The sequence below is a fragment of the Channa argus genome, chromosome 2 (genome assembly GCF_033026475.1).
Source record: "Channa argus isolate prfri chromosome 2, Channa argus male v1.0, whole genome shotgun sequence".
In the NCBI taxonomy this organism is placed as follows: Eukaryota; Metazoa; Chordata; class Actinopteri; order Anabantiformes; family Channidae; genus Channa; species Channa argus.
In genome coordinates, this window is record NC_090198.1 from 16,117,367 (window position 1) to 16,178,314 (window position 60,948).

The 60,948-nt window shown below is 37.8% G+C and overlaps 1 protein-coding gene across 1 annotated transcript; it reads right to left on the bottom strand.

Annotated features, from left to right (window-relative positions):
* Positions 1-14,782: 14,782 nt before the first annotated feature.
* On the bottom strand, positions 14,783-58,612 carry uacab (uveal autoantigen with coiled-coil domains and ankyrin repeats b). The gene is made up of 19 exons (XM_067495859.1): positions 58,395-58,612; positions 35,114-35,244; positions 31,298-31,386; positions 30,472-30,536; positions 29,195-29,252; positions 28,591-28,661; positions 28,183-28,289; positions 27,590-27,771; positions 25,896-25,933; positions 25,510-25,566; positions 25,046-25,153; positions 24,524-24,556; positions 22,903-22,995; positions 22,601-22,631; positions 22,439-22,488; positions 19,324-22,041; positions 19,003-19,155; positions 18,479-18,544; positions 14,783-17,290 (listed from the first exon to the last, which is right to left on the bottom strand). The coding sequence occupies exons 1-19, from the start codon at positions 58,458-58,460 to the stop codon at positions 17,219-17,221; spliced, it is 4,188 nt and encodes a 1,395-aa protein (XP_067351960.1). The 5' UTR covers positions 58,461-58,612; the 3' UTR covers positions 14,783-17,218.
* Between the last annotated feature and the right edge of the window lie 2,336 nt (positions 58,613-60,948).

The window sequence follows — 60,948 nt, forward strand, 5'->3', positions numbered from 1 at the left end:
CTCCCTGTACTTAACAATACCCAGTGTTCATTTTAACACGTTTTATTGTAAGGAGATGTATGTGATGATAATATTGAGAATTTTTATATTTCTGGATATTGTGGGAATTTTAATATGATTGGTCATAAACCTTTTCAGGAAATACTGCTTCTTCATACCCCTACTTAAACTAATAATGTTTTTGTCAGGGGGCTTTAATCCCTTTGGATAATTTTCAGCAGAGGAAGCAACCATTTTGTCACCCTGCATGAAACACTGACACAAGCCAAACCCTATGCACTGTGTTTGTAGACGTGTTAACATGAAGAACAGTGGATGTAGCAGACCCTATCCTACTGTCCCAGTTATGCTGTTATAAGCCTCTGACCTTGGTTAAAAAAAAATAAAGTTGAATGGTGTTTCTCCTTAGTGGTTTCACTTTTACTTTTTCTAATAACTTCCACTTTAATAACAGTACCCCCCGCCCCCCCCCCTCCCCCCTTTCTGTGCGATTCATAAATAATGCCTCTTTCTGGAGGAATCATGAATCATGGAGGTCTGCCAATATGCAGCTGAAGAAAAATAACTTGCAAGTAATTTCCCCTTGGAGTTGGGGGATGTATTAAGCCAATCTGGCTGGGTTGGAGGTGAATGTTTGCTAGATTTTGAAAAGAGGGTAGAGGATGCAGGTGGTCGAAGTGCATGTGTGTATGTGTGTACAGGAGTGTTAATGTGACGACATATGTACAGCAACAATCACACTGATCCTGACAATAACTGATGTAGAGCTGTTTTTTTATCCAAAAAAGGGATTGAGTGTTGAGTGGCTGAGCTAAACTTTATACATTTACATTTTTCCCCATTTCCTATTTAAAATCTTGTGGTAAGCAGCAAAGAGTTCGTCAACATTTGGTGTGCCAATGTGTCAGTGGCCAATTACAAAGACCTGCTTCACTAAGCATGTGGTTTCCACTCACAAATCCATACACAGCCTGCAGCAACTTGCTTTTTTTGAATTCTGGCCCACAGTGACATTAACATTGTAACACTAACATCAAACTTCACAAAGTGTGAAAGGTTTGATTGTCCATTACCCTCTCCTGTTGCAGCGTTTCCATGCTTTGAAAGACAGCATTGACAAGCACAGAAGGAAATAATTTCAAGAGGGAGTGGTGTAATAGCACACTTTAGCAGACTTTAAAAAACATCTCAGTGAAAAGTAAATATAACAGAATACTTAATTCAGCCAACTCACATTGAAAAGAATAATATGTGAATGGTAAAAAAGTAGAGCTGAGTCCTGACCTTGTCACTCACTACAAGCAAACAACACACTCAAGCAAAGGAATCTCCTCCGTCCTGCACCAGGACTGTCACTTTTTCAAAAATCAAGTTCATTCAAACTAACTCCACAATCATTAAATTTAATATACTTGAGACTGTGACATAGTAATCTGTGACTGTCACACAGGCATGTGTTAGCTTCTCATCTTACAGTAATTAACCCACAATTTCATTTAAGTTCTGGAATGCAGGATGAATGTGATTATTACAAATCACTATGAACAAGAAATTTATCTTATACAGTACTGTAAAAAGCACTTCAGATGTTTATATTCTATATATTCTATTCTTATATTAAACAGTATTTTAGATGAAGTAACGTTTCTAATAAAGATTCGGAAAAAGCATTGAAAAATTTTAATATTACTACTACTACTACTAGTAATAATAATAATAGTAATTTCACATATTTGATGGTAAGTATAAGGTTCCCTTAAGACTTCCATTGCCTAGCGCATTTGAAGCAAAAGTCAGTGTCATTGTATCATTTTGGAGAGAGAAACAACATTTGTTTAAGTGACTCAGTCAGCACTTACCTGTGTTTGAATATGAGGACCACCTTCGTGGTGGTGAAGTTCACCTGTGCTCCCACTGCTAAACTCCACTGGTTCGTACGATTAACGTTCCATTTGTGTTCAGTTACCTGGCACCGAAACTGTGTTACACAGAAGAGACCAGCTGATGTCCACGTTAACTAGCATTAGCTAAGTTAGCATTCTCTGTATTCTCTGTCTCGTCTGTTTTCTGTTTTACTGTGGCATTCAATGCCAGACAATTTGCTCAATGACAAATTAGTTACCGTTTATAAAGAATTTTACAATAATAAAAATTTATTTAAGTAAAACATTGCTAATGTACTTGTTCTTGCTTGACACGACACTTCCTTATATGGTGTCCATCCGCCATGACAGCTAACACACAGGTGCACGCATCGATGGGCCTATATTCAATACTGGAATCATAAAACATAAGATAGTAGTCGAGTCATCATCTTGGTTTGCTCACTCTTTGAATACAATCTGTGATTTTAATAATGCAGCAACTGCCTGTATTTAGCCAGGTATCTAGCCTTATTCATAGCACGTAGACTAAATAAGGGGTGCACTGTTTGCACCACAACCAGACGCAGGATCAAGGTACAGAATAGAACAAATAAAGAAGAGAAAAGATGAAGGAATAGAAGAGGGGTGCAAGGGGGTTTATTAGACATAGATATGTCAAAGCTAACATTACACACAGAAATCAGAACTAAATGTTTTTATTTAGATTAGATTATTTAGATTAGATTATTTAGCACCTTAAATTATGTCATTAAGTGTAAAAAGTGCTATATAAAAATAGACTCGACTAATTACATAGTGGTTATAATATATATATATATATATATATGCTGGAATGCTCTTGTATGGGGGGCATGTCATATATATATATATATATATATATATATATATATATATATATATATATATATATATATATATATATATATATATATATATATATATATATATATATATATTATATTATATATATTTTTTTTAATCATATTGAGTTAAGAAACTGCTTTCATTTTTACCACTAACATAAATACCTGCTTTACACCTCATTCATGTCAGTATCATCCCTTAATATCCATCAAATATCTATAAACACAAACTTAAAATTATTAAGGGAGCTGATTTTTCCATAATTAGTTTATGTCTATGACTATTATTGATAGTTATTTTCTAAATCAGTGATACACATCCAAATTGTCAAACCCATAGGCTACTGTATACCTATGCTTTATTTTCATCTATAACTTACATCTAAAGGCTTTTTTTTTTCAAAAAAACAAATATACACCAGTTTTCTGCTCAATAAACACACAGCAAAAAAGGAGCTCCTTTGAAATACAGCTCAGTCACAATTGGTTATTTTCTGTATGAACATCTTGATGTTAACAAAGACATCAAACACTGAAGCATTTATTAGTATCCAGAGTTTTTCTGATAACAAACATTTTATAAATAATTGATTGCTTTTACCCAACTGCTGCCTTACCACTAACAAGAATGCAAATAAACTCAACTGGAGCCTTTGAAACACCACAAGAGAAAGAAAGTAAATTTGTTTGAGCAGAGAAAATTTTAAGTGTGTAATAATTTGACAATTTGAGGGAAAACCTGTGCATTATTAATGCATTTTAAATGCATGAAAGACTTTCCCATGACCATCACAGTTACTCTCCAAGAGAAGGATCATCTCACATAGTGTTTACTTCCATTGTGACTGACATAAGGATGCCTTATTATACAAGCTACTGTGCTGAGATCTTTTCACAACCATTAGAGCAGATGTTGCAGATATGCACACGTTTAACTATAGTGTATGCAGTCAAAAATGAACTGTAAGAGTTAACATCCAATAATGAAGAAAAAAATTTTAGAGAGTAAATTCATCAACAATTTATACATAATCTTACATCTGACCCTCAGTACCATTGTCATATTGTTTGTGTAAGTGAAAACTATGTGTTCAACTTTACATGACACTTTATTACTGCTGAATTACTTTTACTTTTATTTCTGGTACCTTAAATTGAAACCAACTACGAAAAATAACTTACTGTTATCTACTTAAAGGATAAGGCCAGTGATTTACTACATTTTTGTTACTCTCAACAAATCCCTTGAAAAATAAATTCATAGTAATGTCACTGTAACCAGAACCTAGTTTGGTTTGTCTCCTGCCATAGAGCTCCATGGTTGTTCAGTAGCTATTAAAATAACATCAGTGAGCTACAGTGACCACCATTATTTATTTGAATCTTTATTTGACTGTAATAAAATGACACTCATTCTCAGCCTTAGGAGTTTCTTTTTAAATACTCACAGTTTTCACGAGGAAGAAACATGTCACCCAGTGCACTAATGGGGCTAACTGATGTGTCCTTGCACCGTTTTTGCCACTTTGAGGCAGAGGAAAAAGCACCACTTACAAGATTGATCTATCAATTTTTATGTTGAAAGGGCAAACAAATTGTGACCTGATATGGAGCACAAATACAGAAATTTGAAGGTAATCATTCTGTCCACCTGATTACAAAGTCAGTCTTTTTGGGGGGCGGGGGGCACCGCCAATTCATGAGGGAAAACATAGAACCTTTTACCATAATTGTTGGTGCTGTACAATTATGTGTGGGGCCAGGGGGTGGTCAAAATCTGGTTAGCCATTCAGAGTGCCACCCACTGCCAGGGTGACAAGGCAGAAGGTACCTGCTGTAGAACTTTTAGCACAAGGAGAACTGACAAAAAAATCACTGGATCCGTCCCTGCATACAGTGGGTTTATTCAAGCTTTTTCACAGATGGGAACTGAAATCAATAAAACTGAACTGAAATGAGTAAAGGCCAGAAAACTGAAACAGTGAGGTGAAAGACACTAAGAAGTTCCAGAGTGCTGAGTGCTGGTTATAAGTCTCTGTGGTTTTGTGACTATGACCTGATTTACAGACAGCCACAGAAAAATGAAATGGTACTAATGTACAACAGAGGTAAAAACTGGATATTTAAAATACAGGGGAAAAAAGCATCAGTGGTCACAAGACCTGCAGTGCTTTTAAAGTAATTAGCAGCTTTCCAGATCTGCTCTGAAGACTTTAAACACAGAGGAACAACATCAACAGCTAAAAGCTAAAATACAAACGAGGGATTAAAGAGGCTGAATAACAATGGAGGTGAAAAACAGAGCTAATCTAATTAAGATCTCAATCACTCAATTAAACTTAAGCTGGAGAAACAAATGGCAAATAAATTCTTTCATCATAATAACCAGTTTAATTGTTCCAAGACGGAGCACTGACATCTGGCATGTCCCCTCCAGACTGTGTGTGTGTGTGTGTGTATGTGAAACATACACACACACACACACACACTGAGCAAGAGAGACTTTAGTACAACAACATGAAGGGATTGGGAGGGCGGGAGTTCAACGATGAGTGTGCTTTCACTGAGCCCTGACTGTGTTTATGAGCATGAAACTGCCTGAGTGCAGTGGAGCAGCAGCCTGGTTTATCCATCCTCACTTCACCCACACGGTCAGCGGAGAGCGGTTGAATTAATGGGATTGGGGGCCGTTTTTCTCATGAGAGCACGGTGTTCAGAGAGAGAATGAGGTCACTGGCTCTTTGAGAAAGAGGAGATGGTTAGGTCGGCACACAAACATGTGGCCTGATCGTCGATTGACAATCTGAGAGCATTTGTAAAGCACAGGAACAGTGGAGGTGGCCTGGGGTTCCTGTTGCCAACAGTAGAGACAGTCTCACAGGGAACATGCACTTCTCTCCCCGCAGACTCAGTTTCTCAGTACTCAGCTGCATCAAGTCTTGTTATGAGTCTGTCTAACCACTTCCTCATGCTGCTGGCATAGAGGTCAGAGTTCACTCTGCTTCTCTGACAACCAGAAAAGGCTGCAATAACAAGAGTGGTGGAAACAAGAACCATGTCTTCCATTTTCTCTGCTCAACTACTACCATTTTCCTACAACTTCCTACCCCTTTCTTTTCCATCCTGAGTCCAGAATTGTATTTCTTAGTCATTTTGTCTCTGAGCTGGCTTAGTTATTTAGAGCCTCCATGCATGTCAGTATCATCCTCAAACTCTGTTTGATCCTTGAGTGGACAAAGATAAAATACGCTGTTATATGGAATTTTGAAATTAGAAATGACCCAAACAGTGAATGCTGTTTTGAAACAGCATTCATGCAAGACACAGGATATGTTGAGCACTGAAGATGATGAAATTTGCAAAAAATGTAATAAATAAAAGGTTCAGGGAGTTCGGGTTGCAAGCAGTTTCCAGGTTTTTACCTAAAAACAATCTTTTCTGAGGCAGAGGGATGGTCAGTGAAGTCAACGCTCTTAGTTTAGTTGCTTTAAAACTGGATCTCACCCAGAACAAGTGTTCAACAGATGGGGATATGCTTCCCTCTGCCGGCTAAAATTAATGCTGCAGGTGTAACTCAACATCTACTAAAAATTGTACATACATTTTAAAGATGCTATATGTTTGTACCTGCATCTGCCCTTTTGCCTTGGGGATAAAATGTAAAAGTGAATATCCTTACACTGATGCTACAAGCACTAGCTAGAGGTGCTTGACATCAAGCTTTGACCCTGTATTATGCCTGTAAAAGATCTGTTAAATGGTTACAAAATGTTTTCACACCTTGTCAAAATGCAGTCATTTATTTTAAAACATTTCCATGTTTCACATTATCCATATCTTGTCTTAAACTAAAATACTTTTTAAAAAACTTTGCATCATAATTCAGCCACTTTAATATACTTCAGATACATTTCAAATAAATGAACATTTCTAACTTGTAAGTTTAGCACTCTACAAGGTCCTGTGATCCATAATTCATTTGTGCACTCGTTTTGAAGTAACAATAGTTGTTTAACTAGATATGTAAATGTGTTAAAATTGAGTTTGCAGATACGGCATTTTGCACAATGTAGGCTGTTTAACCTTTTCCTGAACTTGTGTTGGTTATAAGTTGAACTATACTCTCCCTCTTGATGCACATATTGAATGCATAAATGTACCACTCAAACAGGTCAAAGTCCACACACACAGCCAAACAGCCACAACTACATACTGTTACAATTCTTCCCACATGTGTCTGACAGCCAAGCTCCAAATACATACAACCACTGCAAATACGGTGGTTTTCAGGGCATTGGAGTTTATGTCCACATGGTTCACCAACATACTGTATCTTAAACAGTTTAAAGAAAGAGGAATATTGCTTTGCCCACCTCAACATTTACATTTTCTCACATCAAGCTGGTGTCTGAGATCGCTTCTGGTTTCTTGAGAACTGTCAATCACCATAGGTTTGCAAAAATCACAGTTTGCTGACTACAGATAAACTGTGATTAGAACTAAAGTGGTTTCAAGCCTAGATCCCTACTTAATCCACAAAGTGCCCAACTAGTAAATCCAAAACGGTTCACTTTAAGAAGCAGCTTCTTTTAATTTTCCTCACCCTGACTCAAATTAATTTCAAAATATATGTATATTTTTTTAGTCACTAATATACCACAGATTTACAGAAGGGGAATATTTGCTGGTGTCTTTAGGTTATTTATTTAATGAATCATATTAAAGCAAATTAGTCAGAAAGAAACAACAGGAACAACAAGAGGCAGATGCAGTATGGTGAAGAAAGGGTGCTGAGGCTGGAAGATGGAAGATGTTTTGTTGCTGAAGGGATTTGTGTTTAGATTTGATCTTCCAGCAAACAGCAGATCACAATCCCAGAGGGAGTATGTTGGTATTAATAGGTCTTAATGGTGTGTGTGATATACAGTAAAGTCAGCAAAGTGGTTCAGAGACCCAGTTTCAGGGACGCCCCAGTGAGTCAGCAGCAGAGTTGGAGGTGTATTTGAACATTTCTGGTGAGGGTGTCCATCGAATGGCTTTGACCTCACAGGTCGGCTTAAATATTTGTTGTGTGGATGACTTATAAATATTTCTCTTTGGTCTTGCCAAGGGAGAGCTCTCTCTGAAGTGAGACCATAAAAGTCAGGTCTGTGATGTGCATGCTAACACACACAGATCCACACAGCTCATCAGGATAACTTCACGTGAGATTACAAACTGGAATGCTGCAAACCTCCAATCATTGGCTGACCAGGCAGAGACTGCAGAAATTGAAATACTTCAACATTCTGCAGTAAAAATGGACACTTTGGACAATTTGAAGTCGCTTCACCTCATCCTTAATGAGGAGAGGGGGCAGCAATTAAACAGTATAAGGATACTGCACTGTCAGTGGGGGGGAGACATGATGGTGAAGTGACGAGGCATGTCTCTCTCTGCCTGAACATCAAAAGGTTAGAGTCAGTGATTAAAAGAAGATGCCATTAAAGTGTGGACATGCAACAACATCCAATTAAGAGTACCTTTGCAGATACTCGTTAAAGAAAAGTAGAAAACCTTTACCCACAGAGGTTTATAAGAGTCACATTTAAATGTCCTAGTCAGTGCTACAGAAGTGACATCTCAATGGTCTGGTCAAAGTTGACTGTGAAGAATAATTTAAATGTAATGACACTTGTGGTCAATTTAAAGTACTCAGCCTATTTACTAAAGTACTGGGACAAGTGAACATATTTCATTCTAAATTTTGCAGGAAAGCATTTGACAATTTTCAGCAAAATAAAAACTTTTGAGATAGGCTCATTCCTCTAACCAGTTAGAGAACTTCAGTTATTCCTGCTTGATTAGAAGGTTTGAGGGTATTCTTAGTCACTGGAATTAGACCAATATGAATGCATGGCTGGATCAAATTCATTCCAAGAGTTATGCTACCATGACACTTAACATGATAAAACACAATCAAAATAACTTTCTACACCACATCAAAACATCTCTTTGGCAACATTTACCCTGAGGAGATCCTGAATCTGAGCCATGCCAATTAAAGATTCCCAAATGTGGAGGAGATGAAATAATGAATACAGATGTCTCCATTTTACAGTCTGTTTACATCTTGTGACCTCCTGTCCAAAGTAAAAAGTTTCCTTGTACGTGTCTAATTAGCTGGAGTGACAATCCAGCTTTGTATAACCCGTTGAGCTCTTAACCGCCAGCTCCGTCCAATAAAGTTGACTGAGTTAATATGTACGACCCAACACAACAATAACTCAGCAGCTGAGACCACGTCTGGAACAGGAAAGACATTTGGAGTGTCTGATCTTTTGACCTCGCAGCTGAAATCTCAGATCTGTTGAGGAAATGAGTCCCTCAACCCACACTATCACATTACCCACAACAAAGAAAAAATAAAAGCTAATTCATGTTGGGCAAGAGGCAGCAAATTAGTCAGATGTCCTAAGTTAGTCTTAGTCTGTTCTGTACTAATAGGACATCAGTCAGTGGCTGTTCCTCAAACACTGGGTTTCTTTACTGTCTACTCCTTGTCAAAACACAAATGGTGTTTCTAATCATTCAGTGACACATGACTGTGTAATTTCCCATGAGCATCTGACAAAGCAAGCTATTTATAGTCACTGGATTTCCACAAGCAACAAAAAGCACTCTGTGTCTGTGTGAAGTATCAGTGAATTATCTCCTGAATCTAAATCTCCAGGTTGACTTTATGGAGCTTTATGGCGACTGTAAGCTCATGGTGTGGTTTCCTGGTTTGCACATTTATTGAAAGTAGTTTTCAGCTGTTGTTAGCAATAAAACTCATTTAACACTTGCACCTTAGCTCCAAATGATGGACAGACAGAGACTAGTGGGTGAACATAGGGCAGCAGCTAAAGAGCAAGGACAACACAGCTATACAACTTAAGGATAAATTACATACTCTACATTCAGCAGGTGGCCAGAAGCACAACTGTACAGTAAATGGATGAAAATGGTGCTCGGTCACAGATGCATTTTGTGAGAAAGCCACTGTTTGTTCACAAGTATCAGCTTTAAAAAGGGATATGCAATGCTGAGTTTGCAGCATGTCTCCTATGGCTCCAAGTCGCCAAAAATAATCTGTTACCGCTCTGTGTGATGTCACATCTAATTCATTACACCTACTGGGCTCTTCTGGCTAATATTAAAGAATAAGTTCAACCCTGTGGAAAATACAATGCAACATTATGACCACCCATGTAATTTAATGCAATCCAGTACAGCACAGTGGCTCTGCCATAAATTCTACTTTTACAGTGATTTTTGAAAACCCATGTGATTGACAGGCTTGAGCTAGAAGCAGATACATATTTTAATATAGGAAAGCCACAGGGAAGTTTAAAAGCATTAATTTACATTTACACTCTAAACTAAAGTCATAGAAAGAAAGTTGCAAATTGGTTGAGTTGCCCTTTAAAGTGATATATTGCACTGCTAGAGTTTCTTACAAATAGATTAGTGCTGCAGAAAGTAAACGTCTAATTATCCACAGCACTCAATTCTCTTTATCGTGAAACCACAGTAATATGTAACAGTTATGCTTTTTACGTGCAATAGGTCTTTACTGTAACACTGAGGCACCCTTCGTGCCAGTGGTCTGTTTTGGCTGAACTAGCTACCCAACCAGCTTGCCATCCCAAGATCCCACAACTAAAAATGGAGCGATTGCCAACATCAAATCAGCATCAGTCCTCCAGACTCACAGCTTTTCATCCTGTTCACATCATGGAATCAAATGCAGCCTTTTCCAACCGCACTAACAAGCTCAAGCTAACACCCTCAGGCATAACCCAATGTCTTTAAGATGATTGAAGCAGCCAACCAAAGGTGGCCTCAGCCGTGTTTCCAAGCACTGAGCAACCCCAAAAGCCTTATCCTATTAAACCACATACACCATCTCATGTGTTGCACCACAAGTAGACATGCAAAACTGGGGCGATTTTCCGTTTGAGAGCGAGAGATTATTGTAAAAGAAGTGGTGGGAAGGATGACAGTCAGAAGGGAGAGGGAGATGTGGCGGTTTGGACTTCCATCTGTTTCTCGCTAAGTCAATGAAGGGAGGAAGAAAAGCTGAGCAGATACACTAAGCATTAGTGGTTAACCGACTACTAATGAGGAAAAAAGAAAAACACTGAACTCAGATGAAACCGTTTAGCACAGAGCGGTGTACAATGTCCATACTGGGTTTCAGGGAAAGATGGCCAACACTCATGTAAACCTCATGTGTAATAACCAAAGGGATAAAAGGAAGTGAAGGTTGAGTCTGTTTCTAATCTGTGAATCTGTTTTAACCCATCCTCAGACTATAGGAATCTGATTTAACACATATATCCCATACATGTACTTCCACGTCTTTGATTATATGTACTGTGTGTCCGGGCACCCTGCTCTGCTGTAACCTTGGCATGTACAGCTTGATCCCTCTGCCAGGGTTTGAGGCTTGAGGGTTTTCATTCCTCTCATCGCTTCTCGTCTCTCCCCCTCCACCTTCCCCCTCAAAGCTCTGGAATAAATCCTGGGAAATGAGAGGGCCCCCTGCCCCCTCGCTGCTACTCATTTTCAGGTGTGGAAATCCCAGGTCAACCCAGGATCAGACAGTTGTGCTGCCAAAGTGTTGGAAAGAAGAATAATAAATGACAGCAGATAAAGAGAACAGGGGTGTGTGAGGTGAGGAGCAAGGGAAAGGTGAGAAGTGGAGAAAGAAAAAGAAACACGATAAAATAAAAGAAAGAGATTGAGAACAGGCAGACAGAGAAAATAACTGGTTTAGGGAATGTGAGCCATGCTGAAACCATTCAACTCAAATCAGCACCATGTGTCCTCCAGAGCCTTATTATCCCATAAATGAACTTTATTGAAGCAACAAAGTACTTTGGAGCTCTGCAAAAGCATTAAAGGGGCCTCGCCTGTCTCAGTCTGGAGCCAAGAGTAGTCCGGTTACCCAAGGGACTACTAAAAAAAAAAAAAGGGCCCCCTGGCCTTGTGTTCACTGCCCTCAGTGTAGCCTCACAAGGTGGCTGGCCGGCACTGCCTGAGTAATGGCCTATTAGTGACAGTGAAATAGTTAGCAATTACACCAGGGAGACAAACACAGAACAGACCCCTTGAATGACCTGCTCTGTGGAATTACCCAGGAAGGAAAGATGAGAGACATGAGGTAAAACAGCAGGAAGGAGGGGGTGGAGAGAAGCGTGGGGGGGGAGGAAAGATAATTAATATGCACATCTACATAAGTGGGCAAAGTGAGCAACTACCCCAGGGCACAAGATCTGCAGAGGTTCACCAGAAAATGTCCCATTCACGCCACGATAGGCCACTTCAGTTTATCAGCTGGTGAATGTCTGCGTTTGAAGAACGTATTTAACACTTTTATGCTCCTCTTATTCACCCACTTTCACACTGAACAAGGAAGTTTTGTAATAAAAAAAGCTGCAAGTTTAGAAGATTTTCACTTAATGTGACAAATTCTGAAGGATTTCTGTCGCCTTCAGATAAACCTTTTAAATATATTTTCGTACAGATGGAGTGTATGGATTTTGGCCCCCCGTCATTTACATGGGAAACATCTTTTGGGCAGATCTCTCCAAGTCCTGTGTTAACAGGAGCAATGATTACAGCAAGTCAAATCTGTTTCTGTGTTCATATGGGAACCCAACTGTTGTTTTCAGACAGATTTAAAAACCTTTTAAAAGAAACTGTTTTGACACACTGTTTACAGATTATTGCAAATATGACTGTACAGCATGTGAACAAGTTGTGTAAAGGCATTTAAGGCTCCAAGAAAGGAGTCAACTCTGTAGTCTCTCATGATTCTAGGCTCAATTTGCTGCTTTACTATAAAACACCTGAATTCGTGAGTAAACTTTCAGCAAACGAGTTGTATCATGGGTAATGTAGGCACCAGGTTTTGATAGGAAGAATGTCTGGAAGAAAAAAGTATGAGAACATTACGAGTTCATCACACTTTTAGATGTGCAATGCTAAACCAGGGTCGACAAACAGGTTAAACATTTTAGATTCATTTTCGAGAGGTGATGAAAGCGTAAGCAGCGGGATAAAAAGAAAGAAGGAAGAGGAAAAAGGAAGTTAGCGCTGTAAGACATGAGCAGAGGCCTCTAAGTTTCTGTGTGGCTAACAAAACATGGCAGCTCCTCTGGGGAACGAGTATCAGGAGGAGAGAGGAACAGCCGCAGAGGTACCAGAGATAACAAACATTCGTGACAGCTCACAGGACTGGAAGCAAAGAAGTGGGCATGTGTCAGATGTGTATATAACCACCCGCCTGCTTCCTCAGTCAGTTTACCACTCATGAGGACAGCCGGGCTTGATCCAACATAAATAACGTCTGATCCTTCTTGGGATGACGAATTTTATAAAGATGGGATTCTTTGCGGCCAGGAAAGGGGTTACAATGGTTAACCATGTGGCCACAAGTGGATGCATGGGACTGATTAGGCCCCTGGAAATGAGATTAAAGAGAGATCTAGCAACAGATTGAATTGTATTTGCCATAATTGCTGAGAACAGCTAATTCAGTTCTAGACCACAAAAAGGAGAATCATAAAACCAAGGAAGGAGGAGGAGTAGAGGGGAGGGAGGGCAGCCACTTCAAATCAACAGGACAGGAAGTCTGCTCGAAGCTTGTATTGTTTATCTTCATTTTATTGTTGCATTAGTAATAGTGATTATTTTCAAAAGCAAAGGCCAGTTGAACCATATTACTGTATACTTTGAAAATGGAAAATTCCCCCGTGCTCAGTGACTGTGCATGCCATAAATTTATCTGAAATGAGATAACTGAAATAGCCCTGACCTGTGCTCTCAGCATCCTTCTGTTTATTAAAAAAGAAATCTTGTGAAGAGAAAAAGAGCAACAGACAAGTCTATAGAGGCGCAGGTTCAAAGATATCAGTGGGCGCCGTTTGCCAAAGAGCTACTTGCTCTCATTCCTGGTTTGATTAGAGAGAAGCTCTCAGCAGGAGCTAAAGCTTCCATATACTGTCTGACTCAAAGCCCCTGGAAACTTGATATTTCTGTGTAACATTAACCATCTCAATTGAATAGGCCACCAGCAGCATTAAAGTTCAGGAAAAGATCATCTTCAGAATAATGATACAGTGCGTTTCGTCTTTGAACGTTCTCAGTAATCTAGGTTTGGTTGTCTAAAGGTTGAGTCATATAAACTGGATTTCTTTTTTGACTTTATTCTATTGGATTGATTCGATTCTTTAATTCAATTTGGTTATTGAAATTGGTACATAGAACTTGATGTCATCACCTTTTTTTTTTTAAACTACTGAACAGATACAGTAAGGGCTAAAATAACACAGAAATGTCATGCAAAAAGTGTTTCAAGTTTTTTTTCCCCAGGCCTTTAATTATTTGATCCTATGAAGCTCAATATTTAAGCTCATATCTCTTAGCTTGCTTTAGGATTTGGTCATAATTTAATCACTATTCTAATCGTATTAAATTAACCAAAAATTAACTGCACACATTTTTCCTCTCAGGACCACCATCTCCAATCAGTCTTCATACATGGTGCTGCAATAAGCTTACACCAAGCCTACTGTATGTGTTGACTGCTCAAGCCGAGCAGAAGGGGCCCATTCTACAAGCTTAAATATATATGTTGAGACATGAGGCCATGCAGCTGGCTGCCCATGTGCATTATCGTTTCCCCTGCAAGATGCTGTTCCTTTTATTTTATGTTCAAAGTACTTAAGTATGATTCTATGATGCGGGGGGGGCTATGACAATTAATTAATAATCAAGTGTTGGTCAACAGTTTGACCAGAAGGTCGGAAGACCACCAAAGCTATTAGACCAGAACGAGTCAAGTAAATACCGAGATATTTAACAGTATATGTGGAAACTCTTGACATGCTGGAAGCACAGGAATAATCCTTTTCAAACTAAATAATCTCACAGATTTGTAAATTGGATCAAGTGTCGCTAAGATATTCACTGTGGTGATGAGAAAATACAATAAACAAAGTCTTTCTATGTTAGGCACTTTTATTGATTTTATATGATTCACAAACACAAATATTGCTGAACAAAACAAAAAATTTAAACAGATTGGTATATTGTGTATGTATTTGATTTAACTGAATTAAATGTATATTCTATGTTAACAATAGAGGGAATAACTTTCAGAAATATAAAAAATATTTGTGTTAATCCCCAACATCAGGAATACAAACTTCTCTAAGTATGGTTTTCATCTGCTGGTGTAAACTGAATATTTGGCCAAAGTATAAAAACAGATTAAGGTTTACTTGCTGAATCATTAGGGAGGTTTGCTTACACGCATAAACAAAGAGTTCTGTTCTATTCTAACCAAATGACCAAATGACCTACTGTAAATGTTACCCTGAACATGTTTTGTGCCATTCTACTTCCAGCCCTGCTGAATATCAGAATTATCACACTGTAGTACAGTAATTAAAGTAGTACAAAGCTATGAAAATATCAGTGTAAAGGCACATGAGACTTGCTCAATAATACCAACATCACTACACTACATCATCAAGAATGACAAAGAGCTGCCCAGGAGTACACAACTAATGCTCTAGGAAAGCTGCAAAGTTCACAGTAGGTAAACTTTAAATAAAGTCAAGCTTTAACTGGGATAGTGCCTGTCTTTAAAATGGCTTGGCTTATATCTAGCAATGCAAAGCAACAGATATTAGTTAATGAAGTTCTGTCAATTAGGTGTTACATTTACATTTTGTGTTCTCTTACTGATCTGTAAGACTTACGTTTAATTTTCCTCATTTTGTGAAAAAGCATGCAGGTATTACAGCTTCCAAAAACATCACCTGCATACGCCTGGGCTGCTCTAATTAATACATTTTCTAATAACTTGGCCTGCCAAGTTTCACCACTAGAGGACACTCTAGCTTTCACAAACGGATGACGTGCCACTGCAAACTGAAGGACATAACAGATCACCACTTCACATCTTCATTACTAAACTCAGAGTCACCAACGTATGGATACATGTAACTAGACTGTAAAAGACTGAGAGCTCTTCAAAATCTACCACAAAATGTCTGCCATCCACCAAAGTGGAAAATAGTTTTAAATGTAGATAGACTCCAGGTCTTTGGTATTTAGATCATTCTAAAAAGACACAAGCTAGTTTGGACCGCCAGAAGATAAATTAAACTGTGATAATACATGTCTAACTTCTACAAAATCCTAAGTAGCTTAAGTGTTAAATTTGACACAAATGAGGTTGAAGGACAGATCAAGCCACTTCTCAACTGTGTTAACACGACACTCACAAGCCCCTGGGTACAGTACACTGAAGTTATCAGTTGCTGTCATCATTCCTCCATAACAGGATGTAAAGAGAATCCTTTTTAATGTTAATGCTATAGTTAACACACATTCTGATGTTAGCAAATGGTTAATTTCACAGTGTTTAAAAAGAGGAGATCTGGCTTCTGTGAAAAAGAACCAAGAAACCAACAGTAAGTTTAATGCGTTACTGGCATCCTCTACTTCTCACAGACACAGGGAAAAAAAAAAACCTGGCACTTTAAAACAGTGTTGTATGTCACACAAGAGCAAGTAACTATCAATTTTCTTTTCAAAAAAACATTTTAAGAATCTACATTAGGTTTTTAGCAGAGAAACTAAACTAATTTTAAATCAAGCAAATCAAATGAAAATACTTGTCTGTGTCTCTACATAAACAAAACTCTTCTGCTGCAGCTTAGAGAACACTGATTCATTCATCTTATTTTGTATTTCTCTGGTTACATAATTTAGTCAAAAGGTGAAGAACAGATTGTGAGGTATTGCTGCCTAATTGTAACTTTTTTAATGTACATATGAGCACCTGAGTATTTAATTAAGCTCAACTCGAAAAAAATGTTGACCCTATCCTTGACTGTGGGATGGGAATGTGAAAACTAGTCTCGGTGTTCATGTCCAGTTTGTCCATCTGAAAGACACCCCACATTTTAAATAAGTTTTAAATTACTAAATATTATGGGTTACATCCACAATAAGCAAAGATTTCCATGGTAAGTTCTGGATACTTTACCAGCAACTGAAAAACATCTCTGTATAAACCTTAGATAGATAATTAAGTAAAACTTAATCAATTGGTTTGTGCTACAAGTGTTAGCTTGAATTAACACAGCTGCATTGTATGAGAATTAAGTTTTCATTGGCTTTGTTTCTAATATGGTTGAAATAACACATTTGCACCTACATTAATACACTGAGTGCCACCATACATACTAGAAAATACATTTCAGAGGATCTTATTTTCTTCTTCTTCTTCTTTCTTTTGCTGAATGACAACCATGTAACCACCAGACTGAGCACCCACAGGGGCCACAGTAGGGACACTTAGTAGCAGGATGTGAAAATGTTGAATCTGAGGCAGCAGGTATCATCGTGTTTTGTCAAAGGATTCTAACACACAAACTCCTGTCTCATGCGAATGATCTGCAGTAAGGCAGCCTGGACATCCTCATCCATGTGACCCTGTTACAGAAACAATCACATAAACCATTTTTATACCACATTTATTATTGTACAGTAAGACCTGTTCAGTGTTACTCTGGAAGCATCGTTCTGTGCTTCAGGTCCTGACAGCTTCTGTGCACTTATACCTGAAAATTTACTGTATAACTAATCTGGGCTGAGCGCATATTTTGTAGAACCATTTGCGCCTTTTTGATGTTTCTTGTTTGATTCATTAAATATGTAGCCTGCTCCCACATGATTGCACACCATTACAGCTGCCATTCCATTTTCCCAATGCATCTGCAAAAGCCTGCTTCAAAGAATCAGCAGGCTTTTTATAACACACATCACCAGAGTGAAAATATGATTTATGACTTGATTATGTATGCTGCTTTGATCTTGATGTAATAAAAACAGGTATAATTTTATTCAACATATTTCCTGTTTTCTACATACAGCATGACCGGTTGGTTGAAATAGTCTTGACCATTACCTGTATAAATGTGCACTGCCAGTGTGCCATTCAACCTTTGAATTACCTGTTTCAGTCAACTACAGCCACACAACAGCTGTTGGAGGATCAACAAGAGTTTAAACAATCCATTTAATGCAAAATTTGGGTTTATACATTTTATTCTGTGCTATACTAAGAGAATTGTTTTATTTAGTATTTTTCGTATAATGTCCCTCAATTCAGTAGGTCAGCTGTGCATGAAAAGGTTAATCTAAGATCGGTCTCTGACTGACCAGCTTGCAGAAGCCTAAGCAAAGCAGTGGTGAACTTCCCAGGTAACCTGTGATGTGAAAGTGTACCTTGAGTCTTTGTGTACAAGCCGTGCATTGTCACAAACTTTATAAAAATGTATTTTTCACTCAAGCCAGTTTATGTGGTCCTCCCTTTTATGCAGTAAAGCATATTCTAATGAAATTATGCATCTCTTTTCCACTACACTATACACTAAAGTGCACTTTAATTAGTTAAGCTGACCTTTCATAAACTCTGCTGTCCAATTTATTACCTGAATCTGTGAATTCAACTTGCAATGTTCCTAACATTTTCACAAACAACAGTCTGAACTACAGAGCCCAAGCTTTTTGAGTTATGACTATACCATAAACTGCACAGATAGTTTGCAAATCTAAAAATCGAGGTAGGTAAAAATCACAAAACTATCATATTAATAGACATCAATCAGAGGGACTTACTTGAGCTGCACTAAGAAGATGAGTTCGATAAATAGAAACCACCTCTCTGTGTTGCCTCTCAGCATCCTTATTGAGCAGAAGAGAGTTAGAAAGACAGAAAAATGAGACAGTGGATATTAATTCAATGTATTATACAGCTGCCCAGCTTTGATAATACTGAGGTGGGAGAGTTACTGAATCCTGGTTTCCCATTACAACAACTCTTCCAGCTACACCTCAGTGTTAGAATGTAATTTTGAGGTAAATATTTAGTATCTGTTTTCAGCTACTGCAAATGATATGTTTACACAGCAAAGGAGGTATACACAGCACAATCACTAGAAGACTGTCATTAAATGTACATGTGTGTAAAATACTGCTGCTTCAACTTTGTCAAAAAAACATTATATTGATCCTTGAGTCACAACTATAACTTTTATTTGGCTCCTATAGATGTTTTCTGTCATTAACACAAAGACAGTCGCTGTACAATAAATATAAATACACACTTTTCTGTAATCATATGTTAATATATGTCCACTCACAGCCAGCTGTTGCTGTAGGTTCTTGATCTGGGCTTGGAGTGTGTCGATGTGCTGTGATTGTCTCTTATTTGGCGCATTGCTTGTGTATGCCAGCTGGGACAGACCATTCAGTGCCTGCTTCAATCGCTCCACATCTGTCAGCAACTCTGTGATCTGAGACACACATCCCCCCCAACACACACACATTAATGTTAAAATTTTTCATTACTTGATCAAACACTTTTTAGCAATTAATTTTTACAATAGCTACATTTGGCTGCTGTTGTAAAAACACACATCCTGTTTGCATCAAAAAAACTTAAGAAGTCAGATTTTTACTACCTTCTTGTCTTTGGCTTCAGTCTGCTGAGCTGATGTCTGAATCCGCCGCTGAAGATCACAGATGGTGCTGAGCGACTGATCATATCTCTCTTTCAGTTCGCTAATTTCTCTTTCAATGGCATGTCCCTTTTCTTGGACAGCTTCCATCTCTATCCTGGCCTTCCTCTCTCCCTCTCTTGCTCGTGCAGCCTCCTGATGAACCTCTTCACACTCTTCTGCTAATCTCAGCAGCTTGTTGTTCAGGTTGGCAGCTTCCTCCTCCAGCTGCTGCTTCTCCTTACTTAGCTGGTTCATGTGGTCTTCCTTGTAGCGGATTTCCTCCAGGGCCTGTGTGGCTTGAAGGAGTTCAGACTGCAGGGCAGATACATCTTCAGCCCTCTGAGCATTGTTCTCTTCCTCTTCACAAAGGGCCATTCGAAGCTGCGCAACTTCAGCCTCAAGGCGTTCCTTTGTCTGGATGTGCTCCTGGAGCAGGGAAGCATGATCCCCGCAGCGTTCCTGAAGCTCCTTCTGTAAGACAAAAGCCCTCTGGGTCTCTTCCTGCTGAGCCTCTTTCGCTTTCTTGCAATCAGCCTGGGCTTGCTGCATGGCATCATGAAGGGTTTTAAGCTCTGTGTCATACGTTGCTATCCGAGTCAGCTCTGATTTCAGACGCTCCTGGAGATTTTGGATCTGACTGTTGCAAAGAATGTTCTTGTCTTGAAGTTGAGCTTTTTCAAGTGTAACCTCCTTGTGCTGCTGCTCCAAGTCGACCAACTTCTGGTTCAGCTCCTCAAGTTCACCCTTGAACTCATTCTCCACTTCCCTGTGCTTTTCACTGGTAACCAGAGCGGTATCTAATCTTTGTTGAATGGATTCAAACTCAACTTTGAGTTTCTCTCTCTCCTGTTCAATGCTTTTTGTAGCAGACCTTTCACTCTTGTACTTTTCTTCTATTTCCAAGAGCCTGACTGTTAGCTCCTTCACCTGGGCGCTGTAAGAGTGTTCTTTCTCCTCAGCTGCTGTCAGTGGGATAAACTTAGACTGAATAGCCTCCTGTAGGGTATCAAGTTCTTTCCTCTGGGCCTCTAGTTCTTGAGTAAGCTTTGTGTTTTCCTCCTGAGCCAAATCACACATTGCTGACACCTTTTTTGCTCTATTCTCTGCTTCAAGCACAGCAGCATTCAATTCATCTGTCATAGCTTTGTGGTCTTTTATGCTCATATAGTCTGTTTTCACATCTAACAGAACTTTTTCCAACTCTTTTCTCAACTTATCATTGCCTTCTTTCACATTCTTCAATTCTTCCCCACTTTCTTTTTCCTTGGTCTCTAGTTTCAACATCTCAGCTTTAACACTCTCTAAGGTGGAACCTAACTCCATCTTCACTTGCTCGTGCCGCTTTCTGGGCACATACTCTCCATCCAAGGTCTGCTTCAGAACCTGGCTTTGCATAGTCAGCTGTACACACTCTTTATCTCTGTCCTCACATCTCTTCTCAAACACTTGAAGTTTCTTTATAAGCTCAGCATTCTGAGACCTGAGAACATCCATTTCACTTTTCTGTCTCTCACTGGCATTTTGGAGGCTGCAAATACTCTCCTGCAGTGTGGCCCTCTCAGTTTGGAGTTGCTGGACTTGTGCCTCTGCTTTTCCATAACGTTCACTGGCTTCCACTAGTTTGTCCTCCAACTCCTCTAAATCTGCCACCATGTTCTTCCGTACTTCCTCGTGGTTCTTTATGGGTATGAACTCAAGCTCAATCTTGTTTTTCAATCCATCCAGCTGCTCTCGTAGTACATCTCTTTCCTCCTCACTCTCTTCGACCTCCTGAATTAACACCTGGCTTTTGCTAGTGACGTCCATCAGTTTCCTTTTCAGGGAAGCAATTTGCTCTTCAAGGGAGATCTGAATCTTATGTTGCTCTTCAGCAGACATCACCCCTGGTCTTCCCTGAGATGATGGACTGTCCAGCTTTCGATGGAGCTCTGCCACCTCCTCTAGCACACGATCGTAGTCTTCCCTCAGCTCAGCGAGCTGACGTTCCTTCTCATCAACTGCATTAGTCAGCAGGTTTTTCATGTTGTCAAACTTCTCAGCTGGTACTCTGTTGCCATGCTTGGTCTGGATCTCTTTTAGCTGGGTTTCCATGTCTAAAAGAGCTTCTGCAAGTTCATTTCGCTCTGCAGTCAGAGCTGCCAGCTCTTGGTGCAACCTTTCTGTCTCAGATGCTAGCTGATTTTCACTAGATTTGTACTCTTCCAAGGCCTTCTCGCTCTGCTTGAGGCGGTTACGAACACGACCCACTTCTGCTGAAGCACCTTCATACTTCGTCTTGACATCATGAAGCTGAGCACGCAGTTCATCTGTCGCCTGGCCTCCTAAGTGTTCCTTAACAGCGACTACATGGGCTTGCAGCTGTTTGACTTTAGACTCGGAGTCCAGCATCCTCTTTTGGACATCCCTCAAAGCATCCTCAAGTTCTTGAACTTGCTGGTCAGCCTGTTTCTGGATGGTGTCTCTGCTGTGAACCAGTTCTTGGTACTCTCTATTTTTATGGTTTAGGGCAGACTGAAGTTGTGCTGCCTCCTCCTCCGCCACCTGTTGTTTTCGCTTGACCACCTCAAGTTCATGTCGGAGTGCATCCAATTCACCAGAGACATCCAAGCCCATAGTTGGCTGACTGGCCTTCTCTACTGGTCTGGACAGTGAGTTAGAGACAGCAGAATTCTGGAGCATCTGCAGATAAACAGAGAAACAATTATTAAAGTAAAACAGGTGAACTACTCCTGGGCCAAAAAAGCAGCCGGATACTTTGACTTTAAAACACAATGTCCTTAGCATTCTCCACAGCAAAGTCAGGAATAAAGTTGGCTCTCCAAAAAGAGTTTAAAAAGGTAGTCTCATAAACTCATTCTAATGATTGATCTACTTACAATCAATGATAATAATATTGAGTTATATTTTCTCTTCTGCTCTCTTTCAGCAGAGAAAGAAGACTGAATACTGTACTAACTCTTTAATATGTATGTCTTGCTGTCGGCATACTATTATTAACATAGATGGCTTACAAGCCAGCCAATTTATCTTAGACATCTGCAAGTCATATGAAATAATTCTACAGATAAAAACATACCTGATCAGAATCCAGGCTATAAGTTTGTTTGACCACCATGTTCTCTTTACCTGCGAGACACAAATGTACAAAACTAAAATCCAAAACGACTCACGCTCTTGCTGGTGAAGTTATTAGTTTCAAAATGTTTCAATAACAAATCATTAAAAGAAGGATACTAACCTTTGATAACAGACTGCCCTGAGTAGTCCCCCTGTACATATATACAGATGAAAATACTCATTACAAATGTTTAAACTGACACAAAATTCGTTTTAACTTTAGGACTGCATTGATTGCATTTATTATGAATTTTCCATAAATATATTATATTCCACTACTCCACCATTAACCACATACACTGAGCTTTAATTATTTTTGATATACCTTCATTTTGAAAGCAAGACAAATACACTTTATTGAACTGAATAGAAAGTATAGCATCAAAGTACTGTACAAATTAGTTATGTTTTAAAGTCACTGACCAAAGTACTCCGCAGCTGAACCTTGACTGTCTCCAGGCCTCGTGCACCTTCCTCTCGTTCTTTGGCATGGAGTAATGCCTTTAACTGCTCCATCTGACATAATAAAAAGAATAGTAAAAGAATGAGGGAATCAAGCAAGAGTAAACACTTTCAGATAAACGAATGAATGCAGGAAAATCTAAGTAACTTCCAAAAACAGCTTATATTATTTTTAACATTTAACTTATTTAAGTAATTTGAAAGTTTTAATTAAGTGATTGATACTTACAATTCAATAACATACTTGCAAGTGTATATCCTTTCACAACATATAGTATATGTAGTAAAATTCACCTGGATGTTTTGTTTAGAATTTTTAACTTCAACCCTTCCAGAGAAAATTTGACTCTCAAGCGAATGTGACACATTTATGTAATTTGACGTTAATTCATTAATTAATGTGTTACCGATAAATCAATGATTAAAATAAATTAATATACTACACAGATCAACTCCTTTATATTCTTGAAGGAACAGCATAAAAAGTCGATACACTAAGCACAAACCATTAAAAAAATAAATAAAAAATTTAAAAAATAACCAGCGCCTTCTAATTTTTGGTGTTATACAATGTGTTTGTGCCATTACTCCTGATGCTTCAAGCTTAAAAAATGCCCACAGTGAAAAAAAAAAAAAGCTTTTAAGGCAGCAGAAGAGAGGATGCATAGTGAGTTTTATTTGTCAAAAGAAAGACTAGGCAACTCCAATAAAGCCCATCTGCTCTGTAGGGCTGCACAGAAGAGCACCAGTGCCAAAGACACTAAACCTTAAGGACAAGCCGTCATCCACTCAAACTGGACAAAGTGAGGACAAAAGTTTCCATCAGCAGCCTTATTAGGAGAGTAGTTCTTCGCCGAAAAGGCAACATAAGCAGTAATTTATATATCTGACAAAAGTGGCAGTTTTGTTATGTCTTTGTTTTCGGCTGGAGCAACTTTTCATTAATGAAAGCATTTTTAATTCCTTTAGGACTGTTTAAGCAACAATTAAATACAATTTGTTTATGATCAAATATGAAGAGGAGAATTTCTCTTTGCACACACTTAACTTTAAGAAGAGCTCATTCCTTAACCACCCAGCACACATTTTAACTTGTGCACATAAAAAAGGTATTTGTGGTTATGACAGATACTCAATACAGTGGACGTTTCCTGCCTTCACAACAACAGCAAAACAAAAATTATTATTTTAGATTAGAACAAAAAAAATTACTGTAAATTGTGAAATGCTACAGCACCTGACCTTGATTAGTGAGTGTGTGGAACCGGTAGGATGTCAACCTATGCCAATTAGTCACAACTGAGTGGCATTTCACACTGTGCTATCCGTTCTTTGCCTTTGCTTTCACACATGCAATTATGTGGTGATAAAAAAAATGCAATAACACCTTTCTGCCCTTTTGTTTCCTCTTTTTTTGTATTTGAGATCCAGAGGTATTTTCTATACTGCACTCTGTCTTGATATACAGTAGCTTTATTTGGGTTAATGTGCAGTATTAATTTTTTTTTTTTCCTTTCAGCTTATCCCGTGAAGTGCAGTATATTACCAACAAATTGATTTTAGTGTGCATCTAGTTTCTTACCTCTTTGTGAGTGTCTTCCATACCCATCTTTTCCTGCGTGTAAAAAATATATATACATACTATCAGTTAACTGATAAATAATGTGCCACTAAAATTTTCTTTATTCAATTTTTATTATTCTCTGAAGATTTGTCTGGGAGCTAATATTCAGTAATCTATTATGCTCACTGAATATAGCATTTCAAAGTACATCATTAATCTTTCACATAAGAAATCAGAACTGAAAGTCGGCTCTACCTCCTTTGAAAGAAACACGTGTGGTTAGAAAAATATTACACATTTCCAAAAGTCACACATCGCCTTAATTATCCTATCAGGAGAGTATGATATTGAGCCAAGAGAGCATGACTCATAAACCTTTATACACACCTGCACACACCCACACACTTATATTCATCACCCAAATTACTAATGGGATCTGAGTAACAGAAAACCATGTGCCCTGCAGAAACTAAAGAGTTAAGAAAAGACTTAGTGTACTGTGCTGTTTTGTAACCCTTGTGGTGGTGGTTTGTCATTTACCTGTGTGAGTTGTTGCTGTAGGACGTTCACCTTATCCAACAGGGCTCGCTGATCCTGGTAGTACTTTCTAAGATTTTCCTGCAACGTCTCGTTCTGCCTTTCCAAGTCCTGAAAGATGTCCACATATAAAAGTGTAAACCTAGCAAACTTATAAAAACAACTAATCAGTGACAGTGAACCAACCTAGAAATTATTATAGAAATCCGTGAAACATGCGTAAAGCTTTAGAAACTGAGTGAAGCTGTCTGGTAATAAGTTTTCATAGGTTCTTCTATGTAAGTGGCATCTTCTATTTTCATAGACACCCAGTCACCCAGTTAACCCTGTCATTTGAGTCACTGCTTTGGGTGAAATCTCTCTCATAGCTGGTGTCTTGTCTTGATGAGATTATAAAATAACATGCAGTAAAAGAATTTTCGAATCCGACGAAAGCTGCTTGTGACTGACAATTAACAAATACTTACATGTATGATCTGATCCCTTCTGTTAGCCTCAGCTGCTTGTAATCGATCCACTGAATGCTGAGGATGAGAGAGGATCTTTTATCTCAATGTTTTGATCCTATACTTACACAGGCATTGAAAGCACATAACAGTTCTCACTTTTGATCACTAGGTGGCAGTAACATACAAGTGAGCAATGGTGAGTACTTTACAATTTCTTAATGCAAAGGTACTTTACTGAAGAAAAACATCACAGAAAATGTGCAGCAGCTTGTAGATACAGCGGGTACTTCACATTGAACAATGGCTTTGAGCTGAAAACTCGTTTAGAGCAGTGTAATGCTCCTCACTAAAGAGATTGTGTAACAAAGGATGTCAGCCAAGAGAACTGAATATTCCAGGATTACCTGTCGCTTCCACTGTTCAATTTTTGCTGCGTCTTTATCTGCAACAAAACCAAGAAAGAAGTTAAAAATTTATTTTTTCTCCTACAGAACATCACTGAAGCAAAAAAAACAAAACAGATCAGATAACTATTATAAGGAAATAATTGTATAAGATGGGTACTAAGCTAAAACTGAGAAATGCCTAACGGATTTATACATAAATTTGTACATTCCACAATAATTTCCACCTTAACAAATTGTATGTGATGCTTTTTGAAAACAAATGGTGAGAGTGGGTTTTAAGCTTAAAGTGGATTTTAAAACTGCAACAGATTTCTGTTCAGCCCTGGAATGACTTGGCAATAAGCAGCTCTCCCTATTGCAGTCACATGATTTAGACTCAAGTTATTGGGGGTTGGGGGAGATAAATATTTCTAGAACTTCACTGTACATTGTTGTAAGTCAATATTTTATGTTTGAAGTAGATACACTGCCAACAAAAAACTTTTAAATACTTTTGTTTTTTCCATTATCTTTTGTTAGTTCTATTCAATGAGATGTTAAGAAAAGCAGAAACAAATACTTTTTTAGCAAATTTAAGCAACAGAATAAAATTCCAATCAAATTTGCATGGTTTGTATTATGTTCAGTCACAACTTTCTGAAAAACCCATGGCCCTCTACTAATCAGGTTTCTATAAATTCAAGTGGGGATGCTCTTAAATTGATAATGTGTGTCCTTCCAAGGTGTTAAAAAAAATTCTTAAAATAATTTCATGTCCAGTATACCAATGCCATGAGTTTTTATTTGGCTTCTCCTCCATAGGGAGAATGAGAATGTAAATTAGAACTAAAAATGGCCAAACAAAAACAGTTTTCCTTAGTAACTTGTCATATATTATACTTGGAATATAGTCTGTGAAATACAGCCAAGAAATCAAAGATTTCTTTAAAAAGTGTAAAATTGAAAAAAGGTGTACACAACTGGATTCAATCAGGACAGAAAATGCAGCGGAATGCCTACGTGCACCTCTGCCCAAGATGAAAAGTACTTATGAGTGTCCTTCAGAGACAAATGTGTCACTGCTCGTGAATTGGCTACCTCATTAATAAAACAATAGATAAACCAGTTTGCAGAGACACTGACCAGGTGACTCAGGTCAGCTGCCTTAATGGGCAGAGTTGCTAAGAAAAAAACCCAGCGAAGCGAGGCAAATTTAGAGGAAAAGGTTGCAGTGGGCCAAGAAGTACAAACAGTGGGCCAAGATGTACAAACAGTGGGCTTAAGGTGACTGAAACAAAGTCTAGTAGACTGATCAATTAAAGTTTGAGGTGTCTGGATCCAAGCAAAGATCATAACACAGAGCTCATGAAAAGATGATAGATTACTGCCTAATGCCATCAGTGAAACACGGAGATGGAAACAATGATCTGGAGAAAAAAAAAACAGCTGCTGGAATAGTCTTGCCCAGCTCAGACATCAGATCTAAACCCCATCTAGTTGGTAATAAGTTAGACTGAAGAGTTTAGGAACACTGCACAACCAGCACAGCAGACGGCCTGTTAGAAAATCACACCTGAATAACTGCAAAAACTAAACTGCAAAACTGATTTTTCTGAAAGTAAAGTTGAACATGCAAATTTGATTTGAACATTATTCTCTGCTTAAATATGCTTAAAAATTAATCATTTTACATTTTGGATTTGCCATCTGACCTCTGGTGGCTTTGTCCAGGTAACTTTTGACAATTGAAACAAGCTCCGCGTTCTTGCTGAGGCGAGCATAGTGAAATGCATCATGACCCAAGCTATCAACTGCCTTCACATCAGCGCCACTTTTCAGCAACACTTCAACTGCATCCTTACAGCTGAATTCACAGCCCAGAATAAGCGCTGTCCTGTGGAAGACAGCAGAGACAGTTTGTGAGCAATAAATTGTACAATCTATGGAACAATTGTGTAATTGAATATTAGGCAGTGAATAAATCAAGTATGTGATAGTTGCTGTGATAGTTGAGCTGAGTTTATTTGTACTCACTTTGTCTCCACATTAAATGTATTTATTTTTTTTCACTTTTAAGTACTGTTAACAATTTGTTTCATAAATTCTGCAAAGAAACCACTACATTTAAAAGTTACACTGCAGTGACATAAAATTTAGAAGATATAAAAGATATTTAGACACTCCTTTATTTTTGCTGAAAATAAAAAGTATAAATACTTTAATTTGATTTCCAAATATTAAACTCGACATTTTTCAGGCCTGCCAAAGACAAAGACAAACACTATGAAGGGGTGACAATTCTTACTTATTTTGTTTGTCCCGAATGGTGATATCAGCCCCTCGCTCTAGCAGCAGCTGACAGATGCGTGGATGACACATCTGGGTTGCCAGCACCAGAGGTGTTCTACCATCCTGGAGAAAAGACATACACATAAATCACACAGGAAATGCACAATACAGGTTCTGCTAAAGTATTAATCCTTCTCTCAACTTTTAGCAAAAACAAAAACAAGAAAATGCCTACAATAAACCAGAATATGGAAAACATCCTTCATATTGACTAAGTTAACGTTTGGAGTCACAGTGGGCTAACATGCAGTTAATTACACAGCCATTAATGAACAATCTGATCGATGTGCTTTTCTACAATGACTAAACAGAAGAAATAATGTTGATGACCACTACAACATTGTGTGAAATTAAGCGTTCTCACAAAGTCAGTGGCATTCACTGATGCCCCGCTGTCACAGAGAAGCTTCACACTGGAGCAACACCCTGCCATAACTGTAAAAAAAGGAAAAACAAAAACAAACAAACAAAAAGGAATAAAAAAATAAAGTCAACCAATTTAACAAGTATAGTTGCATTTACTGTACATTTTGGCAAAGATATGAAATCAAAATCAATGGCTGTCGGCTTGTCCCTGCAGGGGTCGCCACAGTGGAACGTTCCGCAGATTGACTTGGCATGAGATTTTTTGGAGGCTTGTTTAACATGAGCAATCTGATGGACCCTGGTATTAAGGTCAAAATGACATTAAATGTCCAACAGAATAAATTCTGGGAAGAAAGTATAAGACAAAAGTATAGTCAGCCGTAGATCAGTCTTCACTACAGTACAGGGAAGTCAGTAAAAGTGTAGTGTCACTACGAATTTACAGTAGGGGTTAGTGCTGGAGACCAGTAAAATAGAGAAACTTTTAGACTAAGGAAAGACTAACACTAAAGTATAGTCAGTACCAGTTAATGTGAGGCAGTACTAAAGTAGAGCAGAGTTGGTAATAAACTGGAAGAGTTGGTTCTGGAGTAGAGTCTTACCAGCATCATGCAGAGCTGTTCTTCCTTGTAGGTCCACATTTCCAACAGGACAGTTGTGCTGAAAATTTACATAAACACAAGTTGTCACAACAGACTTAAGTGACAAATAAGTTTACTGGTGCTGAAATATTCCTGTGGTGTAAAAGAGATAAAATAAGAAAAGAACACTATTTAATGTATCTCACAGTTCCACTCTGATTCCCACAGGCACCTGAATCTACAATAAGAAAATCAGACATCTTTAACTACAAACGGTTATGATGTACAGTAGTGAAAGTGTGATAACATAGTGCTGTTATTTAAAACACTAAAATGAATAGATCATAATTTTTGCAATTTAAAATATAAACTAATGACAAATAATGACATTATTTGATATGATGTCACTCCTAAATGGTCAGCTATCCACATTATAGCCGAATAAATGTGGAAACTGAAACCTAAACCTACTCCTAGTGGTAAGTATATTTTTTAATAATGATTTATTTATGTAGCTTTATTGTAATTGTGCAAGTGATGAAAATCAATTATTACATATGTGAAACTCTAGAGGCAACTGCAGGCAGGTCAGGCTGTCTCTGCTGACACCAGTGACAGTACTATAGTAATGATGAGAGCCTGCTATGAAAGCCTTGAGGACTTAATGCTAACAGGGGCCTAATGTTGCTAGGTAGGCTTGCCAGCGAGCTCAACCCCAAATAAACCCCAGCTCTCTCTAGCAACAAGAGCCAAAAATTAGCAGCACGCTCAAATAACAAAGTGAAAAGGCGGGGTGGTAGAGCAGCAATGGAAGCTGATAGTAGAGGAGAGAGGGGGGGATATCCTATACCTGATGGGTTTGGTGTGAAGTCATGGCTGTTGGCACAGGGTTGTCAGTGGTGTTGACAAGCTTTCCCTTCTGCAAACCTGCCGTCCATTCTTGGTGCCGTCATCACACCAGACATGGCAGCAGGATGCCAGCAAATGCCACCTCCACTATCTCCCTCCGTCAGCCCAAACCCACAGGGTATAGGATGAGGAGGCTAGCGCTGCAATATTGTGATCTCATACACTGCCATGTGAGAGATGGGGGTGGGGGGAAGCGCTATAACACTATGAGATGACATTATTGCAGAGCTAGTGCTCTCAAAGTAAAAACAAATACTTGGTTTTAATGAGATTTCCTGAACTAATAAAGCTTAAATGTGTCATATGTTACCATGTGATAGGGCACCTCTTCTATCGAGATTCTATATATCTGTCAGGTACAAATAAAAGAGAGAATCTCTGGACTTTACCTGCAAAAGCTTCTGCACACACAAAGAATGTCCATTTCTTGAGGCGAGATGAAGAGCATTTTTACCTGAAACAATAAGTAATCAAAATCAACTTCAAATATGAACAAAGCAGGGATTTAGGGTGAGATCCTGGATGGAGAAGTATAGATAACATGAACTGTAGAATATACACAGGAATATGAAAGGAATATAACTTTGGAAAACAAAGCAAACTTCGGTTAAAGTTCTAGTTATTGTAAAGAAACCTTACTTTTACCAATGTCAGTCGCAATTATTAAACGTTTTAAAATATTCTTGATAAAGAAGAGTATAACATTTAGTAAATTCTGTATATCTTCAGATTTTGGCACAGCAAACGTTGCATTTAGCTCTACTTTGATTTTAATCACTTATCTTTAATCGTTTTATGAGTACACAAAGGCAGGATGAGGCCTGATACTGGTATCGGCATTGGGACAATTCTACATAGAAATAAAGTAACCTACTACCTTTCATACTGAGTTATATGTATAGTAATTACTAAACTCACTAAAAAGTCAAAATGTTAACTTCTTACAGGAAGGGTTACACTTTTATTTACCCCTTTAGATACAGTGTTACTCCAACTTCTCTGCAATTAGACAAAAAAATCTTACCTATTGGCCAAAATGGAGACCTTACACTGTGAAAATTGTATTTTAAACATAATATTCTATTAATGCATTTTATTTACATATTGTGCTTCATTTGGCCACAGAGCGTAAAAAATTGTTACGATCACTGCTGTATGGTTATGGATCTGAGTTTGTTGTTGCCATCGTTTCTTCTAAATGAAGCACTAACTTACCAGTGGCATCAGTTGCAGTGGCATCAACATTGTGTCCCAGGATGAGACTGAGACAGTCCAGGTGTCCCCGTGTTGCAGCCAAATGAAACCTGGGCAACAAAAAGAGAGGCAAAGATTATTTAGGAGAGGAAAGACTGAATGAAGGAATGAGTCAAAGGGCTTGGCAAAGAGTAGAGTAGAGGGGCAAGGGAAAATGTGATAGGGTGCAAAAAGAAGGGGGTGAGGGTGAAACTTAAGGATAAGTGAGTGACTGCAAACGGACCCCTGGCTCCTTGCTATCAGCAAGATCAGCATTCTTGAAGCAGATAACCAAAAATCCTCAGGGCCTGTAATGACTCCAAGGCAACCAAGAGATACACATCAATGTATCTATCAGCTTGATTACAAGTACTCTCTATTAAAACAGAAACAAACAAACAAAAAACTGTTGTCCCTGGACCACACAGTCAGTGGTTCAACTCCTGGCCACTACTGGCTACATGATCACATGTGGTGTGTGAGACAAAACCATAAGTTGCTCTCGGTTGATCGGGTGAGCAAAATTCCAGCTGCCGTCATCGGTCTGTGACCGTGTGTGTGAAGTGGTGAATGTTAAACAACATTGCAAATTGCTTTGGATTGGACACAAATTGCCACAAAGTTGCTTCGTTAATTATTAGTTTCTCATTGCCCAGGTTTGCCTGCATACATATCTTTAATCATGACTTTTGACTGGAAACATTCTTGCTCCCTGTCCCTGATTTAATGCACAGCAGCTCTGCAGTCACTAGTCATGAAAGTTTTCAAAACACTTGTATGTAAACCTATCTCAGTCAGTCACCCATCAAGCCACATAACCCTGTTTATACACTAACACCAAGGTATCTGCCAAGGAGACAGTGAGGCTGTCACCTTAACACTGGAGTGGGTATTAAAAGCTGTGTTGATAACTAGGAGATGCTGGTTCTCTAGGGAACAGGGAGGGGTCATGAACTCTCAGGGCAAAGGGTAGACAGGGAACAGACTATGTGAGTTAGAGCAATAAAAGTAATTTTACTTGTCAAGTTCATGGGACATAAAAGTTTTCAGAAGGAAAGTTAAAGTATGTGTCTGAACAGAGAAAAATAATATACAATTTCACAGTAAAAGCTGGGATGGGGCATTTCCTGATGACTGATGATTACGAAATGATGAATGTATTAAATTGAAACCCATATATTTACAACTATACTATGACACATGCCATAGGCTGATTTGAATGAAGAAGCTACATGAAAAGCTAATGTCATTAAGCTATGTCATTTCATCTTCACACTTGCTCCATTGGCAACTTCAGATTGACAGTCCACAGAATACAGTTACTATTTTTGAAAGTGGTCACAGGGAAGAGAAAACCAGAGTATATGCTGGTAGCTGAACTTTATATGTGAATGTGTGGCTCTAGAGGACACAACAGTCAAAATACTTTGTCTGCTGCAACACTGATAAGGTAAATATGCTGTCTGAGAATTCAACTAAAGCATGTAGTAACCTCACAAACAAGTACAATTACAGTTTTAATTACTTTCTTTAAATTAATGTTTTAGCCATGTACTACACCATACTCTGTCCACTTCATTAGTTACTAGTTCATTACTAACCCTAACCTGTACAATGTAATGCAGTTCGATAAAGCAGCTCTGCCGTGAATTCTGTAGTTACAAGGTTATAATTTCTCAAGTTATATATTGGACAACATGGACTGTAGAGGCTATATGTGTTGTACTTTACGCATTACTGAAGTCGTAATTGGTGGTGTAGTTGTACTTAAGTACATTATATTACCAGGTGGTTGTAATGTTTTGGACACCCTTTTAAAAGGAATGGGGGGTATAACATTAGATATAGAATATCTTGAGCTGTTAGATATAGATATTTATAGATAATATATTTTAGAGATGTATGGTTTGACTTGCTGAATGTTTAAGAATTGTGTCTGATCCTTGTTTTTTTACTGCAGCTGATGTAATCCTAAACACACTCTCCAATGTCAGAGCAAAATAGAATTAATTTATTAATTGGCATAGAGCACCAATATCAAGTATCATTTTTTTACAGTTACATTCTCTGTGACTTTGCAAAAGGGAGGAAATACATATTTAAAAAATGCCAGTTAATGCTCTTGTTACTCTTAACATGAGCACAGAGTTCGTTGCTGCCAATCTGGACCAACAATGGTCACACGGCAGAATCTTTAGTCATTGCCAGTTTAATGTAGTAGTGCCAAACAAGTGACAGTCTCAAGTGCTGTGCTGTCATGTGGACTTACTACTAAGCCCTCATCAGCTAGCTATCCCAGTTGCACAATGGGTGGAGCATGTGGAATCAGTAGGCGTACCTCTCTGGGATTCAGCTAATACCAGAGCAGAGATGTAAACCATTTACTCAGCTGTAAACCGCAATAGAAGAGTTACATCTGAATTCATTAGCTAAACACAGAAAGGCTAATCCAGGGCACATCAAATTATATATCAAGGGTAACACTTTTTAATTAGTTTCCCCACAGAGGTCCCTGATTACAAGGGATTGCTATTTGGCATTCCTTTGTTGGAGCATGCAGAGGTCAGAATGCCACAGACACATGTTAATCTGTGTGTGGCCCAGTGAGCTATAAGCACATTTACTAAGTTACAAGTGTGGTTAACTTTTAAATTCAACTGAACTTTGCAAAAGCATAACATCTTTCCATAAATGTAATTTAGGGTGATGTGTTAATGTGCTAGTAAACTTGTTCTGGTCTGCCTGCCCATGGGGGTGGTGGTGGGAGACACTAAATGATGAGTGTGAGTCATCAGTTAGTCTCCCACTCACCAGAGTCCATCTAGAATTTATGAGATCAGAAATTCAACAGCTTGTGTATATAATTCTGTTGATTTATACATAGACATGTATACTATAATGTCTATGCAGAGGTGCCAGAAGAGATTTTCACCCACTGCTGAAAATACTCAGAAGTTTTACTTCTGCTATCTGAAGACCCACAGTTATATACCTTAACAATTCTTTGCCAAAGTCAACCATAAGCACAGACCAGAGACCGGCCACTTCTTCATGAAACATATAAACATGGAAAACAAATATAAAAAAACAGTGGTTCCAACTGACCCAACATAAAACATAAGGAGATGTCAGCTGATCCTGATGGTAGCCAAGCACCACAGTGGATCTGATCTGAACATGTAGGGAGTAATTTCCTGTGGGGACTACAAAAACAGCCTTTGGCCAATGTGGTCAAGCCTTCTGTGGACACAAACATTCCTTATACCAACTTTATACCATTCTTCATACAAAAAGTCTGGGATATAAAAATAGACACAATAATATGAAACTTCAATGCTAGAGCAGCTGGATGAAAGTATAATTCTGAAATGGGCAACAGGGGAAATTTTAGAGGTCAGGCTTGTTTTTAATCATAGGGTTAGAAATTTGTCACTAATGTGATAAAAGAGGAAAAGTGGTATTTCTGAGTTATAATGTTAATTGTAAAGGAATTCCTATTTAAAGATGCTTTATCAGGGAAACAGTGTAGAATGTTTGGAATCTTTGATGATTAGTATACCTGTATTTAGATTTGCTGATTTTTACTGATGGCAAGAGAGAGATGGCAAAAATCATTGTATACAAACCTACACTATTATACATTGGTTCACTTCAATGTACTATTCATGTCCCAAGGTTCTATCTTTTGGTGAAAGGTGTTGATATTCATATTTTTGACTCATACATGTATGTATGTATGTATGTATGTATGTGTGTATGTGTGTGTGTGTGTGTGTGTGTGTGTGTGTGTTTACTCACGCAGAGCGTCCTTCCACATCAAGCTTGGTGGGAATGATGCCCTTCTTGCTGAGAACAGCAGCCACCTTGTCCACCTCCCCCCTTTCCACTGCCTTCATCAGCCGATCATCATACTTGTTCCAGTCTGTGTTCTGAAAAATAATCATGTTTACAATAGTAAACTATCAAACATGCAGTATGTTTAACAGTATTTAAACTTTAAGCTGTAAAATATTTTATTAATATAACAATATTTTACCAATTCAACTTATTTTAAAAGGCCAGAATAATGCCTAGAAGGTGGTTTCTATTAAACACACACAGTGCAAAATACGGAGTCGAATATTTTTACCTTCTATAGTGCCAACATTGCAGTGTACTGCAGTTTCACTAATTCCTCACAAACATGGAAACACACAACATTTAAGCATTCAACAAAGCATATTTCAGTGGGATGCTTAATACTGGAGGACAGTGTATAAATGCTAATCTTAGCTGAAATTCAAACAAGCTACTTGTATGTACACAGCAGCAATGAAAAACGAAGTATATTGAAGCTTTAGGCAATTAATGAGTTATCATTTAGGCCCCATCTGCCCGAGGAAGAATTTCTTCACTACATTACCACTTAGTTAAAACTACTCTTAGTTAAAGAATAGCTTTCAGGTAATTCAATTTGCAGGTGAAAGCATTAGGACATAGCATCCATAAAATTTACCTTAGGTGACAACAAGAAATTACTGCTAATGAATACCTACAAAGTGCTTGGAGGTGCATTTCAACCAGCGGCTCATCTTGGGTGAGTGCAGCTGGTCCTTGCACCGTGCTACTGAAAAGGTTGCCACTGTTCCGGTTTACAAAAGCAAAAAAAACAAAAACAAAAACAAACTGTATCAAATTTCCCTGGTGTGCTCAACCAGTGAGGGCAAAAAAAATGGATGAGAAGACAAAAACTGGTCTATAGTAGTCTATACTGCAGTGTAGGTCCACTTATGGAAGGCTCTGCCTCTGAAGTTCCCCTTCACTTGAGGCAGAAAAGTTCTACTTGCAGGATTTTCTACGCATTCCTTTGTTGATCATGGGTTCTGTCTGCAAGTTCATCACTGCACAGCTGTTTAGTTTTGGTTAAAGGGAGGAGAAAGGGAGTAAGAGAGGAGGAAGGAATGGAGGTGGAGAAGCAGAAGGGCCAGCCCTGCCAGCTCTGGGACCTGCCCAGGCCGGCAACTGCAACTCCTCCTCTGGAGTAAAAGTCAGCTCAGCCTGGCTATCTCTTGCCTTCCCCAAGTGTCTCCCCCTATTTTCTTGCCTTGATCTCCCAACCCCCTATTTACTTCAGCCTCCTTTTGTGTTGAAACTCTTCTTCTCTGGATTTTCCTTTCTGCAAGAGCTGCGAGTTACTTGTTTATCAAGCAGCAACTAAAGAGCTTCTCCCTTCTCTGCCAGTGATCGCCACCGTCTTCACCCCAACAAATGGCAAGGTCAGTCAGGCTCAGCGGGGTAAATATGTTGGCTCTTCCAGGTTTAAAATATCACCCCCTCCCTGGTAAACAGCAGTGGTGCAGACAGCCCTGCAGACTGGTTACCTCTTTATTTTTTGACCCTCCAACCTTTCTGTAGTGACTGATAGGAAGACGGGAGCTAAGAATACATTCTGGACATGCCTGGACCATGAGTAATAGCTTTAGTGTCTATCACCACTGCCAGCATGAAACAAGGCCAGCCAAAAAGTCCTTGCTTATATTGCCACCCCCACTAAGCTCCTTGCTTGCCTCAATCTGAAAATATTAATGTCAGAGGGGGATTATGGTTTTCACATGTGAAGAGGTCTTGGCACCGACCCTTACAGGACACTACTGGGCTAAAAGCCGCTGTTCACCTAAAAAGGTGTTGGAATCCAAAGCCTTTTTACAAATACCTGTCTGAGACTACAGGTCCACCTTATAAAACAACCATGCAGTCTCTTCCCATATGCAAAAACTAACCTTCATTTGTGTTTGGTAAAACATTGCAGGAATAAAGCAGAGACAGCAACCAAGGGAAAGGAAAAAAGAGGTAAAGAGGAGCCGTTTAATTTACACACTACATCAGCTCCTGGTGGGTTCGTGTTACTGTCTGATGCCAGACTGGCGTTAACAGAGTGGCACCAATATTCACAAACATGCAAAAAGACCTCCTCCACATGACATGTCATATGAAGAAGTAGGTGTCAACTTACTAAAGCTGCTCACCCTAGCATAGAGACAAAGGCGCCAAAATGGCGCCCAGCCATACAGCATACTGTACATCAATCATGTAAATATATCTCATGGGTGTGCTGGTGTGTGTGAGTTTGTGTGCGTATTTGTTTAGGAATCTGTTTATGTACTAGTTAATAATAGGGCAGTTAGCAAGCTAAAGTGGCCACTGCAGTAGCCATTTACTTCCTAAAGAGTCATAATATGTTTCAAAAGTATAAACTGAAATATAAGTGATATATTAAATTAGTTGAATAAGATATTTTGTCTAAAGTGTGTGTGGGTTATATGGTCACTAAGAAAATGTATGTGGACATGATGCTCATTTTATTTTAACCCAGGACAGACAAGTCATCTAAACGTCATTCGAGTCTCCCAATTATTACGACAATAACAAATGGTGATACCACGTTTCATATCAAGATTTTAAAAGTCTTCTTTAAAACTTGTACAAATAAGCCAAACCATAAAGATCCCCATCACCCACTCCCACTGATTGTTGATCGCAATTCTATTTGTCATTCAATGTGTATTGCTTAACAGTGTCATCAGGTGCGTGCGTCATGAAAAGCAAAACTCCACTCCCTGATTACTCTGAGTAAAACTTTAGAGACTGAATAGGAAATCAATACTGAAATCCATTACGTTTTCCTAACCTAACCGGCTGAAAGTGAACATGCCACTCCAGTTTCTGCCTGTATCTCTACTAAGGCCTAGGCTGAGAACCCCGAGCTTCAATCTCCAACTAATGTTAGTCAACCACCTGTGTTGTGCCAAGCTGTGGCTACCTTTCTTCCTCTCTCCCTATGCAAGCCACAACACCCCGTCTCAGAGCCAATGTTCAAGTGAGTGCTATAGGGATCTTACAAAGCTGATTGGTGTGTGGGCCTATATGTTCATGAACATTCATGTATCATGAATGGTGACTTAAAATAATAATGAAGATGTTGTTAAGATTTGCAACAGGATGTGTTTTAGTTGTGGACTGGATGTTTGTTATGTGGAGAACGGTGCCCATCGTCCTCTGGATATTACACTTGGCATTCAGGTCAAAGAGTTCAATCTTCGTTTCATCAGACCAGAAAATTTTGTTTTTCATTGTCTGAGAATCCTTCAGGTGCCTTTTGGCAAAATGCAGGCAGGCTTGTCATGTGCCCTTTACTGAGGAGTGGTTTCCATCTGGACACTCCATCATATTGTATCCCAATTTGGTATCCAATGACAAGGAATTTTTCAATACTTGATATGATTGAAGCAATTCTGCCAGTGCTGTAAAAGTAGTGGTGTTCAATACGCAGCCCTAGTTCTCACAAAATCTCATAGCACCCATAGACTTACCTCACAGCACATCATTTAGAAAACAATGCAATGTGTAATTTAAATATGCTAGAGTACAATATCTGTTGGGACAAATGATAATAGTCCAATAATAGTTTTTTTTTCCTTTTGGCCGTTTTTACACCTGCACTGCACAGCTGGGGATGGGAATGGGCTATTGGGGGTTCAGTGTCTTGCCTAGAGACACTACATAACAGGGACCGGGGATCAAACCACTGACTGTGTGGTCCGTTTACGACTGCCTTGTGTTCTAATAATAGTAATTTTCCTTTATATGAGGATTCAAGTTGTTAGTTAGTCAGTTAGTAACATAGTTGGGATACAGCTATTGAGAAGACACTTTTTAATACAAAATTACAACCAGATTTATAATTGCACACTAGTTATCATGATGTTTTTTTTATTTTATCTAAATAAAGTAAAAAATATATATATATATTCCACAATTGTATGTGCTACTAATAATTTACGGCAAACATTTCTGGAATTATCATAAAGACACCAGTTCACAGCTGCAGAGCCAATGTTCAAGCGAATGCTAAAGGAATATTACAAAGCTGATCGGTGCGTGAGCCTATATTTCTCTCATGGGTGGCGATTTAAAATAACAATGAATATGTTGTTAAGATTTGCAACAGGATGTGTTTTAGTTGTGGACTGGATGTTTGTTACTCACTGCTATTGTTTCATTTATACATGTGTAAACAAGCATGGCCTGTTTTGTGTGGTTAGAAACTGCTTTAATATAAAGTCTGAAGTTAAGAAAGTTATTTATATATTAACAATATATTACACACGAGTATCATTGGCCTTTAATATGTCTGTTTAAATGCAAATGCCCCCTAAGCCATCCTCATGCTTTGCAATTATGACCCGATATTTATATGTGCTCAATGGTCCATAACTAATGACCTTTAGAGGCTGCCGGCCACTAAAGGCAAAAAACAACCTTGATTAGAGCCGCAACATTTGGAATTTTACTATCAAATATTTGAACACTGGACATTGCTGCTGAAATGGTACAGAAATACACATTCCTTACATTTTCTATTTTAACACAGTAACCTGAGGGACAAAACATCACTTGACACTGGATGAGCCAGGTTATGCCTCTACTTTTCGATACAGATGATTGGTGCCAGGTGTCTCTAACATATGTCATGTTAATACAGGTTTTCACACCTCAGTTTCTTTCCTGTCGCTCAACGCTTGGCCAGACAAATAGGATTCTAATATCCTTAGCGATGAAATCACCAGCAGAAAATATCCAACTGGTCATCTGATAACTGAGAGAAACCAAGACCAAAACATAAAGTTTATAGCCAATATGTTAAGTGATATTCATGTACAATGCCAAACTGCAGTTAACAAGATGATGAATATGTGGGTTAATGTGAGGACATCTCTGTGAAGAGACATTATCTCATGAAATGTAAACCTTTGAAAATTCAAAAGAGTAATGGATGGGTATTTGAAAATGCATACTTTTCCAAACTTTAACTTTTAGGACTTAAACTTCTAAGAATTTGAAATTTAAAGAGACACAGGAGGGTAGAGACGCCACTTTCATATTGAAGTTATCTGAAATTGTTGTTTCTCACAACTGAAGGTCAGAAGTCTTTTTTAGTGCTCATCTCATTCCCCCTGTTAATTCTGCCAATTAACAGATCCAATTTCAAAAACCCTTTCCTTTAGCTATGCCAGTAATATGACTGGGAACTCCAAATTTCCAGTAGATGTGAATTGTTTTCTGTCTTTGTGTCACTGTGATAAGACTACAGGGTGTTCTCACTACCCTTAGGACAAGTGGAACTGATTATTGATAGATGGGCAGCTCAAACTATTTAAAAGTACAAAAATGACTTTAGAGACAACCCATAACACTTAAACATTAGGCTTTAAGCACCTATCGCTTTAATCTGCCCAAAAAAACAAAACAAAAACTACCTTTTTCTAGTTTATGAAAAGGCCCAAACCCAATCCCATTTATACTCAGAGATACCCAGTTGTGACATTAAAATAGCTGAATGCTATGTGAATGTCTCAGTGACAAGTTGATTTATTGGTGCAATAATCCCTGGCAGTGAAAAGCAAAAACTGCATCACTGTTAATGAGAACCTTAAGAGCAAGCTCAAATACCAGATACTGTGCCACAGAAATCTCTAAAAATTGTGAGAGACACAGCTGTTACTCCTGAATGGAAATTCAATACAGTGGTTTCATAAAGGACACCTTCACCCTTCCCATATTGGTTTTGTAGATTATATTTTATATTGATAAATTTAACTAGTCTAGCCTTAACTACCCAAAATAAAAAAATTAAACATGGCTTAAAAAAATGCTTTTTTACAAAACTATTTGGAGGCCTTATTTTGGCAAGATGCATCCTTTATGCATTACTCATCCTTGGGATGTCTAGAACCTGTGTGGGGTCTAGAAAGGCACAAAACTGGTTTAATAAGGTTCCCACAATTCACACAATGCATTAAGACAAAAACCAAAACATGAAGTTCAAGGAACTCTTTAAAGGCCCGTGATAAAATGCAGTGTAGAGCAGGGTAACGCATTTCTGTTTTGAGTGTTCACTGAAGCACAGCACAATGTTTCCCCAAAGATTTCTTTCTCCAGCTGTGCTCTTGTGTGCATGTCCATGAGTTTGACAAACACCTTTAGTATTGTTATACAGTAGGTGGGGTTATTTATGTTCGCTTTGACAGGTAAATGCCAGAAGCCAGGGGCTTTTAATACCTGAAGGGCTCTGGAAGACAGGACAAGTGTATAATAGATGTCAGAAGGAAATCACTCTGCACAAAACAGAAGTTTTGGGGGGCAGCCCAACACAATTGGCACATGAACATAAATAGTCCCTGGCAGGTTTTGTCTCAATGTTTATGCCAATATTTATTTACTAATATCCCAAATGTTTTATCACAAATAATGTTGATTTGTTCTTTAATGTGCAAATTAAAAATAATCATCTTTTCCCTACGCAGATCAGCCCTCTGTTAATGAGGAACAACTTAATCTAGGTCAATGTTACAATACTTTTTGTTGGGTGTAATAACGAACCACTTGAAATAACTCTGCAGTTGTTCTCATCCATTTAGCAGCAGTGGTGAACTGCTGTTTGATGCATATACAGGAAACACTGCAGTATAAAGACAACAATGGCAGCTCTGGTCAGAATTAAGAAGGATGAATGCAGCAAAGTATAGACAAGTCATTGAAGAAATTCTTCACAGATCTGAGACTTGAGTGATGGCGCTCTTTTCAGCAAGACAGTGACCTAAAACAAACTCCACTGTTCCTTCAGTGTATGTGTATTCCTAAGTGGCCCATCATAAACCAAGACTGAGACCTAAAAGGGAAAAAAAACAAATAAATGAAAATGGCAGTTCTTTGACACTCTGACCACTCAAATCTGATAAAGTTTGAGAGAATCTTCCAGAAAGAATGGGACAAACTTCCCAAATCCAGATCTCCTAAGCTTATAGATTTACCTAATAAGCTTGACCAAAGGGGCTTCCACCAGGTCCTGAATTAAAAGTCTAGTACTTTTGTAAATAATAGAAAACAGATTGTATCTGCTTATCTGTTGATGACAGCCTATTAATTCAAAACATCGTTTTAGAAAAAAAATGTTGTTGATGAGTGCATGGAATTTGCTCCCAAATTTTCAAAATCATCAGGGTTTTTTTTCGACTGCTGTTAACATTAGCAGTTTTACACCCCCACCCATTGTCTCTAATGTGTGATTATAGACCTGAAAGTGGTGAACTGTGCAACCGTCTGGGCATGTACAGCGTAAGAACCCCCCCCCCCCCCGAGGCAGAGACCACAACATGGTCCAGAACATGAAAGCTACAAGACACAGCTTGCTTTGCAGTTAATCTGTCATTGTGGGCCAGGTAAGTTGACGCTTCGTAATGTAAGTCCCTCTTGGATTAGGCTGAGGCCCCACTGATGGTTCTAGCCAGGTGTCTAAAGAGCCACTCTGTTTTTGGTATGTACATGAGACTCTTGCTGCATATATGGGTAGCTGCTAAACACAGGACCACTCTTGCTGGGCAGATTGTGCACTGAATGCAGGACAGACAGATGGACACACCCTCTGGTGGTGATCAGTAAAGTAACAGCTCCAGTTCACATCAGTCTATATATGCCCAGCGGTCATCCTCAGTGTTGATACCTTTATCACTACTTTACTAAATAACAACCTACTTCATGTAAGAGTGATTGTTTAAGAACAAATGTTCAAGATTAAAAATTACACTGCATTCAGAAAGTATTCACAGCGCTTAACTTTTTTGGCATTTTGTTATGTTACAGCTTTATTCCAAAATGGATTAAAGTCATTATTTTTCTCAAAATTCCACATAATAATATCCCCCATAATGACAACATAAAAGAAGTTTGTGTGAAATCTCTTCCCATGCTGAAGTCCTCTGGAACAGGTTTTCATCAAGAATGTCTCTGTACATTGCTGCATTTATCTTTCCCTCGATCCTGAATAGTCTGCCAGTTCCTTCCACTGAAAAACATCCGCACAGCATGATGTTGCAACCACCATACTTTATTGTAGGGATGGTATTGGCCATGTGTTGAGTGGTGCCTGGTTTCCTCCAGACATGACACTTGGCGTTCAAGCCAAAGAGTTCAATCTTTGTTTCATCAGACCAGAGAATTTTGTTTCTCATGGTCTGAGAGTCCTTTAGGTGCCTTTTGTCAAACCCCAGGCAGGCTGTCATGTGCCTTTTACTGAGGAGAGGTTTCCATCTGGCCACGCTACAGTACCGTATCCCAATTTCGTAAAGAATGACAAGGAATTTTTCAATACTTGATATAATTAAAGCAATTTTGCTGGTGGTGTGAAAGTAGTGAAGTTCAATACCCAGCCCTAGTTGTCACAAAATCTCCTGGCACATATAGAGTTACCTCACAGCACATAATTTAGAAAATGATGCAAAGTTTAATTTAAATATTAGATGCCAGAGTTCAATATCTTTTGGGACAAAACACAATAGCAATGTGTTCCAATAATAGCAATTTTCCTTTATATGAGGATTAAAGTTGTCAGTCAGTCAGTCAGTCAGTTAGCTGGGATGCAGCTATTGAAAAGACACAGAAGTATTCCACAATTGCATGTGGTAATGTAAGGGCATACTTTTGCTGTTTTAAAACAATTAACAATTTACAGCAACCATTTCTGGAATTATCAAATGGGGTGACTGTAGGGGTAACGCAGTCGTCCACTGACCACAGGCTCAGTGGTTCGATCCGCGGTACCAGCTATATGTCGAAGTGTCTCTAAAGGTGAACCCCTAATAGCCATTTTCCAATGCCGGAAAGGCATCTGGCTTAAAAACTGCGGACAATGATCCACTGAACTCATGGGAAAGGACAAAAAAATTAAATAAATAATAAAAATAATAATAATAATTCTGGAATTATCATGAAGACACCAGTTCACAGCTGCACAAAAGTTAAAAAGCATTTTTGAAAAAATAAATAAATAAAAAACCTATTAAGGACTGAATTTATATGCCCTTAATGAACCAGATAACTGGAAGTTTGGATATACATAAAGCAGTAGAGCAACCCGATTTCTCCTCCACCTTATACTTTAGTTTAAATGTATAGTGACAGAAAATTTAACTTTCTGAGTTTTCTTTAGTGCGTGCGTTCATGTCACAGTAGAGTGACAGCACAGGGGGAGGGGGAAAAAAAGAAAAACGGATGACAAAAGGAGCTAATCCACAACCAGGACTGTCCAAATTAAAACATTTTGGGGGGACACTTTACATGACACTTAAGAAATCAACTTTCCAGAGGAAACAGATTGTAACTTGGTTTTTAAAGTCAATGCAAATACACTCATGTATGTAAATCTCCTTGGAGAAGTTAAAAATGAAATGGGATTTAAAAAAAACCTGAAAACATACAGTCTGTTTTGTCATACTTTAAATTAGCCTAAACCTGTTAACACATTTTAACACACAGTTTTTTGTGAGTAAAAGAGGTTTAAAATAAGATTTTCACTTCTGTTCCCCAATAATCCAAATAAATGTATACCAGTCTGTCTAGCTACTGGGTCACACTATTTAGATTACTTTTGCCCCAAAGAGTACAGGCTTTCCTTGCATTTTTTTGTAATTCTGACATCTACTGCTAGCACAGGAGATCAGATTCCTAGCTGCCAAAACCTTGTGAACTTTGCCGTTTAACTCCACAGAAAAGATTATCTACGGGATCATTAGAAACAACAAGCCATTACAGAGGTACTGAAATACAATTCTAGAAAGACAATGGTGTTATTCATGACATACATGTTTATAGTATAGAAGACAACACTCTTGTAAGAGCATAAAATATATATGTCCTTTAAAATGTCAGTGGCTCTGCTGTCACATATAATAACCATTATTGAAATAACAATGTCCCCTTCCAGGAAAATTTTAAACAAGCAAAACAATTTTGGGCTGTAGATAGGCTAGCTGCTGGTATGGCGGATACTTTTCCAGTTGGTTTGATGATGTGAAGATAAAAGAAAAGAACAAGGCAGACAGAGACTGTGGGGCTATGAAAAGGTTTCCAATTAGCAAGAAAATTGTACTTAGACAGCTAATGCAGAAAGACCACAGTAAATTAACAATAGGGATAGGGATAGGGACTCCCCTAAACAACCATTTTATTAAAATAACAAACACAATGTGTATAAGCATTTTTTAGCTCAATCAGAAACACAGAAACTAAACAGAGGGAGAAACAGAGACAGGCAGAACAATTGGAGTGTCTATCGCACACATTTACATATATAATGCTAGTATTTTACTGTGGCTGAAAGAAATATTGTGAAGAGCAAAAGCTGCTGTTTTAAACTCACCTAAAGAAAATTATGAGGCAACATTCAGAGAATTGCCACAGGAGTGTTATCATGCATGCCCTTATTTGGTAAATGAAGAGCCCTTCAGGCATGCTGCCATTTGGGCACAAATACTGGTGATGATGCTTATTTGGCCAGCACTTACAAGTCATCACACATACACACACAGTGAGGAATGTGAGTTGGGCGTTGGTCTAATGTACAAAAAGGTTCATAAAAAAATGCGTGTACTGAAAAGCATTCAGTTCAGTACAGTTCATTCTTGTAGAATATATTAAACAATGGTTGCACAGTGCCATAATAAAATTTGAATTTTCTATGTCGTTATAAATCACTTCAGTCAGAGGTTACAACATTTCCTTATCACTAGTAAGTATGCAAAAGCATGTAACAGTAACATATTAGCAAATGTCAGCATTCCACATAATCTCTTATATGTAAATAGACCAAACTAAAAACAGCTTATGTAAAGAAATGCATTTATACACTACAAAAAAATCAAAAATCAAAAATCCATAATGTCAAGAAATTACACCAGTTCCTTGCTGCAACCCCCATGGGGCAAGATCAATTTAATACAGAGCAGGTAGAAACTTGCCCCTTAGTCAAATGGTCCACCTATGAACTACAATATAACCAGGATCTGAGAAAGCAGATCTTCCTAGAACTGTCTGATCCCACATCTTTTGTGCTTGCTTCAACATTCAGAATATGAAACATTAGAAAGACTGCCTGCTTTTTCTCAATCAACAACAAGGACAATAAACTGAATCCACTGAACAAATCAAAGCCAAGCAACACCAAGCCATGTTTAGTGGATTTCTCGCTCAAGCACCTGAGTAACTTATTAGTATTTGTAACTTAATTATTCTGGCTCTCAGTTTTACCAAGACAATTATAAATAATTCACAATAGTTCACTTTGTAAGAAATCTTCACACAACAGCACGAGTCAATTTGGACATCAACATTTTTTTAGAGAAGCCATCCCAAAAATCTGGCATTTTAGGCTGCAACAATCACAAAAATCTGGAGGGATTAATTAGGCACTGTAGACAGTGCTTGTAAACAATAATTAGCTCCATCTTCTTTACAAATAGTATATATTGCCCAACAAGTTTTACTGACTTTTTCTGACAAAGCAGAGACACTTTTATTATCTAAAGTGAAAACAGAGTATACAAACATGTGCAGAACACAGCTTGATTGATTAGCCTGAGTAATTTCACAGCAGTTTGCCCCTTATCAGCAGAACCTTTGTATGCCTGTGGCTCAGCATGTCTGACTGTGTGTGTGTGTATGTGTGTGTGTGTGTGTGTTGCAGCTGATAGCCCACCCAAACTCTGAATAAGTTTAGCCTCCTCCAACATGTACCCTCCCGTGAGCATTGGTAATCTGCCACAATCTGGTGAAACATTTACAGTTTAATGTAAAAGTTTGCCTCCTCTCATTTTGAAATGGCGCTTTTAAATCCGAATATTATTTCTTCCGCTTTCAGCTAGAATAAATGTTCTTTCATTAGAAATTAAAGTAGATCTTTAATTAATTTATCAACAGGGACAAACCTTTGCACTAATTTTCATTATTTAAATTTTTATATATTAATTTACTTGTTTTCTTTTTTTACTTCTGATGATATAAGAACATTTGTTCTAGTTAAATATGCATTACACTAAAACAACAACAATAATAATAATAATAATAATATGCTTATTTCGCTGGTACAAGTGTTCTTTTATTATCATAAGAGGTGACACAAATTGTTAAGGAGTATATACAAAAAGTTGTAGTAAAAAAATGAAAATGATATAGGTGCAAAAGTTTAATAAATTAATTTAAAACTTACCATACAACGGAATGTGAATTAAATATCACGTTGTTTTAGAGTTTGTGCCAATTTGAAATATGGGGATGTAAACTTTAGCACCCAACTGTAGCTTCCCTGACTCCAAATTGATAAACTGAACATAAAAGCACACACACTCACATATTCACCACAAACACATACATGTGTCTTAATGACATGTCACACCATGGGAACACAGACGGGCAACACTGCTGAGATGACCTTATGGCTAAAACCCCATGGAGCCAGACAGTAATCCTAAAAACACAGACCATCACACAACCATCTTCTATACTACTTACACAATGCCCAGCCTAAAACAAACTTGCCTTGATCCTGTCTCACAGTCTGCTTCATACAGTTACTATAAGTTAGATGCCCATGTGAACAAATGGCAGTAAAACTACTGTTTAATATGGAAATGCAGAGTTAAGGGGAAAAGAAATAGGATTAAGGAGTGTAATCTTAGTTGCAAAATATGGACAACTACTACTCAGACTGCCAGAAAATTAATGGCACTGTTTACTGTTTCCTTGTTTTCTGCATAACTTGGACATAAAACGTGATCTGATCTTCACCAAGATCACAAATGTAAACATACTATTTATAAGCTGATAAAACACAAAACAGTCATGATCTTTTATGTTTATATTGAACACACTCATTCAAACATTCAAAGAGATGGTGGGAAAAAGCATTGGCAACAGTGTTGTAATAACTGCTTAAACCACCTTTGGCAGCAATAAACTCAAGCAAGTGCTTCTTGTACCTCCAGATTAAGACATGCAAAGCTCAAGAGGAATTTTGAAATACTCTAACAGAACTGCTTCATCTCAGCCATATTCTTAGGACAACTGGTCTGAACAGCTCTTTTTACAGGTCATTTCACAGCATCTCTTTTGGGTTGTGGTCTGGGTTCTGACTGGACCACTCTAAGAGCAGGTTTGTGTGTCACTGAAACCATTCTGTAGTAGATTTACATCTATGTTTCTGAGTTTCAGCTTGTTGACAGTCATTTTTTTGCAGCCACACTGACATTGTACTGTGGGTTACCATGTTAAACCTGGAAATTAATTTTTCCCCTCCAAAATGGCAAGTGGTCCAGGTCCAGAGACAGCAAAGCAGTCCCAATCATGATCCTCCCTCAATCATACCTGGTGGTAGAACAGGTAGACTTTTTTTCTGTCGTATGTAGTGCTCTGAGTTCTACCAAAAAATTCTACCTTAGTGTCGTCTGTCTACAAGACATTTTCCCAGTGGTGAGTTTCAAGGCAGACTTAGACAAACTCCTGGTTTGCTACAATGTTGTTTTTAGAGAACACAGGCTTCCTCTGTGATGTCCTGCTACAGATAACGTCTTGTCACCGTTTGTGTAGGGTTGACTCACAAAATGAGATGTTAACCAACTCCAATGAGTCCTTTAAGTCTTTAGCTGTTCATGGTTCTTTTTTTAACCTCACTGATAATTCTACATTGTGACTTTGGAATGATTTTGGCTTGGGACCCACATCTATGGAGAGCAGCCACAGTACCAAATCGTCTCCATGCCTATATAGGCGATGTCTAACTAATAACTGATGAGTATCTAATGACTTTGAGATTACTCTAACTCCTAGCTGCATGCAAATTAATTCTTGAGACTGTGGCGCAGGAAGGTAGAGTGGTTGTTCACCAATCTCACAGTTGTTGGTTCAATCCCCGGCTCTGGTCACATGTCGAAGTGTCCTTGAGCAAGACACTGAACCCCAACTTAGTTGCTCCCGGTGAGTGTTAGCCAGCTGCATAGTAGCTCCCCCATCGGTGTGTGAGTATGTAAGATTGTGAGTATGAATGGGTGAATAAGCAGCAGTGTAAAGTGTTTGAGTGCCAATAGGTAGAAAAGTGCTATACAAGTGTAGACCATTTACCATTGATCATAAGCCTACTGAGATCTCTTTATTAGGTGTGTTCAATAGACATAACAGTGTTTTATTGGCTTAGAAATATTGTTTGTTGATTTATGACTTTCATGAAGATGAGACCACATTTCATGATTAATTTATGCAGAAAACTAGAACATTGCAAGCAGTCACAATACTTTTTCTTGCAGCTACAAAAATTAATTACAAGTAATGGAGCTTCCACTTGCTTTTAAAAGTGCAAGTTTGACAATTTTATGTAGTTTTAGTATGGGGAAGAGTGCATATTGTTAAAGATCTCTTCCTCTCATTTTTTACAATATCTGTCTGCTACTAGCTAAATAACTAGAAGCGGATGATGTAATCTGGAGGATTTTTTTTTCCAGTTCAGATATCAGGAGCAAAGAGATTACAACATCAGTTAAATTAAGCGTCAATAAAGGATGCATTTTAAAACAGTTCATTAAACATTTAATTTGAGAATTTCACATACAGTAAGTTGTAGAAAAACAAAATGTGTGGATACATTATTCTGTGTTGTCATGATGCATGAGAGAACACAGCGATATTCTAACCTACAGTTCACTGCTCTGGATAAATTGGAAAATGTTTTTAAATAACAAATTTGGTCACTTTGAGATTATGTGTGATAGCACTCTTTGCTCCATTGTATAGACAGGGCAGCAAACGGACCAGTAGTTTAGTCTGAAAGGTGCTTGTCAGAGATTTAAACAGCCTTATACTTTGAGCTAGGATTAACAGTTTATACTAACTCAAAAAGCAAATAAAACTCTTACTTTAAAATGAGAACAAACCTTAAATCCCAAACCTTCTCACCCCAACCAGAGCGGTAAGAATGCCTTCTGGGTTTCTCTGAAATAGAGCCGAACTTGCTCAAGAAAACCTCTAATGGATAATATTCAGTAGGAATTCAGGGCATTTAAGTCTATTCAATAAATTGAGAAAGATTCCTCAAGGATTCCGGAGGCTACAAAACAGTTTCACACCCAAAAAACCTTTACTTTGTTATTTCTTATTTTCCTTGAGCAGATATTTTTTGCAAATGCTATTTCGCCACTCATGCAAAAAGAAAAAGTCTTAATTGTGGCAGAAAGTTATCAGTACTGTAGACAAGGTTTATTTATATTCTCAATATTTCAGTTATGATGACACACAGAAAAATCTGATTTTATTAAGTAAATTTTTTTAACAAATTTCTTCGAAAGACAAAATACTCTACTTAAACGGCAATAATATTATGAAATAACTACTAAGAAATAGAGCTCGCCTAGGATCAATAGATGACAAACTGGGCGTGATCAAGAGCACAAAAAAGAAAAAAAAAATGCAGACATACACACCAGTGAAAGAGAGCTCCAAGTACATAATTTTTAGGTCTGAAAATACAGTATACTACAGGATTATTATAAAAAGCCTTCAGATGGTTGATGTACCAGAAGAGTCCTGAGAAGACCATAGCAGCTGCACTGTCAACATAATTTTTTTAATAAAAACTGAACAAAAAGTATTTCTGACATTAAAGCTGAGAGTTACATACGCTGCCTAAACCTAGCCATAGTGGTGAGGCAGTAAATATCTGAATTAATGCTTTATCCTTGAATTACACTGTTGTGTCTTTGCCTGAGGAAAGCTTCTCATTAGTGTTGAGTGGGTCTTTGAAACTAAATAAGTAGCTTTGATGATCTAGGTTTGTTAAATTGCCAAGTCGGAACCTTGCTGTCTGTCTCAGCAAAATAAAGTATGCACAAAACACAGCTGCAAATGTCATGGCAAAATAACAGCGGCAGTAAACAAACATGAAGCTAAATAAACTCGGCAGAATGGGGGCTACACAGCAGCATAAAATTTACAGGTGGTTCAACCGACATCATTACAAATTGTTGATGGATGCTTTATAATTTAAAACAGGAATTATCAACAAGAGTCAAGTTACATACAGCTATTTATTAAACACACTTCAGTCATTTAGTCAGTCATTTATAGTCAGATTTAGAACAATAAATATAGCTACCAAAATTAACTATCCTTTATTTACAAAGATCTGCAAAAAGCCAAATTTAAATCTTTAAGTCTGAAACCAAATATGACATGGTAGGCTTATAGAACTGGGGCTGCAAAATGAGTAATTTAGTGCATCATGTAACATGTACATGTTACTAGTCTTGTTCATAGTGTGATAATAACTAATAATTTAGTTATTTTCGGAACTGTGGTTTAACTGTACTGTACCATACAGAGAGGTGTTTCAGAGAAAAGCAGTAAAGCCTTACAAATGAGAGCCAGAGGTGATTTATGAAGAACCTATACCTCTCCCACATACAGTATATTCTATGCAAGAAGGATGGACAGGGTTATGCTTAGGTGTTTCTTGCTTCAAGAGTAACTTTTCTGGTTTTATACTGTAGATGAAATTATTTGATTTAGAAAACTAAAGCTAAATATACTAAATATTTTTTATTACTAGTTAAATATGAGCTCACAAGCATCCAGGTTTAAAAGAAGCACTTTGTTTTAGTACAACTGAAACAAAACATTCCGTCTCTATTTCCTTCAGGGTTATTGTTAACAAAGATCAGCTCAGTGCTGTTTTTCAAAGATAATCCCAAACTCAGAACTTCCTGGACGTATGTAACAAATGAAATGAACAATGTAAGCACAAATGATAGAAATAAAGACACCTGATTAATTACCCGCAATACCTATATAACATGCACACCAATTAAGCATCATAATAGCCAAGACAGAACTAGGAATTACTATGGATCTATGGAAAAACCACAAAATGAAAGAGAGCTCCAAAATACTCTGCACAAATATTAACTGCATTACTGAATCAATGGCATTTATTATATGTTTAAGATACTTTTAAGCATATTTAAAATTTCATGTAAAGAACACAAAATAAAATACCTTGGAGAAAATAAAACTGTACTGTTTATAAAAAGAAAAAAAAATCTGCTTTCCCTTAAGTCCCTTAATGTTTGTGAGTTTTAATGTTTCTTTTACTTCCCCACATTTCATTTATTAAATTTACTTATTTTCTTTACTCTTAGGCATTACATTTCAACATTTGCCCTACATTTATAGGGCAATGTAGGGAAAACATTTATCTAGTCACTATCACCAATTGTACCTGGGACTCAATAATAGTATTGAAGAGTAATACTTTTTTGACCATCATCAAATGATTAACATGTTGATTTGTTAACAATACAGATATGATACATAGCCTCTTCAGCTGAAAGTGGATAAGAATATAGTGAGTGAGGGGTAGGCATAATAAACTCAACCTACAGGTCCTAAGGTAGACATTTTGTCTATTATTAGAGATGATTGACAAAAGTGGGAACCTAGCCAAGATCACTCCAAAAAAGTACAATACAGAATGCTCAGTGAGGTAAAAGAATACACTGCATCATGCAGCTGCTTGACCAGGCAAAAATAAATGCGACAGTCTGTTTCTCAAACATTGTCTCTCTTCGCCACAAACTGGTTAGCTCTTAAAGTGTCCACGATCTGTTATTACATGTGAACCAGAGACTGCATGGTTATTTTCCCCCCATCTGATGCTTTCCTACCTCTGTTTACTAACGTCATCATAACCTTATAAAGCATTAATAATGTTGATGTGTGCTAAAAAACATCATTTACCTTGTGTGAATGTGGCAAATTCTGGGTGTTCTGGGAGTTTAGAAAATATTCATCGAGTAGCTTCACATTTAGCTGATCATTTAGTGCTGCTTGATGCTAGTTGTAGTTAAACCTGAAATAAAAAGGTGCATAAACAAACACACAGGTACAGTCGTAACTTCAACTTTGCTGCAGCTGAAAGTTTTCCATTTTAACAAAATATAACTATTGTCAAAATCACTGTTTATTTAGTTTAGCTATCTTTTAAGAGGTTTACATTTTCTGTTTCGAAAAGGAAGTTTGGCTACTGGGCAAGAAAAACATGTCAGCCACGTGCCTGAAGGGCAAATGGGCTAAAAAATTTATGTCAAGCCCTGTAAAAGATTACAGAATCCTGACATAAAAGTAGAAACTGCACTCAGTACACAGTACTCAGAGCTCACCTTATTTGCGTTTGTGATTTCTTTGATAGTTAATGATATAAAGTTAATTTGTGAGACTCAAAACACCTCCTTCATGGAGGTCTGTGCTCTGTGTGAATTTTCTATTAATAGATGTGATTGACAAAAATGTGCATCCCATGATTTTAATTACCAGTAACATATATACCATTATAACGTGGGTGGTTGATCTACCAAAGTAATGCCTGATTTATAGCAACAATTTATGGTAAAGTCAATGTCACCAGTGTAAACATTTGCATATAGAGATGTGGGCCACATCTGAATGATTGTTTAAACAGTTAAGCCAATTTAGATGTTACTGGTGTGCTTAACTGCCTCCCCCAACTGAAGGTGAAAAAGATTTGGTTGTCACAAAACTCCATGCACTACCTTCTGCCCTTCAAAGTTGGCATTGAAAAATAAACAGTCATTCCCAAATTACTGATCCTAATAGAATTAGCCAAGCACGCCTGAGGTTTACCTAAGACCATCTTGACACCCCACAACAACACTGGGCAAATGTCCTTTAGATGGATGAATCAAAGGTAGAATTGTTTGAGAAGAAAACAAAGCACTATGTATGACATTAAAAGAAAACCATGAGCTAACATGAAAATGATGATGTAAGGAGCATCATTATTGGGACTGCTTTGCTGCCTCTGGACTTGGACCACAGTCATAGCCCAAACCTCAACCCAATAGAGATGTAGTGAAATTAACTAAAGAGCCATTCACACCAGTTTTGATAAGAATATGGCTGAGCTGAAGCAGATCTGTAAGAAAAAGTAGTCTAAAATTCCTCCTCAGCTTATTGTAGGTCTTAATCAACAGCTACAGGAAGCACTTGTTTGAGGTTACTGTGGCCAAAGGTGGCTTAACCAGTTATTTTTCACCATCCCTTCATTTATTGGGCGTGTTAAAAACATAAGTCCGATTGTGTTTCTTATTAATTGTGACTTTACTAAAGATGACAGTTTGTGAACAATTTATGCAGAAGACCAGAAAATTGCAAACAGCTCTGTTACATGAGCATTTAGGTACTTCGTCACCCAAAACAAAAATCTTAGAAAGCTCAGCATTTTCCTGAAACACCTCTGCTTACAGCTTTTTTTACATAACCATTAATAGCTGTATAAAACCTTTGATTCTTTAATACATAATAACCACACTATAAAGGTAATGGGCAAACTAATAATCATGATATGAAAATTATATGCATTATACGATAATTGCATATGTTGAAGTGTCTCTATGCAAGACACTGAACCCCTAACAGCCCATTCCCCTCCCCAGCTGCGCAGTGCTGGTCCAAGCCCGGTAGAAACTGGGGAGGGTTGCGTCGGGAAGGGAATCCGGCGTAAAAACTGTACCAAATCAAAATTCGGACAATGATCCGTTAACTGCATGGTAATTAACATGCGGAAAATGATCAGCTGTGGCGACCCTGAACTCAAGGTATAAGCCGAAAGAACAAAAAAAACAAAAAAAGAAAAAAAATGTCTTTTTAAACGTTTGCAAAGCCAATTTTTGATCATCATACTGAAATGAGTATTTTGCTTCTTTGCAGATTTGTGCTACCAACTTGGTTGGTAAAACTGACAGCTAACTTTATAATACATACAGTAGCTTGTGATGTGTTTAGCAAATTAACTAAACACAAGTCAATTACTCATTACATAATTACTGAAAAAGTGGCTGAGCAGCAAAAGTAAATAATTTTAGCTGTCAGCTCTGCCCTTTAACAACTCCAAATCCTACACATCTATATGTCATATCTTTTGTATGAAATATAGAAAAGAAGACTGCATTATCTGGAACAGATTAGAAAATGCTTTCGTTACCTGTTTGACAAGTTATGTCCTATCTTCCAAGTGTTATCAAATGAGATCTGACATGCCAAAAACACCATCTAATGAAAGCACAGGAACTGATAGAGAACATTTCCAAACTGCTTGTTTGGAATGTAACTAAAGTTCTCAAAAGTAGGAGAATGAGATAAATAATTTGAAATGATACATTTATGCAATCCCAGACCAGAGTGTATATTCTCTCAGAAACACATTTCATATGGGCTGCACAAAGGATGACAGCTACATTAACTCCTTTGCCGAGACAACTGGTGCATACAGATGTTTGCTGTGATAACAAGCAGTGAGCAGAGTTTGGTATGGCTCAGCCCAATCTCAAAACTAACCTGAGAATCCAGTTTTTTTTTTTCCATTTAAGTGCTATACGTGCAGGTCCTGCCTTTGCAGAGCCAACTATGATTGAATGCCAATATTTGCTAAAGCTTGACACATTTTCTGCATATTTGCTTTGGAAATTTGTATTTTGTGGCCAGCTAAGATGTTTTTTTTTGGAGTCAGACCAGTCAGACCAAATTGATGACATTTTCATCTATTCATCTTCTTTCTTTGCCATTTGTTTTTACGATAGTCATACTTATTGCCAAAATCTACTAGAAAAAATGTCAAAAACTAAAATCGACGTGAACACAAAAGCCTTATTTTCTGCATTTTACAATAAAGGAATAATAAAGGAATCTTTAACTGTCACACTAAGAAATAAAAAGCTGTCATATTAGGAGTTGCAATCATTAGTTGAGCAATGCATCAACAAAACTCTATGTGTCTCTAACTCTATGTATTGTTAATATTGTAGAAAGTAACTAAACTTGGAAGTATTTTTTGGTTTCAGCTTATAAGGAGTTGCTTTCTCAGTTAAATAATAAACTGAATACGTTTTTAATTCAGACACACTTAGTTACTTAAGTAGATAATAGCTGTACACTGAAAAAAGTAGAATAATATTGTGTTTTGTTTTCTCTGGCGGAATTCAGTTACTGTTTGTTCACATACTTAACTCAAGTTTCCTCTAAATTCCCTCTTGCCTCTCCCACTCAGAAAATGCAGATGTAGGTTTCCTAATAAATCAGTCACAAACCAAGAAAAAGTGAGTTCATGTCCCAAGCAAGTTGTACTGCTGAGCAACCAACACGTCTAAAACACTGTTGACAGTGCATGATGCTGTCAGTCTAAAATCCTATTGACTGATAGGTTTGATTTATTGCTTATGACCTTCAAAGGTTACAAGATAACACTGAAACATGCTGCGATGACTCAATACGCAATGTAGAATCCTACTGCAAATTTTCAGGAGTATCGAGAGCAGGTTTTCCTTGAAAGACCTCTTTTTAGCTGCACGCTCTTCTGAAAGATTTCCCATTCTAACACAATTCAGTTTGCCACAGGTGGACTCTGATCTAGACACATGTTTAGGAAAATTAAAGCAACTGAATTTAACAAAACATTTTGATATTTTGTAAAAATTGTAATTTTATCAATTTAAAATTAAATCTAAAACCTAATGCATGCAAAAAGTGAAGGGGACAGAATACTTTTGTCTGTATACCTTTACCTTTGGCAACACACAAATCAGAAATCTACCAGAATATTTACAGCCTTTAAATAGGTTTAGAATGAGCTCAGATTGACAGTGATGCCAGTCAGTATACTGCAGTTTCTCAGTGTTTCTTGTGTACAGAGGAATGCAATGGGAATGTTGTGAAATAGTCATTCAGACCTGTGTAAATGTAATGCCTGTTTCCTCACAACTTAACTTGAGCTTTTCCTGGTAGTTTCTAAACTGATGGCAGTGAAAATGCTGCAGGGCAGAAATAAGTATTTTCATCCTTGAATTTTAAATGGGTATCTGCATATAACTGAATGAGCGTGACAAGTGTCAATGGGGATACAATACCATTTCATTCCTGAAAGGCTTTGCTCTCTAAAAAAGGGGACAGATAGTTTACCACACACAGCTACTCAGGCTTTGTGCCTTTCTCATGGTAATTGCTAGCCACTGCACACAGACTGCAGTGCCAAACACCCACTGCACATTGAACTGTGAACATGCAGTGGGTGTTTGGTAGTGTGTGTGTGCTGCATCTATTTCTATTAGGTAAAATACATTGGTGGCTGTGAAAAATGTATTCTACTTTACAGCCAATGATATTGGAGGTAGCTGATAAACACAGATCTAATGGATCTTCTATACTGTACAATGTATTACACAATATCATTCTTGCAACACATGACTACAATCACTGTAAAATTCCTGGAGGGAGTTATGGTGTATCCATGGTGCCAAGAATCCTGGATGGCTAATTGCCAGAAATTCTACTGAAATGAGGGAGCTTGTTGTAATGTTTTTAAGTCATCTGTATTGTGTAGCATGTTAACTGCATTTCTGTTTTGCAAAGACACTCAGAGAAACTAGTCAGTTTTGCTTAACTAATTAGTTATGTGGCAGAAAATCAATGTTACATCACTGATTTACCATTATAAGCCATCAGTTCTTTTTTGTATTATGAAAACTAACTTAACATGTTAATGTTTAGGGCTGGTGGTCAGATACAGTAGAAGTACTTAAAAGTACTTTTAAGTAAAACTAAAAGTATTTTTCCTTGTATGAAACAGCTATTAGTTTTAGCTTTTATAGAGTTGCAACACTGCACATTCAGCCTAAGCCTTCATCACACAGGCAGCAGTAGAAACAGTTGAACAAGTATAGTACGGATGAGTTGCTTTGACACTCCAGTTTCTAATGGTGGAGGGGGGTTATTGCCTTGACAAATCGGTGAACCCTACCTCCAAAAGACATCAGAGAGTATGAGTTTCGTCAGTGATAACAACCAACCTATTCTGACAACGGGGTTAGCTGTCACACGTTCAGGCACGGTGACAGCCACCGCTCGCGCTGATGTACAGGTGCGTCAACTTGCTGGCGGTTTCCATTCTCACCAGACAACAGCCACCATGGGAACGTGACCGTGGTTAATGTGGTAGTTGAGATCAGAAGGTCGGGCTCGCAAACAGCAACACTAACCCCCAGGATGGTAAAACACAACGACTAGCTTTAGCATTGTTTATCAACGCAGAGCGAATGCAACGGTAGACTACGGAAATATTAGCTAAACTAAGTTTTTACACAAAAAATGTTCAACTTACTGTGATAGTAACTTCATGCTTTTTCAATCGATACTTGAGGCTCTTCATCTTGTAACGTCTTAGCATCTGCTGTTAAAATGTTATTTTGGTGAATACGCTCATAAGAAGTGCAACAAGTTTCCAGAAAGTTCAGGCGAAGTAACTTTTATCTACCCTTTTCCTCACGGAGCGAGTTTCACCTGACGCCTAAGCACAACTCTGATCCCACTTTGATTGATAACCTTTTGAGCCAGTAAAACTAAAATATGGGAGGTCTGGTTCGTCTTACACCCAATCAGGGCAGACGAGGGCGGGACTTCCTTGTAAAGTATCGTTGGGGGAAGTTGGAGGCATCCTGACACAGGGCAGGAAAAACTGGAGTGACGAAAGCGCTACCTGAAACACAAACACCTGGAGAAGGTGCTAATCCTAGAAAACAAAGGAGAATGACACCGACACTTTTTACAAAAAGTATCTCAACATAGACCCAACCTAACTATACCTCTAGCTTTACCACCAACAATGGCGATTGTTATATAGGTGCTTTTCTGGTCTTAATCCTTGTAGTTAAATGCAAATCTAAATACTACTTACTATTCTAGTCCAGATTGATGGAGCAAATATACATTTTTAACCTAAAAGCCTCTAAAGATGCAAAAAGAGTTCATTTATTGTATTTGTAAAAAAGTAAAGAAAAAAGTGAATTGTTAAAGGCCCATCATCTGCACAACAGACAATATAGGATATTAGTCTACTATAAAAGACCATTCAGGACAAGACAGTCTCAAAACTTGCATGAAGAGCAATATATGTTAAACCTTTTATGGGATTATTGATTTTTGCGGCTCACTGATAAAACTAAGCATCACTCCTGTAACAATCATTGACTCTATGCTTCACATGAAGTTGTGTAATGAATGCAATTATGTGGCAAGATGCTTTAGAGTATGAAGTATATATCAAGTATAAAGACATTAAGCACTAGCTCCCCGGGAGCCAACTGCTCCCCCGGGGGTTGGGTTAAAAGCAGAGAAAGAATTTAATTGTAACATGTGCAATATGTATATGTGCTCAATGACAATAAAGATTTTTCTTCTTTTAGAAGTAATTGTTTTTAAGTTGTGTCATGCAAAAACAAATAATTACAGCATATAGTAGCATATTATATCTCTTAAAATGTACTCTAAACTCTCCAGAAACATCACCTTTAAAACTTAACTTTGTTTTTTAAATGATTATTAAACTTACCAGAAGAGGTCATTATTGAAGATTAAGTATATTTTACTCTTGGATGTAACCAGGAAATTACAGAGGCTGAGGTCCATCTAAACCACTAGGATAACATCAATTATACAAGAATTACACATTTATACATAAAGAAATTGCATACTCTTTACTTTGACTTTGCTGATTAGTGAGATCCTTAAAACCCTATTGCTTTACTTTTTACTATATATAAAAATTAGCAATTGCTATTTTAACCTCAGTGAAACAGTTAAATGATTTAGAATTAATGCTTAGACAGGTTTGAACAATTTCTAAGAATAAATACGTATTAACTTTTATTAACTAATATAAAAAGTAATCTATCTTTCTGCACCTAAATATAAACACCGACGAAGGAACCTATTTGTTTTACAATTTGGAACAAAACGACGATGTTAATCATAGGAACTGAAAAAGGTATTAGACAAATGGACAGGGCACCTAAAAGTGCTTTGATACAGTGTTTGTTGTCTGAAATTGGTCCTTGAAAATTACCATCCTGCAATTTTATACCTATATTTGATTACTCAAATTGAATAGGACAATAATTTGATTACAGTACAGCATTTGTCACTAATACACTCAAACAATCATTTACATATTCAAAACATAGAATTTTTTTATGCATCACATAAAATTTTACTGGTTTGGTTTAGGGAATAACTGTCACAATATCGGGATACATTTATTCTAGTACTGTACTTAGGTACACTTCTGAGGGCTGTCAGGTTTTTGCTGCTTTTCTCATAATTCATTACAACTCAAAGGCATTCGCTACAATTCCACTACATTTGGTCAATAACTAATTACTTTTCAGAATCAGATTGGGAAAATATAATTTAAAGAGCATTATTATGTTAACACTCCATTGATCCCTGGAGGGAATTTCACACCAAATAATAGCTATACTGTATCAGATTGTATCCTTTAGTACCACAGTGTTATAATATGGGGGGTGGGGGGGTGGGTTGCAGGAAATTTAATTTTAGCTGCTTCTTTTATTGTAATTATATTTTGACGATTATACCCAATAACATACTACTTTTACTAGCTAAACCTAAAATACAAATCAACGGTACAGTGTGGTGAGACAGCAGGTGGACGTCAAGATTTTGGTATCGATCCGAGTACCAAAAACCACGAGAGGGCAACCTTGTGTTCTGTAATTATCCCGTTAGTACTATACTCGCTTAAACTACGTTTTATGATACATGGTCTTTGTTTGGGTATTTACTTTTTCTGCTACTTAGTACGTCTACGCTGAATTATTTTAGAATAACATATTAGGCTTTATTACTATTTATCCCAC

Excerpts from the sequence above, each read along its gene's own strand:
- uacab (XM_067495859.1), bottom strand. The coding sequence starts at position 58,460 with ATGCTAAGACGTTACAAGATGAAGAGCCTCAAGTATCGATTGAAAAAG. Across the intron at positions 35,245-58,394 it reads AGCATGAAGTTACTATCACA|AACACAGACTGGAACAAGTA; the intron begins GTAAGTTGAACA and ends ATTATTTTTCAG. Across the intron at positions 29,253-30,471 it reads GTGTGCAGAAGCTTTTGCAG|CACAACTGTCCTGTTGGAAA; the intron begins GTAAAGTCCAGA and ends GTAAATTTTCAG.